The sequence below is a fragment of the Schistocerca cancellata genome, chromosome 3 (genome assembly GCF_023864275.1).
Source record: "Schistocerca cancellata isolate TAMUIC-IGC-003103 chromosome 3, iqSchCanc2.1, whole genome shotgun sequence".
Classification (NCBI taxonomy): Eukaryota; Metazoa; Arthropoda; class Insecta; order Orthoptera; family Acrididae; genus Schistocerca; species Schistocerca cancellata.
The window spans coordinates 891,089,872-891,161,960 of NC_064628.1; positions in this window are offsets into that span (position 1 = coordinate 891,089,872).

Here is a 72,089-nt window from a genome sequence, read left to right on the forward strand (position 1 = left end):
CCTGCAGCTATGCTTGGCGTGAAGAAGCTGACCTGTCAGCGAGATACTGCTACAGCCCAGTATCAACCCCATGTTAGTTAATGTATGTTTTGTACACCAAGAGTGGGCGGTTTTTGATGCGTCCCCCTGGTTTTTCATGAAATAAGCAATATTCTCGCCACCTTCTGAGCACCTCGTTACTCGCTGACTTTGCCACGGAATTTTTATTTCTTCATTTGTTTATAATTTGTGACTTCTTGTTGTATCTTGGTGTCGAGATGAGCACACCTTTCTGCGCTTTCTCCATACAATCTTCCACACTTTATGGTACCTCCCCTCAGTGTTAGCGTAATTTTGTAGTGACCTTTGATCTCTGTTATTTTTATTCTGAATTTTTTCAGTCATTGTATTAAATAAAATGGGTTACTCACTGTCTTGACTTAGATTTCCAGATCCTATAACTTGTCTTATAATTTATCCTCTCCATGATGACTCACTAATATTAAATGTAACCTGGTGCTACCCCTAGGTTTGTTGTTGTGCATAGTGGCCAAACTCAACGATCATACTCTTATTACTCACTAAATGTAACGAGCATTGTCCTGTTTGATTATAAATCTGTTTTGACTAGTAACAGCTGTGACGATCTCACTTTGGATTACAAGTTTGCTATGTATCGTATCATGATTATTTAACTTACATCGTTGCTGTATTCTAACGTAATAAGCGGCAACTGTTGCGACAGGTTGTCAGAAGTGAATTGGTTGCTGATCACGTGGTAAGTGACACGAGTGTTGCAAGCGTAAAATGCAAGAACTGAAATATATTTACAGACAAAATGAAGAATTATCTTTTGTTATACTTCTTCATTGCTGTGGTAGTGGATCAGAGCGGAGGCACATTTACATACACTGATAAAACCAGTCTGACTGCTGCGCGAACTCAAAATACTGTTCAGTATAAACTGTTCCCCATTTTTTTTCCTAGTCATCAGTCTACTGACTGGTTTGATGCGGCCCGCCACGAATTCCTTTCCTGTGCTAACCTCTTCATCTCAGAGTAGCACTTGCAACCTACGTCCTTAATTATTTGCTTGACGTATTCCATTCTACATCTACATCTACATCTCTGTCTTCCTCTACAGTTTTTGCCCTCTACAGCTCCCTCTAGTACCATGGAAGTCATTCCCTCATGTCTTAGCAGATGTCCTATCATTCTGTCCCTTCTCCTTATCAGTGTTTTCCACATATTCCTTTCCTCTCCGATTCTGCGTAGAACCTCCTCATTCCTTACCTTATCAGTCCACCTAATTTTCAACATTCGTCTATAGCACCACATCTCAAATGCTTCGATTCTCTTCTGTTCCGGTTTTCCCACAGCCCATGTTTCACTACCATACAATGCTGTACTCCAGACGTACATCCTCAGAAATTTCTTCCTCAAATTAAGGCCGGTATTTGATATTAGTAGACTTGTCTTGGCCAGAAATGCCTTTTTTGCCATAGCGAGTCTGCTTTTGATGTCCTCCTTGCTCCGTCCGTCATTGGTTATTTTACTGCCTAGGTAGCAGAATTCCTTAACTTCATTGACTTCGTGACCATCAATTCTGATGTTAAGTTTCTCGCTGTTCTCATTTCTACTACTTCTCATTACCTTCGTCTTTCTCCGATTTACTCTCAAACCATACTGTGTACTCATTAGACTGTTCATTCCGTTCAGCAGATCATTTAATTCTTCTTCACTTTCACTCGGGATAGCAATGTCATCAGCGAATCGTATCATTGATATGCTTTCACCTTGTATTTTAATTCCACTCCTGAACCTTTCTTTTATTTCCATCATTGCTTCCTCGATGTACAGATTGAAGAGTAGGGGCGAAAGGCTACAGCCTTGTCTTACACCCATCTTAATACGAGCACTTCGTTCTTGATCGTCCACTCTTATTATTCCCTCTTGGTTGTTGTACGTATTGTATATGACCCGTCTCTCCCTATAGCATACCCCTACTTTTTTCAGAATCTCGAACAGCTTGCACCATTTTATATTGTCGAACGCTTTTTCCAGGTCGACAAATCCTATGAAAGTGTCTTGATTTTTCTTTAGCCTTGCTTCCATTATTAGCCGTAATGTCAGAATTCCCCATAGTAGTGTTTAAACACAAAGCTCAGAAACATATGCAAGGACTTGCAGAGTAACTTGAAGAGTCCAACTGGTTTTGTCTAACTCTATTGTCGCCTGACACGGTACTCTTCTCGCTGCTTGCTGCGCATTCGGCGTCAACTCGGACGTAGCATGGCGTACAAGTGACCTCATGTCCGTGTATCTGTCTATGTCAGAGCAGAACAACGACGGCGGTGCCGAGAACTTCTGTGGGCGTGTCATGCTGCTTCCGTCTCATTGGTGTAGCCGTCAGTGCCCCGATAAGAAAAAAGCATCTTTAAGCTGTCGATAGCAGGCCTGTTGATGACACCACAGCAGCATTCCATTTCAACGTCAATATTAATAAACTTTCAACGTTAGGCAAATGAGGTGGTGCAAGATCACTTCAATTTCTATACGATCGCTAGCGGCCTCAAACTGTCAGTGTCGTTTCGGCCAGATACCGGAGTATGCAATGTCATTTCGCTACCTGTGTGTGAAAAGTAACTAGATGCCTGCCTGTCGAATGTAACACAATCTTTGAAATGCTTTTGGAAATGAAACTCAGAGAAGGAATAGAGGTGGTGTCATATGTGATACTGCTCTCCAATTGCAGCAAAACAGTTTGTCATCGTTGCTGAACTGTTTAGGACAGGAAACAACGGCACACAGCCTGATCATCAGCAGTTGTGTGGAATCGCTCTTTGTCCACTAGGGAGCCAAGTCAGGACGATGAAATTTGATTCCAATACCAGATTTGTAGCCGGCTGATTCCCGGTCCAACACCACTATATTAGTGTGTTCAGTCGACACTGACGTTGGAGATGAATGTATTCAAGCAGCCGGCCGGAGTGGCCGAGCGGTTCTAGGCGCTTCAGTGTGGAACCGCGAGACCGCTACGGTCGCAGGTTCGAATCCTGCCTGGGGCATGGATGTGTGTGATGTCCTTAGGTTAGTTAGGTTTAAGTAGTTCTAAGTTCTAGGGGACTGGTGACCTCAGAAGTTGAGTCCCATAGTGCTCAGAGCCATTTGAACCATTTGTATTCAAGCGTAATTCTTTACAATATATATTTGACGTTAATTAGTATTCAGAAAATTAATGACGCAATGCCACATTTTTCTAACTAACATTTATTACACGTGTAGTGCCTCGTCATAGTGCAACGTCATATCAAGTCCGCTCTTCCGCTAATGGAAGACTGGGTGCACCTATAAAAGTTTTTAAAGATACGATTTTTAAAGTTTTTATGGCACCGTGAGTCATACTACAGCGATTTCACAAACTTTTATGACCAACTAGGCAATATAGTAGTTACAAGTTTCGCAAACGGCTGCTATGCAGCGAACACATTTGTAAAAGGTAACTGCTGCGCCATGAATAACTTGCATTTTAACGGTCTCTCTCTCTCTCTCTCTCTCTCTCTCTCTCTCTCTCTCTCTATCTCTCTGTGTGTGTGTGTGTGTGTGTGTGTGTGTGTGTGTGTGTTAGAATATGTATTTCATCATCATCATCATCATCATCATTTATTGCCTTATCGGGCCTTTAAGGCCTACAGCAAGAAGAACAAAAGGAAAAGTAAAGACAAAAAGACTTACAAAAGTACTCTATACAGTAGTAAAAGTTACATATGTACATTACAGCTTAAAGAAGAAACGAAAAAATAAACAGGGCATTCAATCAAAGGTTTAAAAGGCAAGAGGGATACATTACAGAAACAAAAAACAAAAAAAAAAAACACACACGCAGTTAGAATATGTATTTGCAGGAAAAAGTAGTAACCGGTGACTAATAGAACTATTTGCCTTCGTGTCAGATACATATATATTAGGTTGACATAGCAGCAGGCGTTAGCTGAACATTGGATGTTCTGCGAAACATTAACACATCGAATTGTACAGAGCTCCGTAGACGCCGTGTAATCGAAATACCGACCCAAAATTACTTCCGATATTTTCGCCAACATTACATGCATACTGTACAGATGACTATAGTGTTCGAGGCACATGCTACTTTATATTCTTTAATATTATAAAATTTGTCACAGTTTCTGTCAACAAAAGGTCGGAAGAATGAGAGCATATATCCATTAGAGCTGTTATTCTGACTTACCTTATACATCTTCATTTCAGACTCATTAGGAAATGCACTGGTTATTTTGACGCTGGTATAAAATTTGCAACCTATCGACGGTCATCACGAGACATTGTAGAATTAGGATTTCCTTAAACTTATCTTCATGGTGTAGGTTGTGAGAAAATATTATAAGATTTTCATCGGATGTATGGACAGAGTGGAACAAAGGAAAGTGGAAACTAGACTCATGTTTCTGTTGAATACGGACCAAATTCTTACTTGTCCATCCTGATTTAAATTTTCCGTAGTTAGCCTTCACTAGTTCAATTATATATCGCGACGGTTTCTTTTAATAGACAGCTGCTGATTCCTTCCCACTACTTAGCCAAATTTCAATGTCGTCGCCATCAATTCTTAAACTGCAACCTCACTTCATCCCTTCGACCGAGTTGTACAAGTTACCAGCTTCAGTGGAGCAGAATACAGTTCTGTGCGTTTCCAAACATCGTAACTTGGGTTTCGGTGTGGACCATCAAGCTGTCTATTACAGCGATCTTGTCTTGCGGGACATAAGAAATGCATACAGCGTTGGATAACGGCCCTCTGTTGTGAGATGGTAGGTTACATTAAATGTGCTTTTCCCATAGATCCATAGTGAGTGGATCCTCAAGGGTGTAGAAGGCGTCATAAAACAAGAATTCATAATACGTATTATGGTATTATTATATTGTAGTTTTCCCATCAGATCCAGGAGCACTGCAGTAACAATAAGCGGAAAAATGCAACTGAAGCAAATGTGAGACTTCGTTCTCGTGTTTACTACGTTGTTAGGAGTGACCACTAGAATTTTTTTTGTAAACTTTCTTCATAGCTTTGTTATTGACCTGTTCTCTTCATCTATCGTCACATATTCTTCCTAGGCTTCCTTGGATGATTATACAATAGCCGAATAAGAATCTGGAAGGTGAAAACTTTCTTTTCGAATTATTAAGTTTTCTGTAGCTATGGAAACATGCAGTGGTTCTGTGACTTAGGTACTATAAAGTATATTGTGTTGGCAGAAGAGCCAACACCGTGTTGCTAGAGGAGGCCGAAATGCACGCTTTTAGCTCACGCAGACTGGCGTGAGGTCTGGAACATTACAATGTAATTAATATAGCAAAAAAAGTACGTAGTTGAAGTAATACTTAACTTTATTCCATAATTGGTGAACATCGCTCTTGTTGATACATGATTTATAATCTCAATATAAGCTGGTAATGGCGCCTTGCTAGGTCGTAGCAAATGACGTAGCTGAAGGCTATGCTAACTATCGTCTCGGCAAATGAGAGCGTAATTGTCAGTGTAGCTTCGCTAGCAAAGTCATCCGTACAACTGGGGCGAGTGCTAGGAAGCCTCTATAGACCTGCCGTGTGGCGGCGCTCGGTCTGCAATCACTGACAGTGGCGACACGCGGGTCCGACGTATACTAACGGACCGCGGCCGGTTTAAAGGCTACCACCTAGCAAGTGTGGTGTCTGGCGGTGACACCACAAAGTATATTATATAGATCATATATTACTAAATTTTAGTTCAGATAAATTTTATTATTAACTACATACTTTGTCTATATCTTCGTAAAAATAGATAGGGAACGACATTTAACTTGAACAATTGACTTTCTGCCTTTGATTGAAATGGCTTTAATAGCTACAAAATTATTTCATTGTTAATGTAAGTTAACGAAATGTTAATTCTCCACAAACTTTCATTAAGAATCTCCCAACCTTTCTCTGATACATTTCTTTTTAACTTTCGACCATTTCTTTCACTAGTTGAACATAGTAATAATCTTGTGAATCAGCTTTATTTCACTCGTCACGAATGGAATTGCATAGGTTCTAATAAGATCTTCGTTAATGAAGGAGTTGGGTATTAATGAGTCTTTTTAGACTCTCCTCAAAGTGAACTTTATTTGAACTTAAATTTTTTACGGCTCCTATCAATTTATTTCAAAATAAAGGACACTTTCCTGACCAAAGTAAATGACTTTAAATAATTGTGAAGCTTATTCTTATTCTTAGAGGGTATTTCGTGATGTAAGGTGGTCTTTTGAAAAAATGATACACACACATCAAAAAAAGTTTAGCATCACCTTCGTTTCGAGAGTTCCGGAACCTGTACATAAAAATGGAATAGAGATCAACATAAACATCATTTCCGCCCTTTTTATTACTCATGAAAACCACACATTGCATGTTGTGCCACCATACAGCGATACCTTCAGAGGTTGTGTTCCAGATTGCTGCACACACCAGTACCTCTAATACTCAGCAGTACGTCCTCTTGCATTGATGTACGCCTGTATTCGTCGTGGCATACTATCCACAACTTCATCAAGGCACTGTTGGTCCAGACTGTCCCATTCCTCAACGGCGATTCAGCGTAGATCCCTCACAGCGGCTGGTGGGCCACGTCATCCATAAACAACCCTTTTCAATCTATCCCAGGCGTGTTCGACAGGGTTCATGTCTGGAGAACATGCTGGCCACTCTAGTCGAGCGATGTAGTTATCCGCCCGCATCTCGTGGTCGTGCGGTACCGTTCTCGCTTCCCACGCCCGGGTTCCCGGGTTCGATTCCCGGCGGGGTCAGGGATTTTCTCTGCCTCGTGATGGCTGGGTGTTGTGTGCTGTCCTTAGGTTCGTTAGGTTTAAGTAGTTCTAAGTTCTAGGGGACTTATGACCATAGTAGTTGAGTCCCATAGTGCTCAGAGCCATTTTTTTAACCATTTTTGTAGTTATCCTGAAGGAAGTCATTCACCAGATGTGCACGATGTGGGGGCAAATTGCCGCCCATGAAGACAAATGCCTCGCCAGTATGCTGCCGATATGATTGCACTGTCTGTCGGAGGATGGCATTCACGTATCGTACACCCGTTACGGCGCCTTTCGTGACCTCTAGCGGCGTACGTCGGCCCCACATAATGGCACGGCAAAACAGCAGGGAACCTCCAACTTGCTGCACTCGCTGGACAGTGTGTCTAAGTCGCTCAGCCTGAACGGGTCGCCTCCAAACATTGGCTGGTTTAAGGCATATGCGAAACTCATCTGTGAAGAGAACACGATGCCAGTTCTGAGCGGTCCATTCGGTATGTTGTTGGACCCATCTGTACCGCGCTGCGTGGTGTCGTGGTTGCAAAGATGGACCTCGCCATGGACGTCCGGAGTGAAGTTGCGCATCATGCAGCCTATCACGCACAGTCTGAGTCGTAACACGACTTCCTGTGACTGCACGAAAAGCATTATTCAACATGGTGTGGTTGCTATCAGGGTTCCTCCGAGCTATAATTCGGCGGTAGCGGTCATCCTCTGCAGTAGCCCTTGGGCGGCCTGAGCGAGGCATGTCATCGACAGTTCCGGTCTCTCTGTATCTCCTCCATGTCCGAACAACATTGCTTTGGTTCACTCCGAGACGTCTGGACACTTTACTTGTTGAGAGCCGTTCCTGGCACAAAGTAACAATGCGGACACGGTCGAACTGCGGTACTGATCGTCTAGGCACATTTGAACTACAGACAACACGAGCAGTTTACCGCATTTCTGGAGGAATGACTGGAACTGATTGGCTGTCGGACCCCCTCCGTCTAATAGGCGCTCCAATGGTACCGACCTACCACCGTGTCGTCCTCAGACCACAGGCGTCACCGGTTGTGGGTACGGAGGGGCCTGTAGCCAGCACGCCGCTCCCCCTGCCGTTGTCAGTATTCGCGATCGTAGCCGCTACTTCTCAATAAAATAGCTCCTCAGTTGGCCTCAGATGGGTTAAGTGCCAAAAGCGCTAGGTGGACTTGGATGGTCACCCATCCAAGTGCTAACCAAGCCTCACATCCCCTAAATTCCGGGATCTGACGGGAACCAGTCTTAATATTGCGCCAACGCCGATGGGTCTTGAGTTAATACCAGACACAATTAGTATTACTCGCTTTTGTACCGGGAAAACTTTAGCTTGGTTTGGTGAGTTGATCCAAACAGTGTTTCTCCACGACGTTATGTAATGAAAGGTTGTGAAATATGCTAAGAATTTGATTTTTACAGTATCCTCATCTACAATATCTGCATAGAAAATAAACATTCAAGTGTTTCAATAGTTCTATGATATGCCCCACCCAGCTCGATTCATTATCAAACTGTTAGCGAAATAGTTTAACAGCCAACCTCTGGCAGTGTTAAGTCAATCTCAGCCAATAAAGAGTCAAAATAAGTGGAAACCCGAAAGTAAACGCCACTGTCCCATGACGATGCAATTACAGCACGTCAGGACAATGTCTTTTGGTCTTATGATTTATCATGGTGCGACATTACTGGTCGTGTAGCACATGTTGTTATGACAGTGACGCTAGTGTAAAACCAGTAGTCTGATATCTAGGCGATGAACGGACACTGGAATTGGTAATGTGACCATATCATCGGATGACTTTTGGCATCCAATACCCATGTCAGGTTGTCTCTGATAGGAAGAAAAGGGCCAAAGGGACATTGAATATCATTTGTGTTGTGAACTTTCTCTTTCTTTTAACCAAACACACTAAGTGAGACTTATTCCACATATATAGGAAAAACACCTACAGTGGTATTGACTACTAACAAACAGAATAATTTACAGTCATAAAACAGTACCAAAATGATTAATAGCAAACAGATTAAATGCAATAATAAAAATTGTAGCAGTATAATAAAAGAGCTAAAAATTCTTTGTAGAAAGAAACTGAGATTTATGACCAAAAATAGAAGTATATTCCGGAAATAAGCACCACGTGAGAAAATTATTATACTGCCGGACAGCATAGCTGCGCAAGACGTGCAAGAGAAATAACCACACAAAAGTGATGATAAATATTCTGTACTAAATGGTACAAAACAGCCAATGAGAGCCTTTATGAAATTAACATATCCTAAATCTCCTAGTGATTGGCCGGTTCAAAAACCAACAGTGCATACAGGGAGTGAGATTAATAACCATGCAGTACTCCGAGCAACACTTGCATAAACACTTTCAAATAAATAAACCTAATAATTACTCAGCTGGCAAATTAACCAGTTAACAATACAATAATTTACAAGAGCTAGAAATATAAAATTAAAAGGTGAGCTCCTATAGGCGCGCAGTGGTTAAGAAACAAATGAATACACCGACTTGCTAGACATTTCTGTCTTGGCAAGGTGCAGAGGACTCGGAAAGACTAAGCGGTACGGCTGCTCTACCAAACAGGCAGCTTTCACGCCAAGTCCCACTAAGAGAACCAAAAATGAGAGCCTAACACCAGAAAATATAATTTAGTTCAGTAATTGGCCAGGTGTCTACTATAGACCGAACGCCGCTAAACGACAGTCAAAATTACAGAAACAAGAAAAGTAAATATCTTTTCAGTGAGTTATCAATGAAAAGTGTAAGGCGATCAAAATCTAAACACAATTCCAAACACAGTTACCGAGCAGGAAGTTGTACAAAACTCGCGGCACGTGGGCGAGAGGTAACAAGTAACTGCAACGCTGGACGGAGTACTAAACCTCAAGAAAACGTGCTAGTTTGGCTAACGAATCCCCGACTGTCAGCAGACAGAACGAACCTGTTGAATAACACTACAGCCACATATAAGACAAACGCAAAACAAAGTCCATTCTGAGAAAAGCTTCATAAAGACAAATAAGCGGCACCATTAGAACGAATAAAAGAAACACCGTCATACTCGGTAGTATAAAGACCCAATAAGATAATAAATACACTACTGGCCATCCAACGTGCTACACCAAGAAGAAATGCAGATGATAAACGGGTATTCATTGGACAAATGTATTATACTAGAACTGACATGTGATTACATTTTCACGCAATTTGGGTGCATAGATCCAGAGAAATCAGTACCCAGAACAACAACCTCTGGCCGTAATAACGGCCTTGATACGCCTGGGCATTGAGTCAAACAGAGCTCGGATGGCATGTACTGGTACAGCTGCCCATGCAGCTTCAACACGATACCACAGTTCATCAAGAGTAGTGACTGGCGTATTGTGACGAGCCAGTTGCTCGGCCTCCACTGACCAGACGTTTTCAGTTGGTGAAGGATCTGGAGAATGTGCTGGCCAGGGCAGCAGTCGAACATTTTCTGTATCCAGAGAGACCCGTACAGGACCTGCAACATGCGGTAGTGCATTATCCTGCTGACGTGTAGGTTTTTGCAGGGCTCGAATGAAGGGTAGAGCCACGGATCGTAACACATCTTAGATGAAACGTCCACTGTTTAAAGCGCCGTCAGTGCGAACAAGAGGTAACCGAGACGAGTAACCAATGGCACCCCATACCATCACGCCTGGTGATACGCCAGTTTGGCGGTGACGAATACACGCTTCCAACGTGTGTTGACCGCGATATCGCCAAACACGGATGTGACCGTCATGATGCTGTAAACAGAACCTGGATTCATCCGAATAAATGACGTTTTGCTATTCGTGCACCGACGTTCGTAGTCGAGTACTCCATCACAGGCGCTCCTGTGTGTGATGCAGCGTCAAGGGTAACCGCAGCCATGGTCTCCCAGCTGATAGTCCATGCTGCTGCAAACGTCGTCGAACTGTTCGTTCAGATGGTTGTTGTCTTGTAAACGTTTCCATCTGTTCTCTCAGGGATCGAGACGTGGCTGCACGATCCGTTACAGTCAAACGGATGAGATGCCTGTCATCACGACTGCTAGTGATACGAGGCCGGTGGGATCCATCACGGCGTTCCGTATTACCCTCCTGAACCCACCGATTCTATATTCTACTAACAGTCATTGGATCTCGACCAACGTGAGCAGCAATGTCGCGATACGATAAACCGCAATCGCGATAGGCTACAATACGACATTTATCAAGGTCGGAAAAGTGGTGGTATGCATTTCTCCTCCTTACACGAGGCATCACAACCTTTCACCAGGCAACACCGGTCAACTGCTGTTTGTGTATGAGAAATCGGTTGGAAACTTTGGTCATGTCAGCACGTTGTAGGTGTCGCCACCGACGCCAACCTTGTGTGAATGCTCTGAAAAGCTAATCATTTGCATATCATAGCATCTTCTTGCTGTCGGTTAAATGTCACGTCTGTAGCACGTCATCTTCGTGGTGTAGCAGTTTTAATTGCCAGTAGTGTAAACCTTTGGGCTCCAGTAACAGTACATGCAAGGCGTGGCACATGAAATGAACCCATTTAAAAAATGTTCAAATGTGTGTGGAATCTTATGGGTGTTAACTGCTAAGGTCATCAGACCTTAAGTTTACACACTACTTAACATAAATTATCCTACGGAGAAACACACACACCCATGCCCGAGGGAGGACTCGAACCTCCGCCAGGACCAGCCGCACAGCCCATGAATGCAGAGCCCTAGATCACTCGGCTAATCCCGCGCGGCTGAACCCATTTAATACATAAATGCGCGTCGCCACGAATCCGACGCTTTACAGCAGGTAACTAGGAAAATGAGACCGAGCTTCGCAAATAAACTGAGATCGTAGCGTTACATAAAAAGCAAAGCCAGTAGCTTTATAGGAGCGCACACGCAACTTTTCTGTCTAGAGACAGAAGCGGGATTAATAACCAGAAGTCTGATATGGAAGCGAACGTGAAAATCGAAGAAACAGCCAGAAAACTACCGAACTAAACAGTCACAGTACTGGTACAGGAAATGGTAATTATAGCTATGGTTACAGGGAACTCTCGGCTCACTCACACCCGATAAATCAAATCGGAAGCTCACCAGAGATACCCGAACAACGCTCCTCGGAGGACAGTGTGGAACCGACACACAGCGGCCGCCCGCCGTCCGCCTCCAGGTCAGGTCGGTCGCTGAAGCACACAGCACGCTGTTTCTCTTAGTACCTGCCCCGTGTTATGTCTGCGTAAGCTGAAGAAATTAACGATCAAAGTCCGAAAACAATTTATTGGACTGTTCAGTTAACCGAAACAAATTCTCCAAGTATAACACCAAAACAAAACAGTGATCCGTCTTCGAATCACAACTACATACGAGAATAATATAGAAAACAACTGAAATAATTTCCTACTAGTCTCCGCCAGAGACTTCTCCGATATACCAAGCCTAATCCAGAGATCAGCGAGAAGATCCAAGCCGGGCTGCTGGGGCGGCAGCTATCCACGCCTGCCGGCGGTCGATGAACTGCCGATGTGCGGTTTTTTTTTCTTTATTGTGATTTTGATCACCTTACACAAGGCGGGCTGTCAGCAGCAGAGTACGCCGCTCTTCAGCCTTGAGTTGTACAATAAGTAATACATATAGGTGGCACAGAGAATACAATCAAAACGGCGGGCAAAAAAAAATGTAGACACTAAAAAACAAAAAAACATGGAGCCGTTCACGCTGGACGAGAAACATCACTAACACTGGTTGACACGGCGCACATAACATGGATGATGGCGACGGTACACGTGAACAGTGGTGGCGTGACTGCGAACAAACACTAAACACAAACGAAGGCACACACACGAGACACTGATGGCGATGATCTCTGGCGCGCGAATGTTCACTGTGCGTGTGCAAGTCCGAGGACCTGCCAAGAGAGGAGGATGAGGAAGGGGAATGGGAGAGCGAGAGGGGAGAGCAGAGATGCCACGAGCAGGGGAGATAGGGAGATAGGGGGAGGGGAAGCCCAGGGGTAGAGGGGTGGAGGGAGGGGACGGGAGAAAAGGAAAGAGAAGGGAAGGGAAGAGAAGGGAGGGTGCCAAAAGGAAAGGACACTGGAAGTGGGGGGCGGGGGGGAGCAGAATCAAAATTGATAGGAGGGGTAGATGGAGGGGAGGAGGACATCATCAGGGAGCGGGAGCTGACTGAAGCCACCTTGGGAGAGGGTAAGGAGGGTGGAGAGATGGAGACCGGGTGGGACGTGGGAATACAGGCGCGGCAGTGGGCGGGGGTGGGAGAGGATGGGGGAGACGAGCGGGTGAGGAGGATGGAGTTTGCGGGAGGTGTACAGGATCCGTATCCTTTCAAGGAAAAGGAGGAGGTGGGGGAAGGGGATGAGATCATACAGGATCCGCGTAGGGGAGACGGATGCGACATGCGAGGCGGAGAGCATGGCGTTCAAGGATTTGTAGGGATTTATAAAAGGTAGGGGGGGGCGGAGATCTAGGCCAGATGGGCGCAACGAAGGATAGGGCGGATGAGGGATTTATAGGTGTGGAGGATGGTGGAGGGGTCCAGACCCCACGTATGGCCAGAAAGGAACTTGAGGAGACAGAGTCGGGAGCTTGCTGTGGCTTGGATTGTCCGGAGATGGGGAGTCCAGGAGAGGCGACGGTCGAGGGTGACGCCAAGGTACTTAAGGGTGGGAGTGAGGGCGATAGGACGGCCATAGATGGTGAGATAGAAATCAAGGAGGCGGAAGGAAGGGGTGGTTTTGCCTACAATGATCGCCTGGGTTTTGGAGGGATTGACCTTGGGCAACCACCAAGCGGTGAACTGGTCAAGATGGGATTGGAGAACGTGTTGGGAGCGCTGCAGGGTGGGGGCAAGGGCAAGGAAGGAGGAGTCATCGGCAAACTGGAGAAGGTGGACGGGGGTTGACGGCCGCGGCATGTCCGCCGTGTACCAAACGTACAGAAGGGGGGAGAGGATGGAGCCTTGGGTCACACCAGCGGAGGGGAAAAAGGTGTAGGAGACTGTGTTATGGATGGTGACGTAGGAAGGACAGTGGGAGAGAAAGGAGCCGATCAGACAGATGTAGTTAATGGGAAGGGCAAAGGTTCGGAGCTTGAAGAGGAGACCGGAATGCCATACGCGGTCATAAGCTCGTTCGAGGTCCAGGGAGAGGAAGATTGCGGAGCGACGGGAATGAAGCTGGTCGGAAAGGAGATGAGTGAGGTGAAGAGAAGATCGTCAGAAGAGAAGGACGGCTGAAAGCCACACTGGGTAACGGGAAGGACGCCGTGCTGGAGGAGATGCTGGTGGATGCGGCGGGTGAGGATAGATTCCAGGACCTTGTTGAAGACCGAGGTAAGGCTGATGGGACGGTAGGAGGAGACGGCGGACGGCGGTTTGCCAGGTTTAAGGAACATCAGGATACGGGAGGTTTTCCACAGGGCGGGGTAGGCCGATGTGCGGCCGAGCGCCGGCCTTTATAGCGCTTCGTCGGATGAGTACCGCGGAACTATTTTCCATCACGTGGTTTGACGTGTGAAAATAATTCCGGGATCTGCAGCGACCTCTTCCTTATGTTTATGTGGGCCGGTAGTGTGGCCCCTGGTGGCCGCTGGTGTCTTTGCTGTGTTGTTGTTGTTGTTGTGGCCGTTCATCAATATTGCCTTTCGGTTGTGTAGTGCTTCGGTGTGCCTGCGAAGCGGGCAACCCGCGGCTGCAGGCTGTCAGTTTGGTTGCTGATACTCTAGACGTCTTGATGTCTGGTGGAGAAGGCTACAACACCCCACGTGTCCAAAGGTTTGCAGCCGGGTGTCACCGAAGTAATAATGATTCGCGATCTAGGAACCAGCCTGAGGTCTCTTCCTGTTGCCGCTGCTACGCTCAGAGCTGGTGACTGTTAACTTCAGAACTTGTACCAGCCGTCAATTGCTGGAACACAACTCGTCCTCCCGCCAGGTTCCAACTCGGCCGGGTCGCCCTGAGCGAACTGTTCCACCTTCTCGGTACCACTGTCAGTGCCCTCTCGCTTCCGTTCTCGGCGCGACCCGCTCTCTTAATGCAAAGATATTCTACCAGAGAGCGCAGCAGTACCTAGCGATCGCGCAACGTTTCAACCGCCATCTTTAGTGCATTGTCATAGGACAACGTCTACAGTATTAGCTAGATTCAAACATTGTCGCCAATACGCCGATAAACGAATTTTCTCTACCTGCCATAAACACTTTACGCCATCCATGGCGTAATGAACACAAGCTACACGATTCTGTTGTGGTGGCAACCTGCACTGCTGGCAGACATACCGAAAACAAAAAGCCTACTGCTATGATTTCTTCCTCATTGGATACAGTATGTGAGTCAAATACACTCCTGGAAATGGAAAAAAGAACACATTGACACCGGTGTGTCAGACCCACCATACTTGCTCCGGACACTGCGAGAGGGCTGTACAAGCAATGATCACACGCACGGCACAGCGGACACACCAGGAACCGCGGTGTTGGCCGTCGAATAGCGCTAGCTGCGCAGCATTTGTGCACCGCCGCCGTCAGTGTCAGCCAGTTTGCCGTGGCATACGGAGCTCCATCGCAGTCTTTAACACTGGTAGCATGCCGCGACAGCGTGGACGTGAACCGTATGTGCAGTTGACGGACTTTGAGCGAGGGCGTATAGTGGGCATGCGGGAGGCCGGGTGGACGTACCGCCGAATTGCTCAACACGTGGGGCGTGAGGTCTCTACAGTACATCGATGTTGTCGCCAGTGGTCGGCGGAAGGTGCACGTACCCGTCGACCTGGGACCGGACCGCAGCGACGCACGGATGCACGCCAAGACCGTAGGATAATACGCAGTGCCGTAGGGGACCGCACCGCCACTTCCCAGCAAATTTGGGACACTGTTGCTCCTGGGGTATCGGCGAGGACCATTCGCAACCGTCTCCATGAAGCTGGGCTACGGTCCCGCACACCGTTAGGCCGTCTTCCGCTCACGCCCCAACATCGTGCAGTCCGCCTCCAGTGGTGTCGCGACAGGCGTGAATGGAGGGACGAATGGAGACGTGTCGTCTTCAGCGATGAGAGTCGCTTCTGCCTTGGTGCCAATGATGGTCGTATGCGTGTTTCGCGCCGTGCAGGTGAGCGCCACAATCAGGACTGCATACGACCGAGGCACACAGGGCCAACACCCGGCATCATGGTGTGGGGAGCGATCTCCTACACTGGCCGTACACCACTGGTGATCGTCGAGGGGACACTGAATAGTGCACGGTACATCCAAACCGTCATCGAACCCATCGTTCTACCATTCCTAGACCGGCAAGGGAACTTGCTGTTCCAACAGGACAATGCACGTCCGCATGTATCCCGTGCCACCCAACGTGCTCTAGAAGGTGTAAGTCAACTACCCTGGCCAGCAAGATCTCCGGATCTGTCCCCCATTGAGCATGTTTGGGACTGGATGAAGCGTCGTCTCACGCGGTCTGCACGTCCAGCACGAACGCTGGTCCAACTGAGGCGCCAGGTGGAAATGGCATGGCAAGCCGTTCCACAGGACTACATCCAGCATCTCTACGATCGTCTCCATGGGAGAATAGCAGCCTGCATTGCTGCGAAAGGTGGATATACACTGTACTAGTGCCGACATTGTGCATGCTCTGTTGCCTGTGTCTATGTGCCTGTGGTTCTGTCAGTGTGATCATGTGATGTATCTGACCCCAAGAATGTGTCAATAAAGTTTCCCCTTCCTGGGACAATGAATTCACGTTCTTATTTCAGTTTCCAGGAGTGTATTTTGGCGGCAATCAAAACTACAATCGGAGTAAGAGGAAATTTTAGAGGACGATGTTCTTCACTTCTGTCAGGTAACTCTGTCAGCGTATTTCAACAGGAAAATGCTTCGACATATGGAGCGAGTAACGATCAAGTCTTCTTCCGAGAAGGATGGTACACATTTCCTCTGGGCTAAACGTTCAAACGGCATGTCACCCAATTGATCTCTGGCATACTAATTGCGTGTATCTTCATCAGTAAATACTTCCGGGCTAAGTTGCCGTGGTCGATCTGTAGAACTTCTTCTCCCTGACGTCGTTGACTCACCTCGGAAGATGTTCTCCGTAGTTGAGAACGAAACGTCAGGGAGAAGAAGTTCTACAGATCGACCACGGCAACTTAGCCCGGAAGTGTTTACTGATTAAGACGCCGGCCGTGAAAGCCTGCATGGAATGATACGTGTATCTTGCTCTTTATGTATGATCACTTACGATCTGCATGCAAGGCTATACCCTAAGATCGTAACCGGCCCCCTTCATTTCGTGACAGGCCCTGACTGCAGAAATTAGGTGATGATGATGATGATGATGATGATGATGTTTGGTTTGCGGGGCGCTCAACCGCGCGGTTATCAGCGCCCGTACAAATTCCCAACATTTGCTCAGTCCAATCTCGCCTCTGTAATGAATGATGATGAAATGATGAGGACAGCGCAAACACCCAGTCATCTCGAGGCAGGTGAAAATCCGAGACCCCGCCGGGAATCGAACCCGGGACCCCGTGCTCGGGAAGCGAGAAGACGACCGCGAGGCCACGAGCTGTGGGCTGCAGAAATTAGAGGTTTCATTCTTTCTAAACTCGCAGTGCTACAGATAATGTAAATTTCTACAGCCCTACTCTATTTTCATGTACCTGGTATGTAGCTCAAAGTTTAATTGCATCACTCGCATTCTTCTCGGTGTCAAATTTTCCAGAACAATGAAGGCAGTGATAAAGTTGATTCCGTTTTGTTTTTTTCTCATGTATGTTCTCTTTTAACACATAACGAATCATCTATTGTATAAATTACAGTATAAGACAAAAAACATGTGAAGTACATGCAATTTCAGAAAAAATTATGGGCATCCTCTGGCCATTACGCAAGCAGCTATTCGGCTTTGCGTTGATTGACAGTTGCTAGATATCCTCGTGAGGGATATCGTACCAAATTCTATCCAGAGGGCGCGTTAGATCGTCAAAATCCCGACGTGGTTGGAATAACCTGCTCATAATGCAGCAGAATTAAAATTATCAACACGTGACTGATATTTCACCTTGGACACCAAAGCGGGTGTATTGTTAAACACAATGTACCGTAATCTCTACTCGGGTAGCGCTTGCAGCAAATAAAATTCAGTGCATGTTACCTTTTTCCAGAAATGCAATCTCTCTACAATATCATCAAAAAAATGCGGCCTCTATATTCAGCCGCATTGTCTCAAATAAAATTCATTCTCTGTATGGAGCCGTCCGATATCAAAGCACCTCATTCAGAAGCGACTCAGCTCTCTCTCTCTCTCTCTCTCTCTCTCTCTCTCTCTCTCTATCTCGCCCTCTGCAGCCGACTCACACACTTGCTCGTGCTCTAATATCAATACAACCCCTGGCAGTCAAAGAACACGCATCACTCATGTGTTGAGGCATACAAAGACGCTCATAGTGACAAACAGCCGGCCTGTGTGGCCGAACGATTCTGGGCGCTTCAGTCTGTAACCGCACTACCGCTACGGACTCAGGTTCGAATCCTGCCTCGGGCATGGATGTGCCTGATGTCCTTAGGTTAGTTAGGTTTAAGCAGTTCTAAGTTCTAGGGGACTGATGACCTCAGATGTTAAGTCATATAGTGCTCAGAGCCATTTGAGCCATTAGTGACAAACATACCAAACTAACTGCCATTTCTCATGTCATGTGTACCTTTGACTGTGTGTTTTCGTTTCTGTGTCGTCTTGTAGCCTACCGCATCGCGAAATAGTTACGCCTTCACTTAAGATAGAGGTCACCAGCATCAATAGTGTTACCTATTGCTAATTACAAGGAATTGCGCTAACTACCAAAAGCAGAACTATTTTTCTGATCAGCGGCTTCCTGACGATCGGGGTGCTAGTAAGTGAGCAATGTGACTGAACAGTACGATAACAGGTAGCAAATTATTGAAACAAACCTTTGTGACTAAAGCGTCAGTTACAGTTTGTGACTATTCAATTACTAAATCAGTTACTGAATACGGCAACCCTCACTACTGTGATACCAGTTAGCTTTTCCGTATACTTATCCTCATTTCGTGTATGCTTCCCCAACCTATAGTTAATGAAACATTTAGAAGACCTTACTTATTATTCATAGATTACAGCGAGAAGAAGAAAAGCACCAAGGAGAAAACAGCAGTAAGTGGTCTAGGCCCATGATCGTTAAATATTTCCATTCACACGTTTGCATGTGTAGCCATGCGTGAGTTTCTATTTAGAGGGCTATAATATATATTTTGTATCCGATCATGATAGAAGGTTGTATACATGGAAGAACCCTGGAGACACTAAAAGGTATCAGATAGATTATATTGTAGATTAAACTGTAAGACATTTCCAGGGGCAGATGTGGACTCTGACCACCATCTATTGGTTATGACCTGTAGATTAAAACTGAAGAAACTGCAAAAAGGTGGGAACTTAAGGAGATGGGACCTGGATAAACTGAAAGAACCAGAGGTTGTACAGAGTTTCAGGGAGAGCATAAGGGAACAATTGACAGGAATGGGGGAAAGAAATACAGTAGAAGAAGAATGGGTAGCTTTGAGGGATGAAGTAGTGAAGGCAGCAGAGGATCAAGTAGGTAAAAAGACGAGGGCTAGTAGAAATCCTTGGGTAACAGAAGAAATATTGAATTTAATTGATGAAAGGAGAAAATATAAAAATGCAATAAATGAAGCAGGCAAAAAGGAATACAAACGTCTCAAAAATGAGATCGACAGGAAGTGCAAAATGGCTAAGCAGGGATAGCTAGAGGACAAATGTAAGGATGTAGAGGCGTATCTCACTAGGGGTAAGATAGATACTGCCTACAGGAAAATTAAAGAGACCTTTGGAGATCAGAGAACCACTTGTATGAACATCAAGAGCTCAGATGGAAACCCAGTTCTAAGCAAAGAAGGAAAAGCAGAAAGGTGGAAGGAGTATATAGAGGGTCTATACAAGGGCGATGTACTTCAGGACAATATTATGGAAATGGAAGACGATGTAGATGAAGATGAAAGGGGAGATACGATACTGCGTGAAGAGTTTGACAGAGCTCTGAAAGCCCTGAGTCGAAACAAGGCCCCCGGAGTAGACAACATTCCATTGGAACTACTGACAGCCTTGGGAGAACCAGTCCTGACAAAACTCTACCATCTGGTGAGCAAGATGTATGAAACAGGCGAAATACCCTCAGACTTCAAGAAGAATATAATAATTCCAATCCCAAAGAAAGCAGGTGTTGACAGATGTGAAAATTACCAAACAATCAGTTTAATAAGCCACAGCTGCAAAATACTAACACGAATTCTTTACAGACGAATGGAAAAACTAGTAGAAGCCGACCTCGGGGAAGATCAGTTTGGATTCCGTAGAAATACTGGAACACGTGAGGCAATACTGACCTTACGACTTATCTTAGAAGAAAGATTAAGGAAAGGCAAACCTACGTTTCTAGCATTTGTAGACTTAGAGAAAGATTTTGACAAAGTTGACTGGAATACTCTCTTTCAAATTCCAAAGGTGGCAGGGGTAAAATACAGGGAGCGAAAGGCTATTTACAATTTGTACAGAAACCAGATGGCAGTTATAAGAGTCGAGGGACATGAAAGGGAAGCAGTGGTTGGGAAGGGAGTAAGACAGGCTTGTAGCCTCTCCCCAATGTTATTCAATCTGTATATTGAGCAAGCAGTAAAGGAAACAAAAGAAAAATTCGGGGTAGGTATTAAAATCCATGGAGAACAAATAAAAACTTTGAGGTTCGCCGATGACATTGTAATTCTTTCAGAGACAGCAAAGGACTTGGAAGATCAGTTGAACGGAATGGATGGTGTTTTGAAGGGTGGATATAAGATGGACATCAACAAAAACATAACGAGAATAATGGAATGTAGTCGAATTAAGTCGGGTGATGTTGAGGGTATTAGATTAGGAAATGAGACGCTTAAAGTAGTAAAGGAGTTTTACTATTTGGGGAGCAAAATAACTGATGATGGTCGAAGTAGAGTGGATATAAAATGTAGACTGGCAATGGCAAGGAAAGCGTTTCTGAAGAAGAGAAATTTGTTAACATCGAGTATAGATTTAAGTGTCAGGAAGTCATTTCTGAAAGTATTTGTATGGAGTGTAGCCATGTATGGAAGTGAAACATGGACGCTAAATAGTTTTGACAAGAAGAGAATAGAAGCTTTCGAAATGTGGTGCTACAGAAGAATGCTGAAGATTAGATGGTTAGATCACATAACTAATGAAGATGTATTGAATAGGATTGGGGAGAAGAGAAGTTTGTGGCACAACTTGACCAGAAGAAGGGATCGGTTGGTAGGACATGTTCTGAGGCATCGAGGGATCACCAATTTAGTATTGGAGGGCTGCGTGGAGGGTAAAAATCGTAGGGGGAGACCAAGAGATGAATACACTAAGCAGATTCAGAAGGATGTAGGTTGCAGTAGGTACTGGGAGATGAAGAAGCTTGCACAGGATAGAGTAGCATGGAGAGCTGCATCAAACCAGTCTCAGGACTGAAGAGCACAACAACAACAACATCCGCTTACAGCCACGTACGAGTAGAACATTCCCAAAATTCACCAATGACAACAATAAATATTTTTTTCTAATTTTTAGTTTTTTTATTCTTGGCGTTTTGTTACGCCAATACCACCAGTTCAAACTTACAGTGCTGCCTGTCTTTGGAAGGTATCAATTTACCGTTACTACAACTTCTAAGAAATTTAAAACAGAGTCAGTGATTCTATAATCTTCAGAAAAATTCAAAACAAAGTTCAGTGATTCTTTAACCTTCATTGTCATAGGGTCTGTAGCTGCAATGATTTTTTTGGCTGAATTCGTGATGCCTTCTGCCGACCATTATAGAAATGTCCATAAAGTAGGTTACAATCGTAGTATATATTTGAATATGACTTACTCCTATGTTTTATTCTTAAGTGATATTAACGCATACAGTGTTCAATGCTTCGGTTTTAGGTACTTGAGTATGAGCTTAGGCCGAAATTGTTTAATCTTGCATCAAATAAAGAGAATGTCAGCTGAAGGCATCACGAAATAATCCAATAACGTTCATTGAAGTTGTGAAAATATATAAACAAATACAATTACAGTGTATATTGTTTGTATCTCATTTCTGAATTTATTAAAAATGGATGTGGTGAGATAGACGCAAAACTCTAAGCTGCTTGAAATAAATTCTCCTGGTGCCGAGAGAGTCTTAAAGCTGCACGCTAACGTAAGAATATGTCGGATTCTATGTCTGAATCGTTACACATACCTTTTATAACGATAGTTTCTGTCAATGCAGCTGGAAACAGTCTCGATAAGACGGAAGCCTCTGCCGAGATACATCTACATCTACGTTTATACTCCGCAAGCCACCCAACGGTGTGTGGCGGAGGGCACTTTACGTGCCACTGTCATTACCTCCCTTTCCTGTTCCAGTCGCGTATGGTTCGCGGGAAGAACGACTGCCGGAAAGCCTCCGTGCGCGCTCGAATCTCTCTAATTTTACATTCGTGATCTCCTCGGGAGGTATAAGTAGGGGGAAGCAATATATTCGATACCTCATCCAGAAGCGCACCCTCTCGAAACCTGGACAGCAAGATACACCGCGATGCAGAGCGCCTCTCTTGCAGATTCTGCCACTTGAGTTTGGTTCAAATGGCTCTGAGCACTATGGGACTTAACATCTGTGGTCATCAGTCCCCTAGAACTTAGAACTACTTAAACCTAACTAACCTAAGGACATCACACACATCCGTGCCCGAGGCAGGATTCGAACCTGCGACCGTAGCGGTCGCGCGGTTCCGGACTGAGCGCCTAAACTTGAGTTTGCTAAACATCACCGTAACGCTATCACTCTTACCAAATAACCCTGTGACGAAACGCGCCGGTCTTCTGTGGATCTTCTCTATCTCCTCTGTTAACCCGACCTGGTACGGATCCCTCACTGATGAACAATACTCAAGTATAGGTCGAACGAGTGTTTTGTAAGCCACCTCCTTTGTTGATGGACTGCATTTTCTAAGGTCTGTCCCAATCAATCTCAACCTGGCACCCGCTTTACCAACAATTAATTTTAAATGATCATTCCACTTCAAAACGTTCCGTACGCATACTCCCAGATATTTTACAGAAGTAACTGCTGCCAGTGTTTGTTCCGCTATCATATAATCATACAATGAAGGATCCTCCTTTCTATGTATTCGCAATACGTTACATTTGTCTTTGTTAAGGGTCAGTTGCCACCCCCTGCACCAACTGCCTGTCCGCTGAAGATTTTCCTCCATTTCGCTGCAATTTTCTAATGCTGCAACTTCTCTGTATACTACAGCATCATCCGCGAAAAGCAGCATGGAACTTCCGACACTATATACTAGGTCATTTACAAATATTCTGAAAAGCAATGGTCCCATAACACTCCCCTGTGGCACGCCAGAGCTTACTTTAACGTCTGTAGACGTGTCTCCATTGAGAACAACATGCTGTGTTCTGTTTGCTAAAAACCAGCCACACAGCTGGTCTGATATTCCGTAGGCTCTTACTTTGTTTATCAGGCGACAGTGCGGAACTGTATAGAACGCCCTCCGGAAGTCAAGGAAAATGGCATCTACCTGGGAGCTTGTATCTAATATTTTCTGGGTCTCATGAACAAATAAAGCGAGTTGGGTCTGACAAGATCGCTGTTTCCGGAATCCATGTTGATACCGGACTTAATCCAGAGCTAGATGTTGTGGAATACAATGGGGGCTGCCTACGTTGCTAGTTAAGGCTAGGATGTTAACCCCTGGCCACTAGAGAGGCGTCTTAGGCTTACCGCGGCACAGCCGAATGACAGCCGACGGTTTGGAGTAGAGCACTGCGCTCACGTGGCGAATCCGCGCCAGTAACAGGTGTTCCTCATCACTCGCTATCTACGCGGTTCGGTCTCACTCACCAAGTGCGACGTAACAGGTGTGAACCCCAATTCCAAGCGGGTAACGACGTTTGGTGGTTAATTAAGCCAAAACGCACCGTGGGGCCTATAGAGGAGCACTGAGCCCGTGCTAGCTGCATGTGATTTCAGCGTGACTTGTCAACCACAACGCCATGGTTCAAATGGCTCTGAGCACTATGGGACTTGACTGCTGTAGCCATCAGTCCCCTAGAACTTAGAACTACTTAAGCCTAACTAACCTAAGACATCACACACATCCATGTCCGAGTCAGGATTCGAACCTGCGACCGTAGCGCCACAACCCCATGGATTAAGTAATTTGATGGTCCGCTCTCTTAATTCAAGCACTTAAGGTGGCAGACGCAACTTGCCACTTTTAATTCCACAAATCATGCTTTGTATCACTGACACTGAATTTTACGCTTCAGACGCCATAACTAGCGACGGCAGAATTTATCATTCAAGCCAGATTAGCCAATATAAAATCACGATTAGGACTTGGAAGAGCAGTTGAACGGAATGGACAGTCTCTTGAAAGAAAGATATAAAATGTTGTTGTTGTTGTTGTCTTCAGTCCTGAGACTGGTTTGATGCAGCTCTCCATGCTACTCTATCCTGTGCAAGCTTCTTCATCTCCCAGTACCTACTGCAACCTACATCCTTCTGAATCTGCTTAGTGTATTCATCTCTTGGTCTCATCCTACGATTTTTACCCTCCACGCTGCCTTCCAATACTAAATTGGTGATCCCTTGATGCCTCAGAACATGTCATACCAAGCGATCTCTTCTTCTGGTCAAGTTGTGCCACAAACTTCTCTTCTCCCCAATCCTATTCAATACTTCCTCATTAGTTATGTGATCTACCCATCTAATCTTCAGCATTCTTCTGTAGCACCACACTTCAAAAGCTTCTATTCTCTTCTTGTCCAAACTATTTACCGTCCATGTTTCACTTCCATACATGGCTACACTCCATACAAATACTTTCAGAAATGACTTCCTGACACTTAAATCTATACTCGATGTTAACAAATTTCTCTTCTTCAGAAACGCTTTCCTTGCCATTGCCAGTCTACATTTTATATCCTCTCTACTTCGACCATCATCAGTTATTTTGCTCCCCAAATAGCAAAACTCCTTTACTACTTTAAGTGTCTCATTTCCTAATCTAATACCCTCAGCATCACCCGACTTAATTCGACTACATTCCATTATCCTCGTTTTCCTTTTGTTGATGTTCATCTTATATCCTCCCTTCAAGACACCAACCATTCCGTTCAACTGCTCTTCTAAGTCCTTTGCTGTCTCTGACAGAATTACTATGTCATCGGCGAACCTCAAAGTTTTTATTTCTTCTCCATGGATTTTAATACCTACTCCAAATTTTTCTTTTGTTTCCCTTACTGCTTGCTCAATATACAGATTGAATAACATTGGGGAGAGGCTACAACCCTGTCTCACTCCCTTCCCAACCGCTGCTTCCCTCTCATACCCCTCGACTCTTATAACTGCCATCTGGTTTCTGTACAAATTGTAAATAGCCTTTCGCTCCCTGTATTTTACCCCTGCCACCTTTAGAATTTGAAAGAGAGTATTCCAGTCAACATTGTCAAAATCTTTCTCTAAGTCTACAAATGCTAGAAACGTAGGTTTGCCTTTCCTTAATCTTTCTTCTAAGATAAGTCGTAAGGTCAGTATTGCCTCACGTGTTCCAGTGTTTCTACGGAATCCAAACTGATCTTCCCCGAGGTCGGCTTCTACTAGTTTTTCCATTCGTCTGTAAAGAATTCGTGTTAGTATTTTGCAGCTGTGGCTTATTAAACTGATTGTTCGGTAATTTTCACATCTGTCAACACCTGCTTTCTTTGGGATTGAAATTATTATATTCTTCTTGAAGTCTGAGGGTATTTCGCCTGTTTCATACATCTTGCTCACCAGATGGTAGAGTTTTGTCAGGACTGGTTCTCCCAAGGCTGTCAGTAGTTCTAATGGATTGTTGTCTACTCCCGGGGCCTTATTTCGACTCAGGTCTTTCAGTGCTCTGTCAAACTCTTCACGCAGTATCGTATCTCCAATTTCATCTTCATCTACATCCTCTTCCATTTCCATAATATTGTCCTCACGTACACCGCCCTTGTATAGACCCTCTATATACTCCTTCCACATTTCTGCTTTCCCTTCTTTGTTTAGATCTGGGTTTCCATCTGAGCTCTTGATGTTCATACAAGTGGTTCTCTTATCTCCAAAGGTCTCTTTAATTTTCGTGTAGGCAGTATCTATCTTACCCCTAGTGAGATACGCCTCTACATCCTTACATTTGTCCTCTAGCCATCCCTGCTTAGCCATTTTGCACTTCCTGTCGATCTCATTTTTGAGACGTTTGTATTCCTTTTTGCCTGCTTCATTTACTGCATTTTTATATTTTCTCCTTTCATCAATTAAATTCAATATTTCTTCTGTTACCCAAGGATTTCTACTAGCCCTCGTCTTTTTACCTACTTGATCCTCTGCTGCCTTCACTATTTCATCTCTCAATAGCTACCCATTCTTCTTCTACTGTATTTCTTTCCCCCATTCCTGTCAATTGTTCCCTTATGCTCTCCCTGAAACTCTGTACCACCTCTGGTTCTTTCAGTTTATCCAGGTCCCATCTCCTTAAATTCCCACCTATATAAAATGTATATCAACAAAAGCAAACAAGGACAATGGAATGTTGTCGAATTAAACCAGGTGATGCTGAGGAAATTAGATTAGGGAACGAGACCAAGTAGTAGATATGTACTGCTATTTGGGCAGCAAAATAAAATATGATGGGCAAAGTAGAGAGGTTATAAATGTTTTAGACTGGCAGTAGCAAGAAAACCTTTTCTGAAGAAGACAAATTTCTTAACATCGAATTACACAGAATTAAGTCTTAGGATGTGTTTTCTGCAAGTATTTGTCTGGATTGTGGCCTTGCAGGGAAGTGAAACATGAACGATAGTCAGTTTAGACAACAAGAGAAAGAAGCTTGTGAAATGAGGTACAGAAGAATTCTGAACGTTAGGTGGGTTGATCACGTAGTTAATGAGGAGGTACTGAATAGAACTAGGGGACAAAAGAAACTTGTGACACAACCTGACTAGAAGAAGGGATCAGTTAATGGGACACGTTCTGGGACATCGTGGTATGACCAGTTTAGTGTGGAGGGAAGAAAAATGCGTATTGGGGGGGGGGGGGTAAGAATCGTAGAGGGATACGAAGAGATGAATGCAGTGAGCACATTCAGAAGAACGTAGGTTGTATCATGGAGAGCTGCATCGAACCAGTCTTCGTAATGAAATCACGGATCTGAGAAAACGTTAAGGCACAGGAGCCTACCAAGGGATTTAACTTACGCAATAAAAAAATAATATCAATTGGAGACCAAGAAATAAATCTTTTTTACTCAGGTTAAATTACAATGGAACTATGAAAAATAGTCCTGAACTCTAAAGTTTTCCCTTTCGCCTGTTTCTCATCAAAAGTGACGAATGCTGGACGGCCAACAGGAAGTAGCGACGCTGGATGTTGAGTCATCAACAGCTGTTCCCCTTCTCGAATTTGTTTCTGTTTGATTTCCAGCTGTGCGTGGAGTGTCTCTCCCTGTGCTTGGCTCAGCTGTTGCCGCTGAGATAACTGCTGCAACGAATGGTTTGCTAATTCAACGTCCGCAGGCACTGGATTTGCCTGACGGTCGTCATTGCCTCTGTTCTAGATGAGTAATCCTAATTTTATTGTCATTGCACAAGTATTATCACCTACAAGATGAAATACATATTGTAGGACAATGTTGCACTAGCCGTAATTTACCGAAAGTGAACTGCACTTTCTCGGTCGTGGTTATGTCAAGTTCAGACATGCCGAAAGCTACATAATATTTTGATCTCTCTCTCTCTCTCTCTCTCTCTCTCTCTCCCTCTTCCTCTGATGAGCACATACAGTCAGCAAAATTGAGAACTATTAACACAATCAGTTTCTTAAAGCATACTCTTAAAATACGGTGGCCAGAAAAGCCACGTAGCATCGAGTCTGGAAGTGGTCGATGGCTCATTACTTGCAGAATAATTGTACAAGCCCGCCATTCACTGCACACATTAAAATTTACTTTCCAACAGCATAGATTAAATGTCAGACAAAACAAAAAATTTAAAACACCCATAATACCAGTGTCACCGGCACTTAAAACTCTTGAAATTGGTGGGAGGCCTACCAATAAACTGGCTTGTACCCCCTTGTCGTGGTATAAACTACACACAGGTGAAGATGAGGCGAATTGTAGTCAGTACGTCACGAGCATCACAAATTGGCGAATCTCTACGTCTGAGGAGAAAGCATTGCCTGTAGCCGCGCGGTCTAGGGGGCGCCTTGCCACGGTTCGCGCGGCTCCCCCGTCGGAGGTTCCAGTCCTACCGCGGGCATGTGTGTGTGACGTTCTTAGCATAAGTAAGCTGAAGTTAGATTAAGGAATGTGTAAGTCAATAGCCCGATGGCCTCAGCAGCTCCGCACTGTCGCCTGATAAACAAAGTAAGAGCCTACGAAATATTAGACCAGCTATGTGGCTGGATTGAAGAGTTTTTAGCAAACAGAATACAGCATGTTGTTATCAATGGAGAGACGTCTACAGACGTTAAAGTAACCTCTGGCGTGCCACAGGGGAGTGTTATGGGACCATTGACCAATGACCTAGTAGATAGTGTCGGAAGTTCCATGCGGCTTTTCGCGGATGATGCTGTAATATACAGAGAAGTTGCAGCATTAGAAAATTGTAGCGAAATGCAAGAAGATCTGCAGCGGATAGGCACTTGGTGCAGGGAGTGGCAACTGACCCTTAACATAGACAAACGTAATGTATTGCGAATACATAGAAAGAAGGATCCTTTATTGTATGATTATATGATAGCGGAACAAACACTGGTAGCAGTTACTTCTGTAAAATATCTGGGAGTATGCGTGCGGAACGATTTGAAGTGGAATTATCATATAAAATTAATTGTTGGTAAGGCGGGTACCAGGTTGAGATTCATTGGGAGAGTCCTTAGAAAATGTAGTCCATCAACAAAGGAGGTGGCTTACAAAACACTCGTTCTTCCTATACTTGAGTATTGCGCATCAGTGTGGGATCCGTACCAGATCGGGTTGACGGAGGAGATAGAGAAGATCAAAAGAAGAGCGGCGCGTTTCGTCACAGTGTTATTTGGCAACCGTGATAGCGTTACGGAGATGTTTAACAAACTCAAGGGGCAGACTCTGCAAGAGAGGCGCTCTGCATCGCGGTGTAGCTTGCTCGCCAGGTTTCGAGAGGGTGCGTTTCTGGATGAGGTATCGAATATATTGCTTCCCCCTACGTATACCTCCCGGGGATATCACGAACGTAAAATTAGAGAGATTAGAGCGCGCACGGAGGCTTTCAGACAGTGGTTCTTCCCGCGAACCATACGCGACTGGAACAGGAAAGGGAGGTAATGACAGTGGCACGTAAAGTGCCCTCCGCCATACACCGTTGGGTGGCTTGCGGAGTATAAATGTAGATGTACATGTAGTTTGATCCCATAGGAACTTACCACAAACAAACATCCAAAAGCAGAGCTTCAGGTGGCTATGTCCTGTTCGAAAACGTATCAAGCAGACTTCATCAATTCTAACAGGCGTGGAGAAGGGGCACCACAGACCTACAGTTCAGTTCATCGATATCAGCAATTCTCCATCCCACAGAAGAATCAAATGGTTCAAATGGCTCTGAGCACCATGGGACTTAAATTCTGAGGTCATCAGTCCCCTAGAAATTAGAACTACTTAAACCTAACTAACCTAAGGACAACACACACATCCATGCCCGAGTCAGGATTCGAACCTGCGACTGTAGTGGTCGCGCGGTTCCAGACTGTAGCGCCTAGAACCGCTCGGGCGCCCTGGCCGGCACAGAAGAATCGCAGACCTGGTCAGCAACGATATTTCGGCATTTCGGCACGCAAATGGAGCGGCACTGGACTCCTTTCGGTAGGGTACACACAGCATATGATCGAAAGTATCCGGACAGCTAGCTGAATATGACTTACAAGTTCGCGACGCCCTCCATCGGTAATGCTGGAATTAAATGTGGTGTTGGCCCAACCTTAGCCTTGAAGATAGCTTCCACTCTCGCAGGCATACGTTCAATCAGGTACTGGAAGGTTTCCTGGGGAATGGCAACCCATTCTTCACGGAGTGCTGCACTAAGGAGAGGTACCGATGTCAGTCAATGAGGCCTGACACGAAGTCGGCGTTCCAAAACATACCAAAGATGTTTTATAGGAGTCAGGTCAGGACTCTGTGCAGGCCAGGGATGTTATTATCGTATAACCACTCCACCACAGGCCGTGCATTATGAACAGTTGCTCGATCGTACTGAAAGAGCCAGTCGCCATCCCTGAATTGCTCTTCAACAGTGGGAAGCAAGAAGGTGCTTAAAACATCAATGTGGGCCTGTGTTGTTATAGTGCCACGCAAAACAACAAGGGGTGCAAGCCCCCTCCATGAAAAACACGACCACACCATAACAACCACCGCCTCCGAATATTACTGTTGGCACTACACACACGGGCAGATGAAGTTCACCGGGCGCTGGCCATACCAACACCCTGCCATCGGATCTCCACATTATGTACCGTGATTCGTCACTCGACACAACGTTATTCCGCTGATCAATCATCCAATAATTACGCTTCTTACACCAAGCGAAATTTACCGGTGGGATGTGTGGCTTATGAGCAGCCGCTCTACCTTGAAATACAAGGTTTCTCACCTCCCGCCTAACTGCCATAGTACTCGCAGGAGATCCTGATGCAGGTTGGAATTCCCGTGTGATGGTCTGGATAGATTACGACCCTCTTCAACTGTTGACGGTCTCTGTCAGTCAACAGAAGAGGTCGGCCTTTACGCTTTTGTGCTGTTCGTGTCCCTTCACATTTCTACTTCGCTATCACATCACAAACAGCGGACCTAGGGATGTCTAATGACTACTGAGGTCGCTGATATGGATTACGGTCTGGATAGATGTCTGCCTATCACACATTACGACCCTCTTCAACTGTTGACGGTCTCTGTCAGTCAACAGAAGAGGTCGGCCTTTACGCTTTTGTGCTGTTCGTGTCCCTTCACATTTCTACTTCACTATCACATCGCAAACAGCGGACCTAGGGATGTCTAATGACTACTGAGGTCGCTGATATGGATTACCTGTCAGTAGGTGGCAGCACAATGTGCCTAATATGAAAAACGTATGTTTTTGGGGGCGTCCGAATACTTTTGATCACATAGTGTACCTCCTTGACATTCATCTCGGCTAACTCATTTCCACTAATTTCCGCTGGTCCTGACATCCATGACTGTTTTATTTGCTGGGTACTTATACCGGAGGGCTGCGGAATAGTGAGTGAACCGGAACAGATCAGTAATTTGGCTCAAATGGCTCTGAGCACTATGGGACTTAACTTCTGATGTCATCAGCCCCCTAGAACTTAGAACTTCTTAAACCTAACTAACCTAAGGACATCACACACATTCATGCCCGAGGCAGGACTCGAACCTGCGACCGTAGCGGTCGCTCAGTTCCAGACTGTAGCGCCTAGAACCGCTCGGCCACTTCGGCCGGCGATCCAGGTTCTTTTGATCCACAGCTTTCAGAATAGTAAAGAGTTCAGGGCGAAACACATCAAACTCACAGGGCAATTTCTAAGCGTAGGGTCAGGGATATTGTGGAACAACGAGTAGTGTCCTTTAATATCTGTCCATCAACATATCACCTTGTCAGGCCACTTTTATACGGCCGTGAACTATGATGGTAATTAATTTAGTTAATATTTTTTGTATAATTGTGCTGTACTTGAAAACAACCACTTCAAAGAATACGTGATGTACTAAGAACTTATAGGCCTAAGAAGTTATGTCTTCTTTCGATTTTTGTATAAATTATAAATAGTCGAGACAATAGTGTCTCGATCTCATTTTGTCATTTTGGTATTTTGTCAGTTTATCTCAGCTTATGTTGCCTCACGTCATCGGTATTGTGTTAGCTCGTGTAACCGATTATGGTGAAAACACATTGTGTGAAAGAATTCAAACCTTTAATTTTAGAAGTATCTTCAATTTTATCTGAAAGTAATTATCTTTGCAACAGTGAAAACCTTGTTATGAAAAAGAACTGATAATTAGATTTTTAAGAAAATTGAGGGAAGAGAAATAGGGAATTTCATTGGACAGAAATTAATTCAAAGCTTAAACTGTGAGAACTTTAATTATTTTCAATAGCCACAGTACGCAGTCCACCACAGCGACCCCAATTTTTAATAAGATCGAATGAGCAATTAACATAGGTATAGGATCTTTGACTGCCAGCATTAATGAACATTGACTTCATAATAACTCGAAAAATAACTTTCCACTTGCAAGAGTGGAAAATTAAATTGGACAGGACGTGCTTAAAGGTTATCGTCTTTACTCTTTGATTAATCCATTAAAGTTAATGATATTCAATTCTATTACTGTTTTGACTTGGCAAGACAGGCAAGCCACTACGATTGGTAGCCGAAAGGCACGCGTCTAAGCTCACGCAGGCTGGCGTGAGGTCTGGAACAGTTATAGGAGTTTATAGTAGGAAGAAAAGTACGTATCTTCTGGAATACTTAACTTTAATCCATAATTGGTGAACATCTGTCTGACGGTACATGCATCACAAGATAAACAGCAAATGATAATGGTGCCTTGCTAGGTCGTAGCAAATGACGTAGCTGAAGGCTATGCTAACTATCGTCTCGGCAAATGAGAGCGTAATTTGTCAGTGAACCATCTCTAGCAAAGTCGGCTGTACAACTGGGGCGAGTGCTAGGAAGTGTCTCTAGACCTGCCGTGTGGCGGCGCTCGGTCTGCAATCACTGACAGTGGCGACACGCGGGTCCGACGTATACTAACGGACCGCGGCCGATTTAAAGGCTACCACCTAGCAAGTGTGGTGTCTGGCGGTGACACCACATTCCTCCCCCGCAAATCGGCGTACGGTTGTGTTATAAGGCTTCCGCCCGCCGTGGGGTGGACCCCATGTTGACGTATGCGACGAGGTGTGGAGCCTAACAACAGGCGAGGCTGTGCCACCCGCACCCTGCCATTCGGTCCGAGGGGAGCTAGGAAACGCCTGAAAACCTAGTCCAGGGTGTACGCCAAGATGCGGTGTACGCGCCCGTAGAGAGACAGGAGGGGCCGAAGGATCGACCTCCATCGAGCCGGAGCACCCGACGGACGAAGACGACAGATCGGCGACGCGTGACCCAGGGAGGCGCCCGGCGGTTGCAGCGGCGCGTCCACTGCGGGCGTCGCCGGCCGAAGAACAGGCGGCGGCGGCTGCAGCGGCGGCGCGTCGCCATGGGGCAAAATGGAAGGCAGCGTCTGTAACACCTGGGGCTGAGGCGAGCCAGTAGATGGGTCCCCAGGGCGCTGACCGGACGGCACCGTCGCTGAAAGGAGACGGGGAGTGGCAGATTTCGTGCGACGACAGACGCGCAGCTGATTGAGATGCCGACGCACTTCACCAGAGGCCCCCAAAACCAGATACATAGCGCGGCCGAGGCAGCGAAGAATGCGCCCTGCGAGCCAATGCCGTGAACCTCGATAGTTGCGGTAGTAGACAAGATCGCCTGGGGCAAACGCAGGCGTCTGCGGCTGCACAGGAACCTGATGCGGCGGATGTAGCAAAGACACCAAGACGCGATGAGGGCGACCGTGAAGCAACTCAGCCGGCGAGCGACCATCTCGGGGCTGAGAGCGATACGAGGACAAAAAGAGCAATAACGCGTCCTCCCGAGAATGCGACTCTTTCAACTTCAACATCTGTGACTTGAAAGTCCGGACCAAACGTTCAGCGGCACCGTTTGACTGTGGCGAAAACGGCGCGGACGTCAGATGTTGAATACCATTGCCTTGCAGAATGACTGAAATTCTGCGGACATGAATTGTGATCCATTGTCGGAGACAATAGTCTGTGGTAGACCTTCAATGCAAAAGATAGCGGACAACGCTTGGATGGTGGCAGATGACGTCGTGGAAGACATCCGAACAACAAAAGGAAAATTACTGAATGAATCGACCACAACCAACCATCGAGCATTCCAGAATGGACCAGCAAAATCGATGTGTAAGCGTTGCCAAGGCGAAGTGGCTTTTGGCCAGGCAAAGAATTTCCGCGGTGGTGTGGATTGTTGTTCGGCACACGTCATGCAAGAAGAGCACGTATTCGTAATCGCGGCATCGATTCCGAACCAAGTACAGTGCTGACGAGCAAGTTGTTTCGTTCGCACTATACCCCAATGTCCTTGGTGGAGAAGCTGTAAGACAGAGGACTGTAACGAACGTGGGACCACGACCCTGGACTGATCATTATCTGAACGCAACAACAAAACACCACGTCGTACAAAAAGTCTCTCCTTGTGAGCAAAAAATCGGCGAACCAACGGATCCTCGATCCGTGGCTTTGACAAGGGCCACTGCGTAGCAACAAAACGCAGAACGGTAGCAAGGACAGAGTCGGCAGCTGTAGCTGTAGCTACACGACGAAAATCAATTGGAAACGAGTCTACCACGTCATCAGTTTCCGAATCAATGAACATGCAGGCAAGTTCGGAGGAATCGAATGCTCTATCCTCAGCAGCAGGCAAACGGGACAACGCATCGGCGTTTCCGTGCTGAGCAGTGGACCGACACAAGATATCGTAGCGGTACTGCGAGAGGAAAATAGACCAGCGAATAAATTTCTGCGCTGTACGTGGAGGTACAGGCTTGGTCGGATGAAAAAGCGAAGGTTTGTGGTCTGTGATGATGGTAAAGAGACGACCATACAAGATATCATGAAACTTTGTAACACCAAATACGAGAGCCAATGATTCATTCTCGAACTGTGAATACTTTCTTTGCGCTGACGAGAGAAATTTGGACACAAAGGCAATAGGGCCATCGTGCGATCCACCTTTGTGCGCAAGCACAGCACCAATCCCGAAATCCGATGCATCCACCATCAACAAAAGGGGCTTCCGGGGATCGAATAGCGTAAGGCAAGTATTGGAAAGCAACGCCGATTTCAACTGGCGAAAGGCGCGTTCGCATTCCGTCGTCCAGACGAACGGAACACCTTTATGGCGTAAGCGATGAAGCGGAGCTGAAATGGAAGAGGCATGGGGAACATATTTGTTATAGTAATTGATTTTACCCAGCACACTCTGTAGCTGCTTCAAATTCTGCGGCGAAGCAAATGTCTTTTATGGCACGGAGGTGCTCTGGACTGGGATGTATGCCTTGGGCATTGAGTACGTGTCCCAGATAGGGTAAGTCACAAAGCAAAAAACACAAATTTGTCCTTCCGTAAGCGAAGACCATTTTGTCGCAAGACCTGAAATAATGTTCTGAGATTGGCTAAAGGTTCTTCGTCCGTCTTTCCGGAGATCACAATATCGTCCAGATAGTTTGCTGCAGTAGGGACCGACGCACAAGCAGTTTGTAGACATCGCTGAAACAATGCAGGAGCGGATGCACACCCGAATGACAGTCGTTTGAATCGGTACAAACCAAGATGCATGTTAACCACCAACACGCGCTGGGATTCTTCGTCCACCGGTATTGGCAAGTACGCATCTGCTAGGTCCAACTTCGAAAAATATTTACCCGGGCACAGTTTGTCAAAAAGATGTTCCGGGTGGGGTAAAGGAAAAGTTGCAGTCACTACTTGTGGATTCACTGTTGCCTTGAAGTCCACACAAAGTCTCAATTTTCCGGAAGGTTTTTGCAAAATGACTAAGGGTGATGCCCAGAGGGAAGCCTGCAAACGTTCAATTACACCTTGAGATTCCAAATCGTGTAACGTTTGTGCGACCTTATCACGCAATGCGTGGGGAACATTGCGCGCTCTGAAAAATTTCGGTTGCGCGTTGACTTTCAGTTCCAAATGTGCTTTATAGTTCTTAGCGCAACCAAGGCTCGGTGCAAAAATGTCCGCAAATTCTTCTCATAGACGAGAAACACTGGCTGAAGGCACAGTCTGGTTCACTGATAGGACCTGATTGACTATAGACAAGTTAAAGAACTGAAACAAATCGAAACCAAACAAGTTCACTGCAGAAGAAGAACGAAGTATTTAAAATGACACAAGTTTTGTTTGTCCCTTGTATGTTGCAAGAAGGCTGCACTGTCCTAACACAGGGATCGCCTGTCCGGAATAACTAGTTAGCTTAACATTTGCGGCACGCAACAGAGGTGTGCCCAGCTGTTTGTACGTGTCGTGATTGAGTAGTGAAACTGCAGCTCCGGTATCGAGCTGGAACGGTATCACTTTACCGTTAATGTCCAAGTCCACAAAAAGTTTATTGTCCTGCTGACGACAAGAGCGACTGTCTCGTGCAACGTGAACTGACACTGGTACAGAATCACTGGCGACTTTGCGGGATTTCCGTCGATGTCGACGCACACTTTTTGTGGGACGAATACAGTCACTGTTAGAGAGAGTGGCACTGGGCAGAGTGGAATTTACGACATGAATTTCCATGGGCGAAGGTTCACGAGCCCGAGTATTCTTGGTTCGATTCCGGAGCGAAGCAAAGGGCCTGGAATGGTTGTGAGTGTCCGATCGGAGCTTTTTCTGGCAAACACTTTGAACATGTCCTTTTTTATTACATAAAAGCAAATAGCCTGGCGTGATGGGCAATTCTCACGCAAATGTCTAGTAGCACACCGCAGGTATGATTTCACTGCATTCGTTTGCCGACGCGGGACATGTGGCTGAGAGCCAGGCGGCATTGGCGCGGCCCGGCGCGAGGACTGTTTACTGTTCCGTGCAGCTCGCCCGGCAGGCCGGTTAACTTGACACACAGGTGGCGAAGTTTCAAATGATTCCTGAGCAAAGTCAAGTGTGTCCTGCCGATCCAATATGTCCATCACTTGTTGAAGGGAGGGATTGACTAGTTTCAAAATCTGTTCCCGTATACGAACATCAGAAAAGTTCTGTGCAATTGCATCACGCACCATAGTATCTGAATAAGGGAGTCCGCATTGACACTCAAAAGCACAATCCCTAGTAAGGCCTTGCAAGGTTGAAACCCACTCCCGATTAGTCTGATCGGCCGTACGTTTTGTACGAAAGAAGGTGTACCTTTTGGCAACTACATTGACTGATTCTTTGAAATATGCATCTAATGCAGACAAAATTTCGTCGTAGGACAGAGTTGCTACGTCGCGTCGGGGAAATAATTTCACTATCACACGGTACGTCTGGACGCCTACGGATGCTAACAAAAAAGGCTTCCGCTCGTTACCTTGAATTCTGTAGGCGGCGAGATGAAATCCAAATTGGCGTGACCACTCTGTCCAGCTTTCCAGTGCCACATCAAAAGGACGGAAAGGTGGTGCAACTGCGTGTTGTTGCTGTGGTAGCGGTGTAGCGGCGGCTGCCACATCGTTTTGCATTGCACGTTGACCCTGGACGAGCTGTCCAAGGGCATCCAATAACGCCTGCGTCTGCTGATTCTGCAAGCGATAAAATTCGGACAGTACATCCGGAGAATGTGGCGAAGCCATTACACAAGTAAATCAGGGCAGGAGCGGTAGTATTAGTACAAACGCGAATTGGCTCATCGCCAGTCCTCGGCGCCAAACTGTTGTGACTTGGCAAGACAGCCAAGCCACTATGATTGGTAGCCAAAAGGCACGCATCTAAGCTCATGCAGGCTGGCGTGAGGTCTGGAACAGTTATAGGAGTTTATAGTAGGAAGAAAAGTACGTATCTTCTGGAATACTTAACTTTAATCCATAATTGGTGAACATTAGTCTGACGGTACATGCATCACAAGATAAATAGCAAATGATAATGGCTCCTTGCTAGGTCGTAGCAAATGACGTAGTTGAAGGCTATGCTAACTATCGTCTCGGCAAATGAGAGCGTAATTTGTTAGTGAACCATCTCTAGCAAAGTCGGCTGTACAACTGGGGCGAGTGCTAGGAAGTGTCTCTAGACCTGCCGTGTGGCGGCGCTCGGTCTGCAATCACTGACAGTGGCGACACGCGGGTCCGATGTATACTAACGAACCGCGGCCGATTTAAAGGCTACCACCTAGCAAGTGTGGTGTCTGGCGGTGACACCACAATTACGAACCCCGTTTTACCACAAATTTTAAAGACAGTAATTTGTGACGTCTTCTCGCAAAAAATTAACTATTATCAATGTCTGAGATGAGAAAGAATAGAACATTAGTGTCAACTTACAACTATCGTCAAAGATGATTGGTTGGTTTATTTGTGGGAGATAACCAGACACCGAGGTCATCGGTCCAAACGGATTAGGGAAGAACGGAGAAGGACGTCGGCCGTGCCCTTGCAAAGGAACCATTTCGGCGTTTGCGTGAAGCGATTTAAGGAAATCACGGAAAACCTAAATCAGGATGGCCGAACGAAGGTTTGAGCCGTCATCCTCTCGAATGCGAGTCTAGTGTGCTAACCACTACGCCACTTCACTCGGTCTAGTCAAGGAGTATCACAATCACGAGAGCCATCATATTTCTTAAAATCATGGTGCTCATTTAAAATGGTATAACACTTGTGCTTCAAATGACAATTTGTCGCAGACTGTCAAGACTAAAATTATCCTCGGCTGTGAGATGTTGTATTTTCACACCGCCACATCTCGTCACATAAAACACTGATTTGAGTAATGAAAGAGGCCAAGGGCCACCTATTTGCCAATGTATAATATTTAACTGCGCATTGTAATGACGTATTTTGACGATTTACAAGGAGAAATTAATCCAGCGCCACTGACGCGCCTAAGACACTATAGACTAATTCAACGCGCATGTAAAAACATCGATATTAAAGACAGGCTCTGAAGACATTTGAATGTTACAAAAAACAAGCGCGCAACCCATCGTCCACTGCCGGACGATATCACTCTCTTCTTATCTTCTGTATAACACGGATGCACCATTGCATAGGCATAATTATAAGATTTGTAATTTGTTTAAAGCTATTGATAAATCCTGTTATTTTGTTGCGTGTGAGACTAGTATGTGTTAAAAACACAGAGTGGTTAATGAACGGACATTTCTACGTGATTTCTAAATTTTTCAAACCACTCAAGCTCTGCCATTGTTATTGTCGTAAGTGTTAACATGTTATATGTACGTTCACGTTCGTAATTATAGTGTCAAATCCTCTAAATTTGTGTCTGCTTAATCATTTACTTTCTATGTGCCAAGTTTTTTTTCAGGGCCAACCGTGTCCGACGCGTCATTGTGTGGAGAGAACAGTCGAGGCCGACGTTAATATACTACTTACATTTCCCCTTTGTAATATTCTTCGTACTCAGTTTAAAACTGGCCTTTAGGTACGGCCTTTAGTGCGAGTGACGTCCGCGAATTTCTTAGCGTATTTTACTTCTCCAACGGCACATCGCTCGCACAATGCCTCACTGTTGCACAATGGTACGCCGCACTTTCTGAACGGGAAAGGGAGCCACGCAAGTATGTGTTTAAGAATCTTCAACATCGCAGCGCGTCAGCAATCGTTGGTTAATATATTAAAAAATTTGAAACCCGCCTCGACTGCGAAAAAAAGCACCAGGTGTTAACCTAGGTTTCGGCGTAGATAACTACAGCTTCTTCAGAACAATAAAACCCACAAGTGCCTAAGAAGACCTTTGTCAATGATTCAAAGAACACCACAGCTATACATTTATAAACGAATAAAAGGAAAACACAGACAGTACATATGTACAAAGTCTAAACCGTTACTTAATGGTGTAACCTCCACCTCACACCGGCCTATGTGCGATGGGCCATGACCCGCCATAAACTGCAGCTACAAATGGTCGCTCACTTACAAGCCCGACCCGCCACCTATGCACATGCGCAAGACAAGGGAAGTTACTTGAAAGCGCATGCGCATACGAGTACGTGAAAGTTTATACATGGGTCGTGGCATTAAGTTAAGTAACGGTTTAGACTTTGTACATATGTACTGTTTGTGTTTTCCTTTATTTCGTTTCTAAATGTATAGCTATGGTGTTCTTTTAATCATTGACAAAGGTCTTCTTAGGCACTTGTGGGTTTTATTGTTCTGAAGAAGGTGTAGTCACCTACGCCGAAACCTAGGTTAACTCCAGGTGCGTTTTTTCGCAATCGATGCGAGTTTATACACTCCTGGAAATGGAAAAAAGAACACATTGACACCGGTGTGTCAGACCCACCATACTTGCTCCGGACACTGCGAGAGGGCTGTACAAGCAATGATCACACGCACGGCACAGCGGACACACCAGAAACCGCGGTGTTGGCCGTCGAATGGCGCTAGCTGCGCAGCATTTGTGCACCGCCGCCGTCAGTGTCAGCCAGTTTGCCGTGGCATACGGAGCTCCATCGCAGTCTTTAACACTGGTAGCATGCCGCGACAGCGTGGACGTGAACCGTATGTGCATTTGACGGACTTTGAGCGAGGGCGTATAGTGGGCATGCGGGAGGCCGGGTGGACGTACCGCCAAATTGCTCAACACGTGGGGCGTGAGGTCTCCACAGTACATCGATGTTGTCGCCAGTGGTCGGCGGAAGGTGCACGTGCCCGTCGACCTGGGACCGGACCGCAGCGACGCACGGATGCACGCCAAGACCGTAGGATCCTACGCAGTGCCGTAGGGGACCGCACCGCCACTTCCCAGCAAATTAGGGACACTGTTGCTCCTGGGGTATCGGCGACGACCATTCGCAACCGTCTCCATGAAGCTGGGCTACGGTCCCGCACACCGTTAGGCCGTCTTCCGCTCACGCCCCAACATCGTGCAGCCCGCCTCCAGTGGTGTCGCGACAGGCGTGAATGGAGGGACGAATGGAGACGAGTCGTCTTCAGCGATGGGAGTCGCTTCTGCCTTGGTGCCAATGATGGTCGTATGCGTGTTTGGCGCCGTGCAGGTGAGCGCCACAATCAGGACTGCCTACGACCGAGGCACACAGGGCCAACACCCGGCATCATGGTGTGGGGAGCGATCTCCTACAATAGCCGTGCACCACTGGTGATCGTCGAGGGGACACTGAATAGTGCACGGTACATCCAAACCGTCATCGAACCCATCGTTCTACCATTCCTAGACCGGCAAGGGAACTTGCTGTTCCAACAGGACAATGCACGTCCGCATGTATCCCGTGTCACCCAACGTGCTCTAGAAGGTGTAAGTCAACTACCCTGGCCAGCAAGATCTCCGGATCTGTCCCCCATTGAGCATGTTTGGGACTGGATGAAGCGTCGTCTCACGCGGTCTGCACGTCCAGCACGAACGCTGGTCCAACTGAGGCGCCAGGTGGAAATGGCATGGCAAGCCGTTCCACAGTACTACATCCAGCATCTCTACGATCGTCTCCATGGGAGAATAGCAGCCTGCATTGCTGCGAAAGGTGGATATACACTGTACTAGTGCCGACATTGTGCATGCTCTGTTGCCTGTGTCTATGTGCCTGTGGTTCTGTCAGTGTGATCATGTGATGTATCTGACCCCAGGAATGTGTCAATAAAGTTTCCCCTTCCTGGGACAATGAATTCACGGTGTTCTTATTTCAATTTCCAGGAGTGTAATTTTTTAATACAAGTATGTGTTGCTTCCCCTTCACAACCAGATGCTTAATAACAATAATATATCCTTATATCAGAGTTGGGACACACCTATATCTCTTAAGTGCTGTTTTGCACGTATACTGGGCGGTTCTGTCCATCTCGGACAGTTTCTGTAAAGTCGTTCCAAGGTTCCACGCATATAAACTATTACAGGAAAATCCGGTAATAATGGAAAGGATAACACTCCAGAGCGAAATTTCCACTCTGCAGCGGAGCGTGGTCTGATATGAACCTTCCTGGCAAATTGATACTGTGTGCCATACCGAGACTCGAACTCGGAACCCTTGCCCTCCGCGGGAAAGTGCTCTATCGATTGAGCTGCGCAAGCACGACTCATGATGACCCGTCCTCATACATGTAATTCTGCCAGTACCTAGCCTCATACCTTCCAAACTTCATGGAAGCTCTACTCCGAAACTTTCAGAATTAGCTCTCCTGGGAGAAAAGATATTGCAGGGAGACTGAACAGACATGGCTTAGCCAAAGCATAGCGGATGTTTCGAGAATGAAATTTTCACTCTGCAGCATAGTGTGCGCCAATGTGTATAACTTCTTGGCAGATTAAAACTGTGTGCTGGACCGAGACTCGAACTCGGGACCTTACCCGTGAAAGGCAAAGGTCCCCATTTCGACCCTCGGTCTGACATACAGTTTAAATCTGTCAGGAAGTTTCAGGATAACACTTGTTTCACAAGTCTTTCTGTATGACGTCACACGAAATATCGAGAACTGCAGGACATCCTATCGACTTTCGCTAGCTTACAAAGTTTCATGCACACTAACGGGCGTTTATTAAAACACGCCGACCTTCGTACTGTTTATTACACTTACTGTTATAATTGAACGTCACGTAATGATTTGTCGACGCTTAACACTTTCATATAAGAGTTGTCTCTCACGAGTGAGTTATTGTGGTCAATAATTTACAAAACAAATGTTCAAATGTGTGTGAAATCTTATGGGTCTTAACTCCTAAAGTCATCAGTCCCTAAGTTTACACACTACTTAACCTAAATTATCCTAAGGACAAACACACACACTCATGCGCGAGGGAGAATTCGAACCTCCACCGGGATCAGCCGCACAGAATAATTTACAAATTAACCATTAAACAGACTTGTATTGTAACTTGCAGAATGTCGTTTAAAGGAAAGGTGCAATGCAAATGTATCACAAATATGTCACCATTAAATATCAGTTACTAATGCATCAAAGGTGTAAACCTCCCTATGGCCGAGCGGTTCTAGCCGCTTCAGTCCGAAACCGCGCTGCTGCAAGGGTCGCATGTTCGGATCCTGTCTCGGGCATGGATGTGTGTGATGTCCTTAAGTTAGTTAGGTTTAAGTAGTTCCAAGTTCTAGGGGACTGATGACCTCAGATGATAAGTACCATAGTGCTCGGAGCTATTTCAATCATTTGTAAACCTCGAAGACATACTTTGATGACGAAGACAGTAAACTAATTTCATACGACGAACTGTTAACGTTTTGGATAACGTCGTCGTTTATGGCGTCGAAGAATGAAGGCTCGTATCTCTACATGAAAACAGTTTTTATTTTAATCTTAGCGTTGTTGACACATTCTTTCTTACGAATTTAATAGAAGTATCTTCTCCAATATTCCATGTTATTTACATTTCCGTCTGATTAGAGAATGACAAATGAAATAAATGTGGTTGCGTAGGAACCTAAGAGCACAGCTAAAATCGTTGCGAGTGCAACGAGAAGCAGTTAAATTCACATTCTTCAAAATGAAGCCACGTTTGCAGAAGTTATTGTGAAATAAGTGCTGCGCTACTGGAAACAACTGCTGCTCAAATGAGCGAGGTGGCACAGTGGATAGGACACTAGACTCGCATTCGGGATGACGACGATTCAAACCCGCGGCCGGCCATCCAGATTTACGTTTTTCGTGATTTTTCTACATCCTTCCAGGTAAATGCGGGGATTGTTTTTTGGAAATGGCACAGCTGATTTCCTTCCTCACCCTGGTCACAATCCGAGCTTGTGCTCCGTCTCTATTCGGCTCACCGGCCTCTGCACACAATCTCAGTATAGCATTTGTTCTGTAACAGGGGTGGGCTCGAGAGCTGTCCGCTTGGTTGCCCGCGGGCACCGTTGAGCCGCGAGGGCAACGCTGGGCAGCTGTGAGGGCACGCAGTGCGGGTAGCGGAGCTCTGCGCTGTGGCTGGCCGCTTGGGTATGCACTAGAGATGGGCAAAACTGTTCTTTTCAGAGATCGGATCAGAACTGTTCACTCCCTGAAATGAATTAGCTCTTTTTCATGACTCACCACTCATTTACAATAGAAAATAAATGGAAGGCACATTGCCCTTTAAACTTGGTTTATTCCAGTCCTATACCTGTATTTTGATCTTATTTGATCCTATTTTGAAGTAACACAGATAATGAGTAAGAATTTTGTATTGTTTATTGAAATTTCCACGATATGGCAAAGTTTTTGAAGTAACACAGATAATGAGTAAGAATTTTGTATTGTTTATTGAAATTTCCACGATATGGCAAAGTTTTTTATTATTGATTTATTTTGCACTATCGTGGTTTTTTGGGTGATCGGAAAATGTTGTAACTTGAGATTTACATTAACAATATATTTGGCTATAATGTATTAAAATTTAATTAACCTCATACAAATACATCGCAAGCCATATCTTTTTAAAGTGAACGTTTCCTTCCGAAGACGCCTAAAATCGCAAAATACGTACCAGAATAAGAAAAAAAAAATATAAATTTGACTGTAAAACTTAAGTGCTGCATATAGCCTTACGCAGAATAAAACAAGGAAAATATTGGTGTATCACATTTTGCGATACGTTTATCGGTTCGCTCGTAATTAAAGCGTAAATTCGAGTGTCCATAATAAAAATCCTATAGTAAGAGGAGTCGTCAGGAACCTAATCTGATCAGTTTAAACAAATAAAAAGAAAATAAAAACAAATGATTTATACATAACATAATAATGTAATATACATAGCGGTATTACTATGAAGAACAATATCCACTAGAGATGAACTCCAATGCAGAAGCACTGAGTCGAGCAGGTCGAGCCGCAAGCTGTATTACTGTGTGAGCTAAGACCGCAGAGACCAGAGTGACACTTGAGTTGCTTTGCTCAACGCTCTGGCTAGAGTCGAGAACGGTGGGGTGAGCGTTGAGCGGGCGAGTTCCGAGGGTGGGGGGAGCGGTGAACTCACCCGCTCCGAGAAAAATCGTCCGTTCCCTTGCGAGCAGGTTGTTGCAAGTAGTTCCTATGTTATCCGCTAAGTGGCTCTCTGTCCTGTTGCTCGCATCAACTGCCCAGAGGGCAGGACGTGCGACTGAAACGATCGTCGACAGAGTGCTGCGCCAGACACTGCACGCGGCAGACGACGCACAGAGACAGCACAGCATATGTGAAACACAAAATCCAATGGGGCACTGCACAATGCAGGCAGCCAAGGTAGAAGCAGGGCAGAGGCCGGCACTGGCTGTGTTGTGTGGCGTGCACTGTGCTGTGACCAGCAGAGGTGCTGCTGATATGCTCCGTCTCTCTCTCTCTCTCTCCCTCTCTCTCTCTCTCTCTCTCTCTCTCTCTCTCTCTCTCTCTCTGCCGTGGGAAACGTCCGGAGCTACTGTTCTTCTTTCCTGAATCACTGATTGTTCACTCCTTTGAAAGATTCAACTCTATGAATCAGTTCAAGAGCGGATCCCCCATCTCTAGTATGCACACTGCACGCGGGCTCCCGCGCCCCTGTAAGAGCGCTTCGCTCACACAGCTGACAAGGGAACCTCCCCATCGCACCCCCCTCAGATTTAGTTGTAAGTTGGCACAGTGGATAGGCCTTGACAAACTGAACACAGATCAATCGAGAAAACAGGAAGAAGTTGTGTGAAACTATGAAAAAAATTAGCAAAATATACAAACTGAGTAGTCCATGCGCAAGATAGGCAACATCAAGGAGAATGTGAGCTCAGTAGCGCCGTGGTCCCGTGGTTAGCGTGAGCAGCTACGGAACGAAAGGTCCTTGGTTCAAGTCTTCCCTAGAATGAAAAGTTTACTTTCTTTATTCTCGCAAAGTTATGATTTCTCCGTTTGTTCATTGACGTCTCTGTTCACTGTAATAAGTTTAGTGTCTGTGTGCTTCGAGCGCACCGCAAAACCGTGCGATTAGTAGACGAAAGGCCTTACCTCTCTAATGGGAACCGAAAACATTTGATCGCAACCGATTCCTGCATAGGAAAACACGTCTGATATGTTCTATACGACACTGGTGACGGTATGTGCGTAACATGACAGGAGTATTTTATCGACCCACCTAACTTGTACACTTAGCGAATGGGTAAAAAGGTTCTTCTTCCTTGCCCGATTTAGGTTTTTTTGTCGATGTGATAATCACTCCCAAAAAAGTGATGAAAACATTAGAGTTTGTCACATAAACTGCAACAAATGAATGCAACAATTTCACAGTCGTACAGTTTTGCCTGTCCCCTGTCAAAACATATGTTTTTAACGTTTTCAAATTTTTCCGTGTGTAGACCGTCAAATCCTGCATATGTCCAAGCAAATCTGAACATGTCCTGGAATTTTGGAGAGCGAAATTCATTATGTGTGAGTGCCTGAACTTTGATAATTGTCTGAAAATAAAAAAAATTAACTTTCCACTCGTGGGAAGACTTGAACCAAGTACCTCTCATTCCGCAGCTGCTCACGATAACCACGGGACCACGGCGCTCCTGAGTTCAGACTATCCTTGATGTTCCCTCTGTTGCGCATGGACTACTCAGTTTGTATATTTTTCTTATTTTTTCATAGTTCCACACAACTTCTTCCTGTTTTCTCGAGTGATCTGTGTTGAGTTTGTCAAGGCCTATCCACTGTGCCAACTTATAACTACATCTGAGGGGGGTGCGATGGGGAGGTTCCCTTGTGAGTATAGACAAGCTAACGTACGTAGTGCAGGTGGAACACACGTACGTCCGAGGTCGTTTCACGTGTATGTGGCGTCCGTGAACCCGGCACTGATACGCGGTTATCGGGAGGCCAACCACATGTGGCGCAACATGTGTCTGTGGGACGCAAGTGTCAAACGTGCTTACCCCGAAGTTTGTGTACCCTGTGCCATGCAACGGTTAGCCATGTACGGATGAAAAACAGTTTCGAACCACTGTAACATATTCTACTTTCATGGTCACAAATAGGATAGAAACGTAAAGGATTAAGAAACGAACACATTTGTATTGTAAATGTTACGTTATATTTACACAGCCGTGTGTATTTCAGAGGAGGGGTACTACGTACGAATAGCACATAGGCATTAGTTGACATCATCCTGGATATTTTTGCAATGAGTTTGAACCAGCATCTCGATATTTGGTGTGAAATTACTGGTCATTAGGCCCACTGCACCAGTCAGATGAATATGAACAAGACTATTTCTAAGCTTCGATTTTGTCAGTTTTGTTATGGAGAAAACACTTTCGCACAAGTATCTTGTTCTAAAGACCGCCCCGATAGCTGAGTGGTCAGCGTGACGGATTGCCGTCCTACGAGCCCGGGTTCGATTCCTGGTTGGGTTGGGGATTTTCTCCGCTCAGGGAGTGCGTGTTGTGTTGTGTTCATCATCATTTCATCCCCATCAGGTGCGCAGGTTGACCAGTGTGGCGTCGAATTTAATAAGACCTGCACCAGGACGGCCTGACCTGCCCCGCGAGGGGACTCGAGGCCGATGATGCCAAACGCTCATTTCCATTTGTTGTTCCAAGAAAACTATACACACGAGCAGCTATTTTAAATAACAATGGAAACTGTTCACGTGGGAAATATTTGTAGAAGCTTTCCAAGGTTTCTGCAGTGCGAAACGTCTCCTTCAGCACACGATTGCATTGAAAGTCAGTGCGTTCCAACAGAATTTCAAAAGGCATATTTTCAACGTGGTCATGCTATGTAAAGAAATGGCAGATCAGACAACCAGTCCTGGTAATCAGGCCGTACGGCGCGACAGTCACGTTGGTATCCCATTACTGTCTAGGGCGTCTCCATACAGGTCTTCGCTTTACATTGGGGCTAAGTTCGAAGCTGGAATCATATCTGAGGACAATTCTAATCCAGCCAATGAATGTCCAGATCGAAGACATGTCTGGAGGTGTCCCAGGCAGCAGTGGCATACCAGCCAGACAGTCTCCCGCCATACGGATCGACAGTAAGGAGTGATGGTCTGGGTTGCCACCTGCGGCACTCTTACAGCACAGCGATACGTCGTTGCCCTTCATGGAAAGCCGTCCTGGCCTTACATCGCAGATAGATGCTGACCGTCCACACAAGTCGAGAGTTTCTACTGCTTGACTTCGTGCTTGCCAAACCTTACCTTGGCCAGCATTGTCGCCGTATCTCTCCCTAGTTGAGAAAGTTTGGGATCGTTATGGGCAGAGCCCTCCAACCAGCTCGGTATTCTGACGATCTGACAAGCCAACTGGACAGAATTTGGCTGTAGTTCCTCAGGAGGATATCCAGCAACTCATCAGCCAGTGCCAAACAGAAAAATGCTTGCATAAGAGCCAGAGATTGACCAGTCTGTAACTGACTTGCTCAAATTTTGAAGCTCTTTCTCTTGAACAAATCATTCAGTTTTTCTGAAACTTAAATCATTTGTTTGTCTGTACGTGTAGATCACGTCTATCGATTTACGACCTATTGTTTGAGTGTACACTGTGTTGAAAACAGCAACCGCAGAATGGTACTTAAGATGTTTTTGGAACGACATAGCGAAAACTCATAACAGTTTGACTTTCTTTATTGTTGTCAGATGAGGCCATCTCATACTGTTGAAGGTTAATAGGCAATCATACTTTGCACTTTTGTGTTCAAAACGCTGAACACGACCCTCTAACGATAATGAAGTACAGTAGAGGATCAGCTTGTACTGTTGTTCGTTCCTCCACACGACACACAATGTTAAAAGCTTAAAAGTGGTACAATGTTGTACGTTGCAACTACCAAAAACTACATTTCTGTTTAGGCAGGCAGATGAACATGCACATTTTGAAAATGTATTACTGTATGTTTTGATGATTGGTATCCAGTTCATTGCATTGGCTGATGTAGAGTTCACAATTTTGCTACCGCGAACCCAGAGCAGATACCGTGAGATCCAGTGTAAGAAAAATAAACCTAAAACATTGCACGGGCTTTATGAGACAGTATTCTAAACGTTCAGAATTATTAATTTATTTAGCGTATGGCATAACATATAAACAGCGACTAGCAATTGTGGATTACATAGTTTTACAAAAATATGTTAATTTCATAATTTATAATTAAAAAAAACCTCTATAGATTAATATCTATTTTGTCGATCCATTCAAGGACTGCCTCTGTCACTTCAAAGAAATCTTACAAGTTCCCATGGTAGAAATATTCCACCCACGTACGTAACGCACATTTCTTAACAAAATAAATGTTTTACACTCACTATACGATCAAACATACAGTTAACCTGAAAATTATGATTTGCTTAGCTGGAAACAGACGGAAAGCTTACGACGAAGTTCAGCGTTCAGGCAAAGACTAGCTACCACCGTCTTCATCATCCACTGTCCCTGATAGTGCGGCTTGTTCTATTAACTCAGGTCCATTCCTAATTGCCATTGAGATATCTCGTGTTGTAAAGGAGAACCGGTAGATTCCAAAAGAGTAACTCGGCACAAATATCAGTTCGTGAGTTGTGAAACATTACGTAACAGGTGTCTTCACAACCGAAAACTGAAAAGATAGCCCCTAGCCATTGCGGAAGGTAAATAAATAAACAAAGAAAATTAAATATACCCTACACGATTACAGTATATTCATGGTAATTATTTATTAGTTTTCTAAATGTAATCTGTACTACTCACCGATTATGTGATCTCTTACAGGAAGAGATAAGTTCGTGAAAATTAGCACATCAATTTGTGCAAATTTTCTTGAAAAAATTTAATATTACTTTACTTTTTCTTGAGGTGATTAGAACTCATTTCATCAAAATCTCGTAAAATTCGATATATATGTATGTAATAGCTAAGAAGGTACCATGATAACTACTGAGTTGCATTATCAAAACAAAGTTTTTTGTTAACATACATCATTAACTGGTTGCTAGTTTATTGGTCTCTGCACAGATGTTTCCCTTTCCGCTGAGATGTCATCCCCGTCAGTTTTCGGCAATCACTATAACGTGCATTGTTTGGACGCGTTTTCTGTACATTGTCTCTTAACAACGCACTATTTTTTTCATATGATATGAAATATGATGTAAATCAATAGAGTGTAAATGTGACTGAAATTGATTAAATGACCTTGACGAGAAAATCAGGGAAATTACACGTGACACGCACTTTTGACGACAGTCATTCGTCGCACACTTCAGTCGCGATTGGATTAGAGAAACGGGGAAAATTGTGCCACAAGTAGTACCCTCTACCACACACCCTAAGGTGACGAGAAGAGTGTATAGATGTTGAACTACACTGCAAAACGCCTAAGCAACACAGGAGATGGACAATGAGGCACTAGGTAGGTAAATAACGGAGTGTCTTCTTTTCATGACTAATGCTTTCCGTGAATTTACACACAGCTATGGAGGTTACAGTGTCACAAAGGACAAACCTTGGTCCCTACATCAGTTAGTGTACTATTTCTTATAAACGTCAAACCTCGAAAACTTTAACTACACAATGTCATTTGCCTGATAACTAACATGGACTCTATATTCGTTGTCAGAGACTGACTACCATAATTGCTTCAGCTATGAAAAACTATCTGTAATGAAATCATGCAGTGCAACCAGCAGGCTGCAAATTAACCTTGGCGCATCTGCTGGTGTGCCTTAGGTAGTGTTTAACAGGTAGGGTCATTAGCCATTTCAAAGCTTGGTGTAACTGCTTGCTACTACGAACGCTTTGCTGCATTTAATTAACTGCTAACATCAACCTTCTGTATTGTTTGCTCTTTAATTAGCACAAACATGGGTGGCTGTAAAACAAATTCAGCGAAGCGCCGTTAATTATGTTCGTCAGAGAGGCCAGCATGTTGTAAAGCTCTGTGGTAGCCTATAGAAATATTATATTTCTGGAATAACTGTGACGGCAAAATGGTGGAATTATGTAGTCGAACCCGACTGTTTCTGTTATGAACGAAGTCCACACAAACGATTTGGTGTTAATAACATCCACACAAAAAATTAAAATATTTAGGATTTCTTGGCGATCTCGTAAAGTGTTGTCTACAGAAAATTTACAGCAATTTTTTTCAGTTTTCAGACTGATATATGTTTTGAAATTCGCCAAGTCATCCATGGCGAGAATACCTAGTGTCTCTTTAAAAGGACAGTTAGGAAGATCTTGATAGTTGGAATGAAACTTGTCTCATTTGTTTGAATACTATATAGCTTCTGGGGTAGAAAATCGTAATGTAATTTGTTATAGGTTATCTGCAATTTCATCTAGATACAATATGGAGTTTTCACATTCATAAATAAGGAAAATAAATCTAAAGTGTATAAATAAGCAAACTCTGTGTAGTTCATGACGTTTTAGCATGCGATTGTGAGTTAATATAGCGAAATCTAATACTTCTTATTGTTACACCATACACATATCCACTGGGTAACTGGGACTTTTCATGAAGAATTATCGTGGCTTATTGTGAGGTTAAACAGAAAAAAGCAGTTATTAATTTGTGGTGATTTAGACGTAAATTTCATGAAGCTATCTGATAGGAAAAGAGGTGTAGAAGTGACGTTATTCACTTATAATTTACTGTCAGTCATAAATTTCTCTGTCTGAGTTGCTCAACATAGCTGAAGTAATCACGCAAGAAGTAAAACTTAAAGAATATCGTGACTATTCTCTTGTAAACAGATAGTCAGATGACGATGCGCAGTTAGCCACATTACGTACTGTACAACTTCGAAGCAGTCAAAGAGAACAGTGAGGCTGATTGATGACAAAATAACGGAAGATTTTGAGGAAAGCTTAAGTAAAGTTGACTGGGTGAAGTTCACAAGCAGCCTAATGCTAGCTCTACGTATATGCTGAAACCTAGTTTTTAATGATTTTGTATTCATTTTTGAAAGTTGTTAAATGACAAATGCAACAATGAGAAATTAACGATGAAATTTTGAATCAATACAAATATCAGAGTATCTTCACATCAAAATAGCCAGAACAAGTAATGATCCGGAAATTCCCTTCAGGAAGTGATGAGTACGAAACCCATCGAAACGTTGCGACAAGACGACGCCACCACTTGGCTGATAACCCGAGAAGAATTCATCATCGGAATACGCCGAGAAAGACTGCAATCGCATTCAGTTCATGTGTTGCAAATATTTGTCATATTTACTTTTTTAAAATATATGAGAAAATTGGTACAAATAATTATAAAGAGACAGCAAATCAGAACATCAAAGAGGCGATACAGATGATATTTTATAAAAAAAATTAATCTCGCATCTCCGTCTGAAATGACTCTAAAAAGTAAAAGTTCATACGGGGGTTGTTAATATCGTCAATAAGACACTAAAATATTGTGCCTTCATAATACGTAACGTTCTAAACACGTAGTCATTGTGGCATTTATTCGGAATGTTTTCCCTGACACATTAAGATATAACGTTGTTACACTTCAGCATGAGAAGGTGGACCACAGATATCTGTAACAACCGCTCCTTGTCACTCGTTAAATCCTTTACTAACTTTTTTGGAAAGATAATGTATTCAGGATTACCACCCACTTGTGTAGCAAAGGGATGGTTAGCGAAACACAGTTTAGATTTCAAAACTCTCACTCTACTGAGATATTTATACATTTACTGAAAACATTACATAATTTTAAATGACAGAATATCACCAATCCTCTGTAACTTACTGAAGACATTTCATAGTGTCAGTCAAAACATTTCATTACAGACGTCACATTTATATGGAATATGTAGTTTAGCACATGCCAGCTTTAGTTCTTATTTAAGAAAAAGAATGCAGGAAGACTCTAGGCCATTCGTGTAATTCAAGAGATGACATTTCATCATCGGCATGGGGAGATATTACAATGAGAGTGCCACAGGATTTAATCATTGGCCCCCAACTATTCTTGCTTTACGTTACTGGTTTACCATTTTATCTGAGTCAGGAGGCAAAGTTACTCCTGTTTGTAGATGATACAAGTATTGTTGGTATGCCGAGCAAAGAAGCACCATGAGAGGAAAACAGTAACTAACATTTTGTGACATAGTTACTTCGAAAATAACAATGGTCCAGTGTTTGCCGATACTTGAAGACCAATAAAGTCTCTGATCGGAAATGTTTGGTTTACTCAATGGTCAGTGTTGATCGTTACGACCATCACCAGATTGACTCAGAATGAATGTGCACTTTTTTGAGTAATTTATCTGCCGCTTTTACTAACATCAAAGAGCTACATATGTTGCTTGTTAAATGATTCTCACACAGTTGTGAATCAATGAATCAATGTTACTAATTATAGTGTTATTATCTTATCATAGTACTATTATATGTGTAGTGTCTCTCCTTTTGGGCATGTCTGAAAGAACAGACACCACACATTTATGATTCTGTGGCCATATGTATACATACCTAGCAATCCCTGTAATGCTTTTCAATTGCTAAATATGTGTGAGAATTAGATATACACACTAACTTCCTTATGCTGCCACTCTGTTCATCTCCACTTCCCCCTATCTTTGTCCATCTCCTCCTCTTGCCCCCCCTCTCTTCCTGTCACCTCCTACGCCCTCTGCCTGTCCATCTCCTAATACCATTTAGCCATTTAGCTCTCTTCAGCTGCACCTTGTAACACTCCCTTTAATTTTTACGTTCCCGCTCGATCGGGATCTGATAGCAGCCCAGATAATAATTAATTAATGTGGCCGTGTACCTAATGGGGCTGGCAATCGGAATGGACTGCTACGGAGTTGTTACATTCCATTCTGTCCTTCTCAATGCTGTAATAATGAAATGTCAACACAGCTTCGCTAATCAAGATCTATATTCGTCTCAAAAACACAAGAAAAAGGAGACAGCCACTGCCTTCATCAATACACTGTTAATAACGGCTAATCTCAGCACAGGCTTCCTCGCTATTCGTTATCGTCACACGCCAATCCAAATCACTGCAATCCAACACTGCAATCCAACACTGCAATCCAAATAATGCCGGCGCGGTAGACGCGGAATCTCAATAACGGCACATAAATATCACTGAATCACTCTGTTAAGAATACTTTCCACTTTCCCGTATAATAATAACACAAAAGGGGTTGAACCGCGGCGATGGCCACTCCCTTTGTCGGTAATTTCTATCAATTGCTGACTTTTGCTCAGCTCAGCTCTGCCCGCCTCGCGGGAACCTACAACACACACTGCTTTGACGCAACTCTCGCTCTCGCGACCCGACACACTAATCGATAGTTGCCCTGTCGACCTGTGTGAGTGCAAACCTAGTAGTAAGGGCCTGCGGACCCCTTACATCCCCGCCCTCGAAAACTTCTTTAGAGCCGCAGGCGAAAAAGAATCTGCAAGGGAATGAAACATTGCTACATTTGAACAAACACTCAGTGTTAACAATTAATGAAATTACAATTCATCAAATAATCCCTCGACTCCGGTAGTGGGCTGCCTCCACAATAATTTTTATAAAAGGTTATACATCTCATAAACATGGCATTGTCCAAATTACAATTTTTATATCAAACAGCAGTAGTCCTCTCTAGTCCAATATTGAATGAAACACACAATATATACACTCAAAAAGTATCACTTAAACACAGGACATATGAATTACTATACTACAAATTAGTTATTACAGGTTTTATACTCATTCTTAGATAATCGTTGATATGAAATATGAAGTTCTAGTTATAACACATCAGAAAATACAATGTAAATAAACATTTCCCTTTTTTAAATGTTCGTTTAACAACTAAATGTTCTAACCATGTCCTTCCCCCTACATCAAGGAGCTTGAACCCTCTCATTTCATACACTCGTCCTAACCGAGTTCTCCCTCCTCATCTGGGTTATTCCTGTTCTCGTGTGAGTAGTACCGTTTCATGTTTTCCACATGTTCCTTACCATGCACTCTCTTCGTCCGTGCATATTCCAACTCCACAGTGTTAGGATGACCAATTTTTATAATCCTGTATGGTCCCTTATAAACGTGGTTGAATTTATGTATTTCAGAGTTTATTTTCTTTGATTTTGCATGAACCTTTACTAGTACCAAGTCTCCCACTCGGTAAGTTATCGGTCTCACTAGCTAGTCGTGTCTTTCCTGTCTTTTCCTAGCCTTCTCCTTCATACTTAATTCCATTAGCTCCAATTTCCTTTCCCAGGTCAATGAACTTCCTGGTGGGTAGACTACCAACTCACGAAAAATACTATTGGGTTCTTGATTGAGCAATACCTCACATGGGGCAAACCCTGTAGAATCATGTGGGAGGTGATTCCTAACCCGCTCAAATTCTTCCAGATATTCTTTCCATGAACCATGCTTCCTATGACAGTATGTTCGGCATAAACGGTTCAATTCCTTCATTGTCCGTTCTGCTGGGTTAGAAGCTGGCCTATATCTAGAAATGGCAATTTGTTCTATTCTGTGCTCATTTAGCATCTCTGTCCACTCCTTTGACCTAAATTGTGGCCCATTATCACTCAAAATTCGCTTAGGAATACACACCTTCTGAAAATAGTCTTTCTCAAAATGGTTAATGATGGCTCTACTCGTGGCTTTCTTCAACAGGTAAAATTTTATGTATTTGGAAACCAGTTCTTCCACTACCAAGATTTGTGTATAATTCCCTCGTGAGGCAGGAAGTGGCCCAAAAAGATCCACTGCAACTATGTCCTTAATTGCTGTTGGTACAATTGGATGCATATATCCTTTGTGCTGTACTGTAGTCGTTTTAGATTTTTGACAGGTGTCACATGTACTTAGTATCTTGCGTATACGCCTTCCCATGTTGTTGAAGGCACAATCTACCTTCAACTTTTCCAGACACTTCTTCGGTCCATAATGCGCATTACTATAGTGCGTATACCAAATTAACTTTTCTACCACATGCTCAGGCACACAGAGTTTCCAGTTCTCCTCACTCTCCTTGTTTCTTTTATAAAGTATACCATTGTGAATATAATAAAATGTGCGAATTCTTTCCTCTCCTGCACACCTGTATTTGTTTTTAATTGTCTTTAATTTCTCATCCTCGTTCTGTTCCCTGCGCACATTCTTTAGGAACTTCCTTATGAATTCTTCATACTGTACTCCCTTCATCAGATTAATTCTAACTCCTTCTCCTTCTGGCCTGCCCACCAACATTCCTCTCGAGTCAGCTGGTAATCTTGACAAGGCATCAGGTATTATATGTGTTGCTCCTGGTTCATAAATTATTTCGAAGTCATAGTCCTGTAATGCCAGGGCCCATCGCGTTAGTCTGCTATGTCTCAACTTGCTTGTGGTCAGAAATGTAAGGGCCTTATGGTCAGTCACTACTTTCACATGCCTCCCGGCAAAATAATACCGGAAACGCTTAAATCCCCACACAATTGCCAATGCCTCCCTTTCAGTAATCGAATATTTCCTCTCCCAAGCATTTAAACTTCTGCTACCGAACGCTATCGTTCTTACACTCTCACCATTTCCGCTCCTCTCCATCTGGTACAGATGTATTCCTAGTCCATAGTCAGAGCTGTCTGCTCCTAAATAAAAATCCTTGGAAAAATCCGGGTGGTACAATATGTCTGCACTATGTAGTGCTTCCTTGATATTTTCAAACTCGGTTTGGCACTCTGCACTCCAATGCCACGGCATCCTCACCTTGGTCAATTCCCTCATATTTGAGGCATTAAGTACAGATCATTTGACAAATTTTCTATAAAACTCACAAACCCCAAAGAATGCTCGCAACTGCTTCTTACTATGGGGGGCCGGAACATTTCTAATAGCCTCCATTTTACTAGGATCAGGATAGATACCCTCCTCTGATATTATATGGCCCAGGAATTTTATCTTTGATTTGCCAAATTCCGACTTGTCCAGGTTTACAGTTACCCCTGCGGTTTCAAAAGATGCCAAGATTGCATCCAATCTATCCAAATGTTCTTCCCATGATTCGCTCGCTATCAAGAGGTCATCCACATAGACGGTGACCTTTTTAAGCAACTCCTCGCCTAGTATCTTATCCATCGCTCTTATGAATTCCGACACTGACACATTAAGCCCAAATGGCAACACCCTAAATTGATAGCACCTCCCTCCATAAGTAAATGCTGTATACTGGCGGGACTCTGTGGCCAATGGTATTTGCCAGTAACCAGCAGTTAAGTCGATACTACTAAGCACCTTTGCTCCTCGGAATTTTTGAATCAGTTCTTCTATAGTCTCAGGTTTATCCCACTCCGGCTCGATGATTTTATTCACTGTTCGTGCATCCAGAACTATCCTCACCTTTCCATCCTTCTTATCAACAACAAATAGGGGGTTGTTATATTGACTGTTGGCCCTTTCTATAACACCAAGGTCCATCATCCTCTGTATCTCCTCATCTACGGCTCTTCGTTTCGCCTGGGGAATGGAATATTGTTTTATATTGAACGGTTTATGGTTCTTTATCTTTAGCTTACACTCCACCCCTTTCATGATACCTGGCCGTTGAGAAAATACCTTACAACGCCTGTATAATACTGTGGCTAATTTCATCTTAGTTCCCTCATCTAGGTGTGTCATCTCCTCCAACTTTTTACTGATCTTATCCTCTTTATGTCTATCCTCTCGTGCTAATCCTTCAAGGTATATCAACACTTCTTCTTCCAGTTCCTCTTCCCCATATCCCATGGTGGGTTCCTCTTCATGACATAAATTTATTCTTCTGAATTCCTCCTCTTCTTCGATTGCACTCCCCTCAGCAAACTTTAACCTCTTCTCTTCTCCCTTTCTTCCTTTGACCTTGATAGTACCTTCATCGAAACTCACTACTGCATCAACTTCATTCAACCAATCTATCCCTAAAATAACTGATGTGTTCAGTCCAGCCACCACCAAAAATGTTGCTTCGTATTCTTCTCCCTCTATCTCGAAGGTAATCAACACTTGTTCTTTAATAGGTTTACTCCTTGCACCCAACGCATTCACAATTCTCACTCCACTCACCGGGAAACTAGGTAAGCTATTATTTGTTTTTAGTACCTGTTCATATAACCTTTTGGATATTGCACATGCTTCACTTCCTGTATCGACTAATGCCTCGATATTCAGTCCACATAGTTTAATCCCTATCATGGGGAGCATGGGTTCTTTGGGAATCCTACTGCCTTCCTCCAGTAGATCTTCTCTCAGATCCCCACCATTGTCGTGTCTTAGTAGGGTTACTCTGGTCCTTGTAGTTCTCACTCCTGACCGGACCTCATCTGGAGTGCCATTCAGTTTTCTGGTCTCTCCGCCTCTTCTATGTGCACTGTGTTATCCATTCGCCTATCCCATCCTCTCTCATGATCTCTTGGTCCTTCACTCCTTCTCCAATCATTTCTCCATTGCCGTTCACCACCATGGTTCCTGTACCTATGGCCACCACCTCTTCCTCTATAATTAGACGAATTACCAAAGCCATTCCTTGGGTCATTACTTCCCCCTCGGTTTTGATCATTAGCTTGATTGCGTTCCTGTGATCGAACAGACTCCAATTGTTCCAGTATCTCCATCAAGGCCTCCCTATCTTTAATCAGGCTCCCGGATACAGTTTCTTGCATTTTCCGGCTCAATCTTCTTTTTATTGCGGATATCATTACGTCATCGCTCAGGGGTTGTTCCAAGGTCTCGTTCAATTCCCACAAATGTTCGGCAAACTCTCTCAACGTTCCTCTCCATGTACTAAGTGACTTGCGGTGCAGTAGGTCCTCAATTGCTGCACACTGATGACTTTTGGACCAGTATTTCTTCAAGAATTCTCCTTCAAATTGATCAAAACTAGTAGTCCCTTCCTTCTTCCTGACTCCCCAAGTGAAGGCTTCACCTTCCATCCTATCTATTGCAAATTGAATCTTGTCCGAGTCTCTAAGATGTGCTGGTAAAACTCCTTTTAACCATTTCATAAATATCATTGGGTGCAACCCTCCATTCGGTCTAAATTTCTGCCCTGCACTATTTTGGACGTACCGATTATCACTGCTCATCAAGGTAACGACTTTACCTTCCCCAACGGTTAAAGTGGCACTGCTAATTCGTTTATCAATTTCTTCTGTCTTGCTCTCCAATTGCTGCACTCCCTGTTGTAATTGCGTGACCTCCATTGCAACCCTCTTGTTATCCTCTTCTCGTTGCACGGCTATAGCATTTCTCAGATTGACAGCCAGTTGGTTTTGCCTATCTCCTATTCCCTTAACCGCATCATTGCATTGTTTCTGCATCTGCGTCACCTCGGTGATCTTTTCTCCCAATTCGGCTTTAGCTTCTTCAACATCGTCTTCTATCTTTTTTGTCAACTTTCTTTCCATCTCCTCCATGTCTCTCTGGACTTGGTCTATATTCTTCTGTAGCTTACTCTCTCTCTTGTCGATGTCCATTCTCATTTGTTCTTGTAACTCCTGCATTTCCTTCTTCAGATTACATTCTATCTTCATTTGCGATGTTTTGATCTCCTGTGCTATCGTTTCCTTAAGTGACTCCAAGCTCTCTTTGGTTTCTTGTAAATCTTCCTTTAATGATGCATGGTTTTCTCGTAAACTTTTCTCTAATGATTCTCTGAGACTTTTCTCTAATGATTCTCGGGATATTCTTCCCTCTTCTCTAGTTTCCCGTAAATCTTCCTTTAATGATGCGTTAGTCTTCTTTATCAAGTCTACCAACATCGACCATCTATCTGCATCTTCTGAAACTGACTTATTTCTCGTCGTTTGTCCCGGTGTCTCGGGATAACTAGTTGAATGTGCTAATGGGCTATCTAATGACAATCCACAACTACTGATTCCCGAATCATCTCTGTCTTCCTGTCCTACCTCTTTCCTTTCAACTACTGCCTCACAAACCTGTTTATCTTCAGTAGACATGTTTGGTTTATTTTTAATGCTCAGGCAAGTAATATAAAATAACCTCTAGCCACCCAAAACACTCCTATTTACCATGGAACTAATTAAACAGTACCTGCAGTATTCTCAGTTAATCTCAATTTGATACAATATGCATGAGTACCGAACATAACAACCCTCAAAATTTAATAATATCAAATATCACTTTTCACATACACAGTTTACTTAAAACATTTCAACTAAGCCAAATCACCTCATTCATTGAATCTATAAATGTAAAATTCCCAAAAACAGTGAGCATATCTGTACAATTACCATTTAATTAACCCAGTATGTGTAAGTAGTTACGGTATATTTTAGAGTATATCTCGCAAACTTTTCAGAAATTACTATAATTGAGCACTTTTCCTAATGTAATGGGTTCAAAATTGTTTATTTACCGCGAAAACTGCACAGTACAATTTAATGTTATGCCAACGAGTCGTCTTCACTCACCAACCGACGTTACCGCGAGTTGCGATGTTTTGACGTTTGAAGTGGGCGTGGCGCTGTACTGCCGCCGGATCCGCGTGTAGTTGCGCTGCTTGCTGTGGCGAGCCGTCGTAGTTCTCAGCCGTCCACTCCGTGGCGCTGCAGGCGGGCGTAGTTTGTAGTCCGGCCGCTAGATGACGGGTCGGCGCTCGGTGAAGTGCGTCTGCGACTAAGCTACTCCTTGGACAGGTAGTTGGGATGACGTGTGAAATGACCTCGTGGAACGAAGCTCTTTGGCGCGGCTGCTGCACGGGTCTGCGTGACGTCACTCAACAATTGCATCGCAACAATAAATTGTCGTTTGCGTAACAGTTTATGGGTCCACAGAAAGTTGTCCGATTTTCACCGTTCAAAAAGCAATTTCAGTCATAATGTCACTATTAAACACTTCTTTAAAACTTTCGCGACAAATTCTTGGCTCGTTTTGCTATTTTAATGTTCACACGTGTCTTTCTTTGGTGTTCACTTTTCACAGTTTTTCGCGCGGACTTACGCATTTGCACATTATAACACAGTTTATTGACACTATTGTTCTTATCTTATATGGCGAGAAAAAAAAGTTTGTTCACAATCGTAAGAAGCTATTACTTCGTATTGTTCAATAATGCATTGTTCCTTGTCGCGATTTCAAAGTTTATGCTCTCTCTTAATCCAAATTGAAAAAAAAAAATTCTCTCACGTTAAGCAAGGTAAAATTACCTATTGTTCTTTACTATTCGTCCGAAAATTGCACTAGTCCTTTCACGGTAAGCCAAGGGTGTAACACTCCCTTTAATTTTTACATTCCCGCTCGATCGGGATCTGATAGCAGCCCAGATAATAATTAATTAATGTGACCGTGTACCTAATGGGGCTGGCAATCGGAATGGACTGCTACGGAGTTGTTACATTCCATTCTGTCCTTCTCAATGCTGTAATAATGAAATGTCAGCACAGCTTCGCTAATCAAGATCTATATTCGACTCGAAAACACAAGAAAAAGGAGACAGCCACTGCCTTCGTCAATATACTGTTAATAATGGCTAATCTCAGCACAGGCTTCCTCGCTATTCGTTATCGTCACACGCCAATCCAAATCACTGCAATCCAACACTGCAATCCAACACTGCAATCCAAATAATGCCGGCGCGGTAGACGCGGAATCTCAATAACGGCACATAAATATCACTGAATCACTCTGTTAAGAATACTTTTCCACTTTCCCGTATAATACTAACACAAAAGGGGTTGAACCGCGGCGATGGCCACTCCCTTTGTCGGTAATTTCTATCAATTGCTGACTTTTGCTCAGCTCAGCTCTGCCCGCCTCGCGGGAACCTACAACACACACTGCTTTGACGCAACTCTCGCTCTCGCGACCCGACACACTAATCGATAGTTGCCCTGTCGACCTGTGTGAGTGCAAACCTAGTAGTAAGGGCCTGCGGACCCCTTACAACCTCCTTTCTCGGTATATCTCCTTCTTGACTATGCCTATGTTCATCCTCCCCCCCCCCCCCCCATAGAAGCATTTTCTCTTCTCCATTCTCTCTGATCTTGAGATTTGTATATTGTTTTTGCCTACGAAACTTTGGTTTGGAATTGAAACTGTTTAAAACGAATGGGTAGATATTTTATAGGGTATGATAACCCTTCCTTGCTGTTGCATCTGTGAGGGTGGCGGCCTCGGTGACATTATCTTGCATAGTTTTAATCTATGATTGAGTAGGATTACAGAGATTCAGACAGTTCGGATTGAGTAGCAATATTCTAATTACAAGCCGATAAGCTGTTAATACCACTTCCTTGATTTCTGTTAAAATTTACTGCAGGGAAAAAAACTAAATAGCACGTATCTGTGCATACAGTTTTTGTTCAAAATTATGTGTAACAAATAAAATAATTATGTGAGGAACAGTTTGTCCAATTTAATTGTATAGGCCTATGCAGCCAGAATCATCTGACATAGAGGTCCTCTGAGTATCTAACTGTGTCATAATGTAATAGACTACGCTAAATAGTTTCTTACATGATAATGTGGTGCAAATACTCAGAAAAAATTTATGTCAATTTGACTAACGTTTAAATGCCGTCCTATTGTAGTTACGATTCACTGTGGGAAGGGAACTGAAAATGGACATTTTCACAGCTTGGCACAAAACTACATTTTCACTCTCACATTGGGTTTTAACAGAAAATCTACACATCAATATTTTAGACAATATTGGCATGTCCATCCTAATCTTTATTAGAGTATTATATAATATTTTGAAGTGAATTGGTCAAGAACTTTTCGAGGTTTTTGCTTGCAATCTTTCCCCTTTATGTAAAAATATGTACATTTATATAGAACATATTATTATAGAAGTTGGTAGCTTACACATGTCAAGTTGTTTGTTAGATGAATATGGTAGATGAATATGTTAGACGAATACGGTAAAGAACTTCTCGATGTTTTGGCTAACATTTCTCCTCTACATAGTATATGAAATGTGTACACTACGCCTGTTCAAGTACTATCAGATATTCTTTTCTAACAACATTTCCGCATTATATATATAAATATATTATCATGTGCCACATATATTTAAAAAGTATGTAGTCTGCGTCTCTGTGAACGTTTATTACCATATCTTAATCAAGAACTTTTTGAGGTTTTTGCTAACAACCTTTGATAACGACTTGTCTTTATTTAATTGTATAAATTCGATACATATAAGATATTTAGCTTTCATCACATATCATAATGATGATATTCATTAATGTCATTTTTAGATCAATCTGACGATAGGAACAATCGAAATCGGTCATTGAATGAAACAAATACTTGCGATCAGAAACTGTTTCGGTTTTCCCATACTTATTTTGTGGAAGTTACTGTTCTTGCACAGCTTGAAAACTTTGAAAAAACGCTATACATCCGGTTTTCTACTGCAAAATTTACTCACCCTATTAACAAGAAGTTATAAAGAAGGTAGAAAATCATAAGTTCTTAGATGTGTATATTGATGACAACTTAAACTAATAAACCATATAGCAGGCACACTGAAACATAAAGTTTGGCTCCCCTTCCATGAGAATAATATCGAACTTTGGGTATAAATATGACAGCAAGTTCACATATTTCTCATATCTTTATTCAATGATGCCTTAAGGAATAGTATTCTTGGGAAATTCCTCAATTAGGCAGAAAATACTCATTGCACAGAAAAAGAAATCAGAATTATGTTTGGAGTTTACACGTGTACATCTTGCAAACATTTCTTCAAGCAGCAGCCAACTGCAACAACTGCCTCACTGTACATTTATTTACTCACGAAACTTGGTCTCAAAGAGAGTAACACAAATACTCACATGCACAACTCTGAAGGAAAAAAATAAATCTGAATTACCTTTCAATGAATCAAACTTCGGCAGAGAAAGAGTTGAAACATGCAGGTGCAAAACTCTGCCAGTCTACCCTAGAAATAAAATATTTGAGAAATAACAGAAGCGTTTTCAAATGTGGATTTAAGATGTTCCCCTCAACAGCTCCTTTTATTCCACAAAAGATTTCTTGAGCACAAATAATTAGCCATTTTTACGAAAAATACGTAAAAATGGTCATCATATGTGTGTTTTCTATAGTTGTTCTGTGACACATTCCATTATTACAACGTTTATCGTGAAAATTTGTTGTGGAACAAGTAACTAACATCTACTCGTTATTTATGCTATCATCAGCTACTTTGCTACCGAAATACCACAACAATTCTACTTCTTTAGCTCCCTTATCCATTCCTTCATCTGATTTAATTCGATCCTATAGTCATAAAGGACCTAAATGAGAAACTGATACCAGGATATTGAGGACATAATGTAAAATTCGTGGGAGGCACTATTGTAATCTCCCCACGATATTTTGTTTCTGTATGGAATTTAGCCTAACTTTAGCTCCCACTCTATAAAAGTCTACCAATTACCAAATTATGTCCCCACAAACTGTTATCCAACTTAAATTCGTATGCTGACCTTTGACTAAACAGAACCTAATTTGAAATGAACTGTCTCTGATCTGAATGCAACTTGTCTTTACATTAAAAGCATAATTGAAGTACAACAGTTATCTGACCCTAATCAAAATTTCCACTTACCTCGCAACTTGCCAACACTGTTGCATATTTTTCGAAAGCACAATAGCAAAGGGCAAGTAGGCAGCGGCTAAGCTGTATGTCTATTCTAAATATATATTCAAATTGTTGCACGTGATAAAGCGCAATCACTACTGATAAGCGGTGGAGGTGGGGAGACTAACTATTCCGGTGAAATGATATTGCGAGACAATGATTTTAGAATGAAGTATATATTCAAAAAGAGACAGTAAAACCTCGGGTGATTTTCACACATGACATACGTCTGAACAATATTATGTTTAACAAATTAAACTATGATTTTGGAAGGGTACGACGTTAACAGAGATTTTCTATAAAAACCAAACAGCTTGATCAGTTAATATGTAAATTCATGACTCAGGGAAGTGGGATGGTCTTTCTCTCAGGACTGAGCAATTTAACTAGTTGACAATAATCATTCCTAGATGCGCAGTGCTGCGGTCTTGCATTAAACTTCTTCTCTTCAAAAATAATAGTATTATTAAAAACATACATTCCTTTCAGATTTCATGCACCATACTCATCCTGGCTGTCCTTCAGTCAGTCTTTCTTCATCTTCCTGATCCCATCACAAGTCAACACAGCACTACAGAATACGTCCATCACCTCCCACACTTCAGCTAAGAATGTCTAAAACTGGGCAAAGACAGAGACTGTGCCACGACAAGACCAAAGATGATTTAGTATTGGCATTCCAACCACAGTATAACATAACAGTCACGACACTTCGCCTCGATTTTGTTGCCTACCGCACCAGCAGCGCCCCAAGCGGCCAGTAACTTAAACTGTGAGTTCGGCACGTGAAACCGAATAGTGGTTGTTTATTTTGATTTCTACCATGGTTTTTACAAGCTGGAGCGTTAGTAGCGCAATACATTGCAGCAACAACAGGAAGAAGACACCACAGCTGTCTTTTTTACGTTTCCTAAGGATACTGAGAGCTATATACCATCATGTTACTGAAGTGTACCGTCAGGATTCACTTGCAAACTACATACGTATTAATGATTAATGTTTTGTTTTAGGAGCAGAAAATGGTTAGTTAGTAGCAGACGAGAAGACCTTATGAAAAAAGACCCTGTTTACCTGTATAATAATATTAGGTTTTGTTCGCTTTATTTCGAACAAAACCAGTTCATGAACGCAGACAATAATAAACTCGTGTAGAATGCAGTGCCCATACTGTTTGACATCCCAAATAAGCCACCTCAACTGACGATGAAGAGGAAACTGCCACAAAGATTCGACAATCCATCTAAAGCTGTAAAACAGTCCTATGACACAGAAGCAGCCAGTTCAGCTCTCCATGTATCAGTGCCAAATTCGTGTGAATCGTCAACACAGACATGCTTTGACGGTGAAGTGATAAGATTAAGTGTAGTTATTCGTGTCTTACAAAAGCGTTTGGTATGTATTTCATTCATTTCTTTGTTAGTCACTTATTTTTCCTTGCTTTATTCGTGTGATGACATTATTTTTTTAGCATCTTGTTCACTGACAGATTGTTTGAAAATTATTCAAATATTTGGTTTTGCGTGAAATGTAATGTAAGCAGCTCATTATAATGTTTTCAACGTATTTCTCCCAATATTTGGCAGTTGCTTGTCCCTCTTAGAATAATATAAAGATGAAGGTCGTACTTGTGGCAACAGGCGACAACAATGACAAACACAGTAGGCCTACAGAACGATAAATGAGCTGTCGATCGCTTTTGCATGTAGAGGTACATGTCTCTACTTCTTACCTGTGAATCTGTGTGTTTATATCCTTTTGATATCAACGTGATAAACTGCAGTTCTATCCAACGTCACAAGTGTTTTTTCACGAATGTGTTGTAGCTTGCCACTCGCTTCACGGTTTTTGTCCATACTTGCGCTTATTTTAGAATCATTTTTAGAAACATATATCTCTTCTGATACTACACAAACCCTTAGAGAAAAGAAATAGCTCAAATATTTCGTAAGTTACGTAGGAAATGGATGGAAAACAAACATTAAGCTTACGACACGTCTGACTTTCATCTTCCCCGCCGCTTGGAGCGCTAGTGTCACTCATGCTGTCAAAGGGTAACAACTTTTACAGCAGTGAGTGTCGCGACTGTTACAGGGTGTTTCAAAAATGACCGGTATATTTGAAACGGCAATAAAAACTAAACGAGCAGCGATAGAAATACACCGTTTGTTGCAATATGCTTGGGACAACAGTACATTTTCAGGCGGACAAACTTTCGAAATTACAGTAGTTACAATTTTCAACAGCAGATGGCGCTGCAAGTGATGTGAAAGATATAGAAGACAACGCAGTCTGTGGGTGCGCCATTCTGTACGTCGTCTTTCTGCTGTAAGCGTGTGCTGTTCACAACGTGCAAGTGTACTGTGGACAACATGGTTTATTCCTTAGAACAGAGGATTTTTCTTGTGTTGGAATTCCACCGCCTAGAACACAGTGTTTTTGCAACAAGACGAAGTTTTCAACGGAGGTTTAATGTAACCAAAAGACCGAAAAGCGATACAATAAAAGATCTGTTTGAAAAATTTCAACGGACTGCGAACGTGACGAATGAACGTGCTGGAAAGGTAGGGCGACCGCGTACGGCAACCACAGAGGGCAACGTGCAGCTAGTGCAGCAGGTGATCCAACAGCGGCCTCGGGTTTCCGTTCGCCGTGTTGCAGCTGCGGTCCAAATGACGCCAAAGTCCACGTATCGTCTCATGCGCCAGAGTTTACACCTCTATCCATACAAAATTCAAACGCGGCAACCCCTCAGCGCCGCTACCATTGCTGCACGAGAGACATTCGCTTACGATATAGTGCACAGGATTGATGACGGCGATATGCATGTGGGCAGCATTTGGTTTACTGACGAAGCTTATTTTTACCTGGACGGCTTCGTCAATAAACAGAACTGGCGCATATGGGGAACCGAAAAGCCAAGTTGCAGTCCCATCGTCCCTGCATCCTCAAAAAGTACTGGTCTGGGCCGCCGATCCTTCCAAAGGAATCATTGGCCCATTTTTCAGATCCGAAACGATTACTGCATGACGCTATCTGGACATTCTTCGTGAATTTGTGGCGGTACAAACTGCCTTAGACGACACTGCGAACACCTCGTGGTTTATGCAAGATGGTGCCCGGCCACATCGCACGGCCGACGTCTTTAATTTCCTGAATGAATATTTCGATGATCGTGTGATTGCTTTGGACTATCCGAAACATACAGGAGGCGGCGTGGATTGGCCTCCCTATTCGCCAGACATGAACCCCTGTGACTTCTTTCTGTGGGGACACTTGAAAGACCAGGTGTACCGCCAGAATCCAGAAACAATTGAACAGCTGAAGCAGTACATTTCATCTGCATGTGAAGCCATTCCGCCAGACACGTTGTCAAAGGTTTCGGGTAATTTCATTCAGAGACTACGCCATATTATTGCTACGCATGATGGATATGTGGAAAATATCGTACTATAGAGTTACCCAGACCGCAGCGCCATCTGTTGTTGACAATTGTAACTACTGTAATTTCGAAAGTTTGTCTGCCTGAAAATGTACTGTTGCCCCAAGCATATTGCAACAAACGGTGTATTTCTATCGCTGCTCGTTTAGTTTTTATTACCGTTTCAAATATACCGGTCATTTTTGAAACACCCTGTATGTTAGACTGTCATTCGAACCACGAGCATCGGCAGGTAGCAGGTGAGGTTTGCGGATTCGGTGTAGGCCCGCTCTGCAGAAGGAATCGGTGAGAAGAGCCTTCCGCGAGTGACGTCACAGCGACAGGTGCGACGCGCCTCTGGGGATCGCCCGGAGAGCCTTCGCCGGAAGATGGGGCCAGATAGGACAGGACAGGACAGGACAGGAGAGGCCGGAACGGCGAGCTATTTCCCCGGAGGCGCGAGGGCCCGCCAGCGAGGCGTCGGCCACAGCCCGTGGCAGGTGACCGGCACACCGAGTCCTGCACGACAGGCAATCTGCCCGCCATGGGGGGACACGGTGGATCCAGCATCTTAAAATAAAAACCTGGTATTACGGAAGAAACGTCGTGGGGCAGAGATTTTGAAAGATGATCGTCGTCGGCACAGCTCTCTAACAGAGGTGGTGCTGCACATCAAATTATAATTAATTACTTGCGAGAGAAGTTCAGAAATATTTCCAGTTTCCATCCACGTCTACATATACAGGATGGTCCACTGATCGTGACTGATCTCACGAAATAAGCGTCAAACGAAAAACCTACAAAGAGCGAAGCTTGTCTAGCATAAACGGGGAAACCAGATTGCGCTATTGTTGGCCCGCTAGATGGCGCTGCTATTGGTCAAACTATCAAGTGCGTTTTTTTTAAATAGGAACTCATATTTTTTATTACATATTCGTGAAGTACGTAAAGAAATATGAATGTTTAAGATGGACCACATTTTTCGCTTTATGATAGATGGCGCTCTAATAGGCACAAAAATATGACTCACAATTTTAGACGAAGAGTTGGTAACAGGTAGATTTTTTAAATTAAAATACAGAACGTAGGTACGTTTGAACATTTTATTTCGGTTGTTCCAATGTGACACATGTACCTTTGTGAACTTATCATTTATGAGAATGCATGCTGTTACAGCGTGATTACCTGTAAATACCACATGCAATAAATGCTCAAAATGATGTTCGTCAACCTCAATGCATTTGGTAATACGTGTAACGACATTCTTCTCCACAGCGAGTAGTTGGCCTTCCGTAAGGTTCGCACATGCATTGGCAATGCGCTGACGCATGTTGTCAGGCGTTGTCGGTGGATCACGATAGCAAATATGCTTCAACTTTTCCCACAGAAAGAAATCCGGGGACGTCAGGTACGGTGAACGTGTGGGCCATGGTATGGTGCTTCGACGACGAATCCATCTGTCATGAAATATGCTATTCAATACCGCTTCAACCAGACGCGAGCTATGTGCCAGACATTCATCATGTTGGAAGTACATCGACATTTTGTCATGCAGTGAGACACCTTGTAGTAACATCGGTGGAACATAACGTAGGAAATCAGTATACATTGCCCCATTTGGACTGCCATCGATAAAATGGGGGCCAATTATCCTTCCTCCAACAATGCCGCACCTTACATTAACCCGCCAAGGTCGCTGATGTTCCACTTGTCACAGCCATCGTGGATTTTCCGTTGCCCAATAGTGCGTATTATGCCGGTTTACGTTACCGTTGTTGGTGAATGCCGCTTCGTCGCTAAAAAGAGAGGGTGCAAAAAATCTGTCATCGTTCCGTAATTTCTCTTGTGCCCAGTGTCAGAACCGCACACGACGTTCAAAATCGTTGCCATGCAGTTCTTGGTGGACAGAAATATGGTACGGGTGCAACCAATGTTGATGTAGCATTCTCAACACCGACGTTTTTGAGATTCCCCATTCTCGCGCAGTTTGTCTGCTACTGATGTGAGGATTAGCCACGACAGCAGCTAAAACACCTACTTGGGCATCATCAGTTGTTGCAGGTCGTGGTTGACGTTTCACATGTGCTTGAACACTTCCTGTTACCTTAAATAACGTAACTATCCGACGAACGGTCCGGACACTTGGATGATGTCGTCCAGGATAGCGAGCAGCATACATAGCACACGACCGTTAGGCATTATGATCACAATAACCATACAACAACACGATATCGACCTTTTCCGCAATTGGTAAAAGGTCCATTTTAACAAGGATAATGTATCACGAAGCAAATACCGTCCGCACTGGCGGAATGTTACGTGATACCACATACTTATACGTTTGTGACTATTACAGCGCCATTTATCATAGTGCGAAAAAATTGGTCCACCTAAAATATTCATTTTTCTTTACGTACTAAACGAATATGTAATAAAAAATGGGGGTTCCTATTTTAAAAAATCGCAGGTGATATCGGTTTGACCAATGGCAGCGCCATCTAATTGGCCAACCATAGCGCCATCTGGTTTCCCCCTTCAAGATAGACGAGTTTCGTTCTTTGTAGCTTTTTCGTTTGATGCTTATTTCGTGAGATATTTGGCGCGGTCACTGTCAATGGACCACCCTGTACACTCCGGAAGCCACTGTGTGGTCCGTGACGAAGGGTACCATCCACCACTGATACTCATTTCCTTTACTCTTCGAGTTGCAAATAAACCGAGACCAAAACGACTATCTATACGCTCCGAACGAGCCGTCATTTCTTTTCTAATTTTCGTGGTCCTTACGCGAAATGTGCCTTGGCAGTGGTAGAATAGTTTTGCTGTCAGCTTCAGGTGACGGTTCTCTAAATTTTCTTGGTAGATTTCCTCCAGGGATTCCAACCTGAGTTCACGAAGTATCTCCGTAATACCCGCGTGCTGATCGAACCTTCCAGTAAGAAATCTAGTAGCGCACCTCTGAAATGTTTCGATGTATTCCTTCAATCCGGCCTGGTACGGATTCCAAACGTTCGAGCAGTACTCAATAATACACTCCTGGAAATTGAAATAAGAACACCGTGAATTCATTGTCCCAGGAAGGGGAAACTTTATTGACACATTCCTGGAGTCACATACATCACATGATCACACTGACAGAACCACAGGCACATAGACACAGGCAACAGAGCATGCACAATGTCGGCACTAGTACAGTGTATATCCACCTTTCGCAGCAATGCAGGCTGCTATTCTCCCATGGAGACGATCGTAGAGATGCTGGATGTAGTCCTGTGGAACGTCTTGCCATGCCATTTCCACCTGGCGCCTCAGTTGGACCAGCGTTCGTGCTGGACGTGCAGACCGCGTGAGACGACGCTTCATCCAGTCCCAAACATGCTCAATGGGGGACAGATCCGGAGATCTTGCTGGCCAGGGTAGTTGACTTACACCTTCTAGAGCACGTTGGGTGGCACGGGTACATGCGGACGTGCATTGTCCTGTTGGAACAGCAAGTTCCCTTGCCGGTCTAGGAATGGTAGAACGATGGGTTCGATGACGGTTTGGATGTACCGTGCACTATTCAGTGTCCCCTCGACGATCACCAGTGGTGTACGGCCAGTGTAGGAGATCGCTCCCCACACCATGATGCCGGGTGTTGGCCCTGTGTGCCTCGGTCGTATGCAGTCCTGATTGTGGCGCTCACCTGCACGGCGCCAAACACGCATACGATCATCATTGGCACCAAGGCAGAAGCGACTCTCATCGCTGAAGACGACACGTCTTCATTCGTCCCTCCATTCACGCCTGTCGCGACACCACTGGAGGCGGGCTGCACGATGTTGGGGCGTGAGCGGAAGACGGCCTAACGGTGTGCAGGACCGTAGCCCAGCTTCATGGAGACGGTTGCGAATGGTCCTCGCCGATACCCCAGGAGCAACAGTGTCCCTAATTTGCTGGGAAGTGGCGGTGCGGTCCCCTACGGCACTGCGTAGGATCCTACGGTCTTGGCGTGCATCCGTGCGTCGCTGCGGTCCGGTCCCAGGTCGACGGGCACGTGCACCTTCCGCCGACCACTGGCGACAACATCGATGTACTGTGGAGACCTCACGCCCCACGTGTTGAGCAATTCGGCGGTATGTCCACCCGGCCTCCCGCATGCCCACTATACGCCCTCGCTCAAAGTCCGTCAACTGCACATACGGTTCACGTCCACGCTGTCGCGGCATGCTACCAGTGTTAAAGACTGCGATGGAGCTCCGTATGCCACGGCAAACTGGCTGACACTGACGGCGGCGGTGCACAAATGCTGCGCAGCTAGCGCCATTCGACGGCCAACACCGCGGTTCCTGGTGTGTCCGCTGTGCCGTGCGTGTGATCATTGCTTGTACAGCCCTCTCGCAGTGTCCGGAGCAAGTATGGTGG